Here is a 62,567-nt window from a genome sequence, read left to right as displayed (position 1 = left end):
TACCTCATCAGATTGAAACCTTTAGCTCTTTCTTTCTCTGAATCTTATTAGGCAAAATGCAGATAGTCAAATGAATATAGATGTAACTCTGAAGTTCTTGTATTTCTTTTTTTAATTAAAAAATTGACATTTCATTTACATACAGTGAAATGCACATTTGAAATGCACTGCTTAGTGGCTTTTCAAGCACATGAATACACCATTTGTCATCACCCAGATCAAAACAGAGAACATTCCCATCACCCCAGCCATTTGTCTAGTGCCCCTTGTAGAACCTCCCCCCACCATGTCCCCAAAGTGACCAGTGTGCTCTGACTCTGTTATCATTGGTTACTTCTGCCTGCTCTTGAACTTGATGTACATACAATCATTCAGTGAGTCTTTTGTGTCTGGATTCTCTCACTTCACATGCTTGTAAATTCATTCGTCTTATTGCATGAATCAGTGTTGTTTGTATTGCTGAGTAGTATTCCACTGTGTACACATATCACCCTTTTTGTTTAGCCTTTCTCCTGTCTGTGGACATTTTGGGTCATGACGAATAACGTTGCCAAGAACATTCTTGTACAAGTAACTCCTCCAGGTGCCGCCCTGTGAACATATGCACTCAGTCCTCCACTGTTGTTTGAACACTGAGGAGGAGGCATAGAGTTTACACTAATATCCTTTCCTCTCCCATCTACTACCCCACACCTCTATCTTCAACAGCCTCTTTCTGAAAACAAAATAAAACAAAACAAGCAAACAAAAAACCCTCCTGCGCCCTCTGCCTGAACCACTTTTTCTCCTCCCTAATTCTTCCCTGTCACTTGGCTCTTTATTACGAATATTGTCTTCATTTTATCTTCTTGCGTAAACCCTTCCCCTCCTAGGGGTCTTCTGGGTCTCTCCTTTTATTCTCTATCCCTCCACCCAATAAGGTCAGAGGTTTGTTGGGGAGAGAGGGTGTTTGGGCAAAGAGGCGGGAGCTGTCAGAGCCCGCCATGCATCTTTGGTGCACACGCTTTATTCTTTGCCTCTCTCTTGGCAGATAAAAGCTCTTTTGGGGACTGTTGTATGAGAAATGGACGGGACTATAAACAAGGAATAATACATTGAGATGGAAGCAGCGTGTATTCAAATTCAGCGGCCGCCTCCCATTTGCCCTGTCTGGGGATGACAATGACCCTTTGAATTGTGGTGAGGCTTCATATCAGCGTGGTTTATCCCTGACATGTGGCGGGAACTTAGCAACGTCCCATCTCTTCCTTCTCCCCCCCCCTTCTGCCACTCAGAGATCAAGGTATGGTGACCAGTTGAGAAGGCCTCCCACCCTCTATCCGAGGTCCCAGCTGGAGACCAGCATCCTGGCTGCCCAGAGGGAAGCAGCTACGCCTGTCTGGGGCCAGGAGGGACAGCTCTGGGGAAAGTTCCCAGCGCCAGATCAGTCAGGAAAGGTGCTAATGGAAGCCACCAGGGGTGTAAGAAGGTGAGATGTAAAAAGATTAAGAGGATTAGGAGTGAGTTTGGAAAACAAACAGCAAGCTGTGGGGCCCAGCAAGGAGCTGTTGCCTCTGCTTTGTAGGGGCTGGTCCTGGGGGCTGTCAGACCCACAGTCAGCGACTGTGGCACACAGAGGTCAGGATAATACTAGCTCACACAGATTTCAGGGTCAGTTTTAGGCAAGTGGACAGGGGAAAGCTCCCCATGCAGAAATGATCTCCTTCATCTGCCCATCACCTGCCTGAATTTCCAGCTTATCCATTGTGTCCATGGGGTAAGCATCGACTTCTCCAGGATGTTTTAAAATTGAAGATGTACATTTGCAAGATGAGACTGGGAGCTACTGCTAGGTCTAGTACTAGCGCTTAATACACTATTTCGTTTCATCATCCTAACCCTAAGGAGGGAGTGCTGTGACTGATGAACTCTTTTCACAGATGAGGCAACCAAACCTCAGAGAGGGCAAACGACTTATGCAAGGTCATGCAGCCAGTAAATAATAGTTATTTCCACCACATCAAGTACCCTTCTGGAGATGTTCCATTGTTATCCTGTACATCAGGGCCTATAACAGGTGTAAGGTATTTTTCCCTGCCGAGGAAGAAGGAAGGGCGTAGCCACGAAGTGTGAAATAGTAAAAGCTTTATTTAGTACAGTGCTTCCTGGACTATGTTCTCTGGTCCCGGGGACAGAGGCCAGAGAAGTTGCATGGACAAAACCGCGTGGGGGATATTTAAAGGGTCGTCTAGGGTGGAGGCGAGTTGATATGACGTGGCGAAATCTCACTGGCTGGCAGACAGTCGCTCTTTTCCAAAGGACTCCTGGGAAATTTCTTTTGGCGCCCATGGGTGTGGGCAGTTCTAGCCAAAGTTTCCAGGTCTGGTTCCTCACGTGACCTTCCCCCATTGCCCACCGACCTTACAACAGGAACTCTGAAAGGGAGAGGAGAATGGCGGAGATAGAAGTATTGGGTATGGGACTCTGAAGGCAAGATTTGCCAGCTTCATATCACCTCCCCTGTGCCAGGCATTCTATATAGCATCTCATTTAATTCACACAGTGTCCTTACAGGGTAGTATGTTGGTTTCTTTTCAAAGATGAAGGAGCTGAGGCTCAGAGAAACAAAGTGACTTGCTCATGGATCTGGGGCTGCCAGATTTAATAGACTTCCCAGTTCAATTTGAATTTCAGGTCAAAAATGGTATGCACTGGATACATTTATACTAAGACAAAAGTCCATTCTACATTTTATCTTACAACCTATGGAGATCACACAGCCAGTAGGTGAGTGGCTCATTGGAAAGCCTGTCTTGATAGGAAGAGGTGGGCTGGAGGGGGATGCTCCTCTCTGCTTCCCAGGGCAATAGGGCCAAGGTCACGGCTCCTGTGGGCTAGCCACAAACCTCAGCCACGTTCCCCTACCACGACCCCCACATCATTGCCACAGCCAGCTACCTTCTAGGTATCTCTCCCTGAGCCAGAATTCCATCAGGAGAGGCCACTGTGGGCTGGAGGCAAGGGACTCGGGTTCTATTCCCAGCTCAGCTAGGTGTCCTTGGATATCACTGCTCTGGGCCTCAGCCTCCTCATCTGTACAAAAGAGGGGAGGCATTGGAACAGAGCAATGGTCAGAGTCACGTGGGGGAGCTGGTTGAGAATACCATAGCCTGAGCTGCATCCTACCTCCTGCATCAGAATCTCTGGGGCAGGGCGTCTGCCTTTTCCCTGGGTGCCCCGGGTGAGCTGAGGCAGGCAGCCTGGTATCTTTCTGGAGCTCTGAGGACAACTGAGGTTTCTTTTCAACCTTGACATGTTGGACGTTTGCATGTAACCTTGTAGCATCTGACAAGTGGGGAGCAGGTGCCGAAGGGTTTAAATGCCTTGATGAGGAGGATAGGGGGCGAGTCCAGTTTCCTTGGGTGGGGGTAGGAGGGAAGGAGGGTCATTAAATCTCCCCTGGGGCTGAGACCATTTCCAAACTAGCAATTCAGAAATATTTCTTACATCTGAGTCGAGATTATATTTTTCTCAGCCCCTGCCGGGCTCATGTGATTCCCCTCAAGGATCACCCTCCCAGGGCCCCGATGGGAAGACCGAGGCTCAGAGAGGCCCATGAGTTCCAGCATCGCATAGCAGAGCTGGTCCAGTCTCTGTGGACAGGGCTCCGCCCACCAGCCCCGCCCTAGGGTAGTCCTGGAAGGTGTCTGGGATAGACAATGTCTGGTCCTAGCCCCTTCCCTGCCCAGGCGCCTGGGTTCCGGGAGCTCCTTTCTTTATAGTGATGCTCTGAGCCTCCATCTCTGTAGGGTCCTGCCAGCAGCGCCCTGTGGGCAGTGGTCCCACACTCCCCTAACCTTGAGTCCAGTCTCCCTCCCTCCTTGCCCTGAGCTGGGCACGCCCACGGTCACACGGCGTGCCAGGGCAGAGCCAGGGTTCACGGTCGAGTCTGTGGTGCCCCAGCTCGCACTCATTTTCTCCCGGCGGAGCGACTCCGGAATCCGGGAGGACAGCTGCTCCTGCCCTGTTTCCTCCCCCTCCTCCCAGCCCTCTGCTGATTACAAATAAACACCCGGTCTACGCGGGAGAGTAATTAACTCTCCAGTGCGGGGAGAACTAATCAGCCTGGAGTTTGCTGCAGGTGGGAAAAGCAAAGGCTTTCCTAAGTAGTATGCAAATGACACCGTAGTATGCAAATGAGTCCCTGGCGGGCTCCTGGGAAAGGCTGTCAGAGCTGCGAGCACCGGCTGCTGAGGAGGGACAGGCTCTGGGAACAGTGGCCCTGACTGCTGGGGGCTGGAGCAGCCAGAGAAGGAGTGGGGAGCTCGCCTTCTGCGTTCCCCAGAACACCTGCCGGCCTTGTGTCTGGAGCGCTAGGGGAGGCAGGGAAACAGGCGGGGGTTCAGTGAGGACGGGTTTTGAATCTGAGCAGCACCGGTCCTTACGTTTGTGACCTTGGCAAGTCATTTCCCGAGTCTCAGCTTTCTCATTGAGCAGTGGAGATAATGCAAACTTTTTAGGTTGTACTGACAGCTGGACAGTACGTGTCTAGCATGGTCTGGCTGGGTAGGAACTCAAATCAGAAAGGATCAAGCGATGCTCATAGTGCCCCCTGTGGGCCACCTGCTGCCCAATCAAAGCCCAAGGCCCTGGGGCTTATTCTCAACAGACTTGCCTTTCAGGGTGAGATCCTCACCCTCCTTACCATAATCCTGGTCTGGGGTTTCAGGCAAGGCAGGAGAAGAACGTGCCTGGGAGCAGGGGAGTCACTCCTGAAGCCTTTCAATCACTAATCACAAGACCAACTGCACCAAGGAGCAAAATTGAAGGAGGCATACACTCTCGGGATTGTACAAGTGCAGAATCAACTCCAGGAGCTGAGCACTTTCTTAAATATTGCACACCTTCAGCACCTCACTCACGTCATTCTTGTCCAGGCCCTATTCACACAATACCAGAGACTGTTTACTCTAGAAATATAGAGTGCTTGTTCAGAGAATCTTGTCCCAATTCATGGGAAGGATGAGCCCAAGGAGGGAGAATGAATTCCGAGTGAGCAGGTGTCTCTGGGGGCTTGGAGCGAGGGCCCAGGGAAACAATGCAAATGGCCCGCAGTTCAGCTCTTTCCTCCCCTGGGAAAAAGACTTCTGAGCAGCCTCTCTGGGGCCCCCCCACTCGATTTCTCCAGCCTCTTGGCTCTAGATAGATAGGGAGTTGCTGGGAGGCCCGGTGGAAGTTGGCACATATTAGGCTAGGGGCTGGTGGAATAAGCACCCTCCCTTCATTCTCACCATGTCCTGCAGGAACCGAAGCTGTGGGGAGGAGAGGAAGTACAGTCTCATGAGTCAGTCTCTGGGGCCAGCCTAGGGTGTGGATCTAAGCTGTTGTTAGAGCCAGGCCAGGGCACTAGTTCTGCCCAGGCACCTGGAAGAACCCTGGCTTGCGATGCTGGAGACAGGGTGCTCAGCCTGGTTCTGTGCTGCCTCGGTCTCCTCCCTCCCTTCTCAGGTGTCAGTATCTTCATCTCTAACAGGTACTATTCCACCTGCCTCATGGGGCTGTGGGCAGACTCCACGGATGTTACTCGTATAGGAGTGTCCCCACGACCAGGCAGATCTAAGGGCCTCAAAGTCCTGTTCAGAGTCCCCCACAGGCATCCAGCAAGAGGCAGAACCAGGTCCTGAACTTAGAGATGTGTATGGAGCAGAAAGACGGCTGGCTGGGAATCCTTTGCTCTCCCTGCAGCCTGGATGCTGGCCTCTCATCAGTGGCCCCCATCTCAGAGCTTCCCTATAGTTTCTCTATAGCCAATGGCAATGGCAGTTACCCTGCAGAAGGGCAGGCAGGGTTTTAAAATTATTGTATCCAAATGTTCACAACTTCTTTTTAGGATAGATGTATCATTCTGAAAGGTAACCTCACTCACCCAAGGCCATGCCCTAAGAGACTAAGAGAGCGGAGCTTCAAACTGGGCGTTAGTGTACAGCTGTGTGGCCTGGAACAAGCACCTTTGCCTCTCTGAGCTTCAGTTTTCACATCTGTAAAATGGGAATGGCCGTCTCTTCCATGTAGGTGCTAAACAGTTGTAGGCAGTACCAATCCTAGGAGATGTGGCTGAGGTTTGATGCAGGGGCCACATGACCCCTCACCTGGCTGTCTCTGTCACCAAGGGATTGGACGGGGTGATATCCAAGAGCTGCTTGGCTCAGACATTTCCAGGCCTTTATCTAAGCCGCCAGATTCCTTGAAAGCTTCTGTCTGATTTCATTTGGTCTGCTGCCTGATTTTACTCAGAACACAGGCCACAGATCCCAAGGCTAGTTTTGATAGTGTGCCCCCCCTCAACAGCTCTATTTCCCAGGGCCCAGGTGTGTGGGGGTCTTCCATGGCTAGGGGGTGGTTGCAACTTCCTAGGGCTTTTGGCATCTGGGAAGGGCCAACTTGGGCTGCCGCTCCAGAGTAACCCCCCTTTGCTTCTCAGCAGGAAGGAGTGCCAGGTTATTTTTGTGATAAAAGTTTAATAAATTGAAAGGCATGGTTTCCATTCTGTGGGTAATTAGCTACCGCTGCTGCGCTCCCTCCTAATTGTCTCTCTCACACCAGACGGGCACAGATCAATAGGAAGCGGCCGCTGCGCGGTGAAAGTCACAATTAATTAATTGTCGGGCATGTGTGTGTCTCCATCTCTGTCACATCAAAGGCCCGAGGGCAGCAGCTGCCCAAGTTTCTGGCTCTGCTGGGCTGGCGCATCCCAGAGCCCCCAGATGCATGTGACCACAAGCCGTTGTGCACTCTTCTTGCCTCTCCCTCGGGCAGCAGGAGGCTCCGGGAGAAGGGGTCCCCTGAGACCACAGGCTCACAGGCCTTCTCTGACAGCCAGCATTTTTCTCGCCCCACATGGAATCTTGCCATATCTCTGCCAGATACATGCACCTTGGTCCCCTTGCTTCGCCCCGTCTGTCCAACCCATTCTCTTCTCTGTAGTCTAATCCCACAGCTTTTTAAGGCTAAAACTTTGTATACAGAGTAGTGGTTACCTCTGGTGTGTATGTGTGTGTGTGTGTGTGGGGGGGGTATTGACTAAGAGTGAGAACATTCTGGGATGCTAGAAGGCTCTGCATTTTTATTTGGGTGGTGGTTTCATGACTGTATACGTATGTCCTAAGCCATTTTGTGGTACACTGAAGATTAGAGCAAACAGTTAAACACACACACAGAGCAATGCCCCTCCCCCATCCAGTAATAACAACTGATGTTTATGTGCCATTGAGATATTAGGATGATGAGAAACACAGCCCTGCTTACAAATATCTTTCCTAATCCCCCCACTGGTCTTGGAGATAGGTAGTGTAAGGTATTTTTCCCCGCCGAGGAAGAAGGAAGGGGCCATAGCCACAGAATGTGGAATAGTAAAGGCTTTAATGAGTACAGAGCTCTTCCCGCCCGATGAGGTTCCCTGGTCCCAGGGACATGGAGGCCAGGGAAGTCACATAGGGTGACCTGCGTGGGGGATATTTAAAGGGTCTCTAGGGTGGTCGAGCTAATATGACGTGGTAAAATCTCACTGGCTGATGGACAGTCACTTTTTTCCAAAGGGCTTCTGGGAAGTTTCTTTTGGCGCCATGGATGTGGGCAGTTCTAGCCAAGTTCCTGGGTCTGGGTTCCCTATGTGACCGTCCCCCATTGCTGACCACCCCACAGGTAGCATTATCCCCATTTTACAGATGGGGAAATGGAGGCACAGAAAGGGGTTGGGAAGGAACGAAGGAGAGGAGACGGGAGAAGAGGATGGAGGGTGGAGGGGGAGGAGGAGTAAGGAGGAACCTGTGTATGTTAGGGGCTCACGTGTGTTGGGGCACAAGCTCACCTCTCCATGAAGGCAAAGCCACACGTCCCATTTCACAGCTGAGGCTCAGAGAACTGGGGTCTCTCATCTGAGGTCACACGGCCTGTGAGGGGCAATCTGGGCATGGAATCTGGGTTGTCTCATTCCAATGTCCTTCTGAGGGGGAGACACGGAGGAAGGAGAGAGGGGGACAGAGAGAGGTGAGGGTGAGGGTGCCTAGGATGGGGTGAGTGAATCGGGGGAGCGTGAGCATGAAAGAGGGGGTGCTGAAGACATGCATGAGGCACCCACACATAGGCACACACAGGCACGCACACATCTGCAGCCCCCCAGTACTTTGACTTCACTCCACCCTTTCTAGAGGGGCTGCCTGCTGCCTCTCTCGGGCCAGCTTTCCCTCATCTGTAAAAGGGGAGAGGAACCACGTGGCCCCAAGGTTGGCTGTGGCCGGCACACTGCCCAGCACACAGGCCCCTCCCTCTCAGCCGGCCATGCATGCTGGGCTCCTGCCACCCGCTCTCTGCCTGAGGCCCCAAGCTCAGCGGGTGAAGGATGGCAGCGGCAGGAAGCGTCCCAGCCCGAGGGCCAGCGCTCTGTCCTGCCCCGCCCCCCAAGCAGGCTCATCTGTCCCCCTGGAGCTCAGGGGTTGACAAATATTGTAAGAGCTTCCTGGCTGGTGGGGGAGAGGCGGTACCTGTCCTTCTGTCGACTGTTTCTCCGTGCGAACACAGCAGCGCGTCCAGCCCCCTGCTTACAGCTGGTCGTCAGGGGAGGCCACCTCGGCGCTCCCACCGCCGTACCGCCTGTCAGCGCACCTTTGAAGTGGCGCCTGAATTTTCCAGTCTGTCTGAAGTCGCTTGCTGTTTATGCAGCAGCTGGTCCAGCAAGTTCTCCCACTGGGCCACTCCATGACGGTGGCAGCCGCCAGGGACTCAGGGAGACAGCCACCGGGTGTCTGGGCACTGGGGTGGGGGTGGGGTGGGGGTAGCGGGAGGAAGTTGAAATGCCATTTCTATCTTCAGGGTTTTCTAGACTGAGTTTTCTTTTTTTTTGTTTAAAGGGGGGGGGGGAGAGTTTCCAAGAACCCCAATGTGCTATTTTCTTCAAAGAAAAAGTAATAAAGATTAAAAAAAACAAGGGCCAAAGGTAAAGCTTTTAAATTTCTTTGAACATTTTCAGTGCTGCGGCAGCTGCACGGGGAGCTGCTAGGCTGGGAATCCTTTCATGGATGCTAATGGGCTGTGTGACCTTGGGCATGTCACTTCTTGCTGGTCGGCCGCTCCCTGATGGGGGTCCGACCAGGTCAACTCCACTTTACATTTGGAGACCTTCTTGTGCTGTTTGCTTTTCCCAAGACTCGCTGCCACAGGCCACCTCCTCCTTCAGAATATGAAAGTCTTCCTCAGCCCAGGAATCCGAGGGAGAGGCAGAGGGGCCTCCAGACAGCAGAAGAGCAGAGTTATCCCTTTTAGACTCTGTTGTGTAAAATCTCCCCTTTGAGGATGTCACAGCGGGGGATCAGTGGGGTTTAAGCCACTTGCCCAAGGTCGCATAGTGCGACTGGTCGGTCAGAAGCAGGATTAAATCTGTCTTTATGTCCCTGGCCAGGAGCTTTCTCTCCTGCCTCGTTAAGCGGCAGGGGGATGTTCCCCACGACCAGGCACCATGTTTATGCAATGAACATTTTTCAACTGAGGCTTTTAAGAATGGAGTTTAAGGCCCTGGGGACAAGTAAGACTTGGTCCTGCATCTGCTATGCTGTTTCTGTGATCTTAGGCTATCAGTTTCACATCTCCGAGCCTCAGTTTTCCTAACTGTAAAGTGGGGCTGTTCCTTGTGCCTCCTCCATGTGTATATAGCTGTGAGAACAGTGAATGGGACACTTGGGGCACTCAGCACGGAGCCTGGCACGCAGGAGCCCGCCCACAATGCGGACTGCCGCTCTCACAAGCCTTCGGAATGGGGCTGGAGCCGCACTGTCTTCTTCATCAGGCTCTCGGAGAGGGGCGCACACATGACAGTCTCACAGGCCTGGCTGTCACAGTCTTTCATGCTACACCCCTCCCCCCAGCCCCTTCCTGAGAGAGACAGGCAGCCCAGGCAGGCTGTGCCGGAAATGTTAAACCCATCTTACTGAGAGGCTCTGCTGACACTGATGAGACCCCTGGCTGGTGGAGTTGCCAGGGAGCAGCGCAGGGCCTGGTCTCACTCCCTCTGGGCCCGGCCTTTCTTGGTCTCCTTGTCACAGCTCTGGCTCTAACCCCAGGAGGTGACCCAGAAGGTTTCCTGGAGCAGGGGAGCCATCAGTGGAGGGAGGGGCTGGCCTTAAATAAAGCTAGTAGGTAGGTGAGCAGCTAGCTGGGCTCAGCTTTAAACAAAAGGTGCAGGCCCTGGCTGGTGCTCAGTGGATAGAGCATCAGCCCGGCATATGGACATCCTGGGTTCAATCAGGGCACACAGGAGAAGCGACCATCTGCTTCTTTCCCCCTCTTCTTCCCCCTTCTCTCCCTCTTCCCCTCTTGCAGCCAGTGGCTCGACTGGTTTGAGCGTGGCCCAGCCACTGAGGATGATTCAGTACTTGAGCATTGGCCCCAGACAGGGTTGCCAGGTGGATCCTGGTCATGTGCATGCAGGAGTCTGCCTCACTATCTCCCCTCCTCTCACCTAAAAAAGGGGGGAGGGTTGCAGAAGCAGGTGTCCAATGGGTATGGACTCAGGGCTTGGATACAGAATGAACTGGGTTGGAATCCTGACCCTGATTTTACTACTCATTAGTATGCGACCTAGGGCAAATCAAGTTGCCTCTCTAAACTCCAGTTCTCCCATTAAAAACTTTATAAAACTAATTAGGGCTTTACTGCACACTTAGTATAATTTGCCAACCCAGTTCCAGGCACCGAGGAAATATTGGTGGACACAGAAAAGATCCCTGCCCTGGTGGAGTTGACGTTCTAGTGGGAGAGGGTGTGGGAATTTAGAGGCTCAGAGAGAACAAAGGATGGGGCTGGGCAGCAGCAGTGAATTAAGGAAAGAGCACTGAAGACCTGTGTTCAAATCCTGGTTCAGCCCCTAAACTGCTGTGTGGACTTGAACAAAGCACTTCCTTGCTCTGGGCTTTAGTTTTCACATTTGCAAAATGGGACTAGTCATCCGGCCTTGCATCATCGAGAAATGAGTCTCCAGTTTGGGCAGTCCTGGGAAGGCCCTAGGAGGACGGGTTCCTTTCCTTGTGCTGCGTCTGTGCCCTGAGATCAGGGCTGGGCAACCAGCAGAGGACAGGTGGGCTCCACCTATAGCACTTCTGTTCAACCTGGATGCCCCAGCCCAGCATACCTTAAATCTACAAGCCTAGAAATGGCTGCTCCACCTTTTGAAGTCTGGCCCTAAAGTGAGGCTGGTACTCTGTATGTCTTCTCCCATTTTTGAACCTTCAGATTAGGACTCCATCCTTAAAATCCTGTTTCTTCTCGTCATTGTGGGGGTAGAATTCTGGGGATCTAGGTAGCCTTGCTGCTGGAGAAGACCAATGATTTCATTCATCCACTCTTTTATTCATCCATCCATTCAATCATTATCAATCATTTGGTCAGTCAGCAAACACTCACCCCCACCAGTTACCATGTGGCAACCCCATGTTAGGCACAGGAGATCAGGGTGTGTCAATTTTCTTAGAAACGGCCCTGGCCAGTTGGCTCAGTGGTGGAGTGTCAGCCGGGCATGCGGAAGTCCCGGGTTTGATTCCCGGCCAGGGCACACAAGAGAGGCGCCCATTTGCTTCTCCACCCTTTCCCCTCTCCTTCCTCTCTGTCTCTCTCTTCCCCTCCTGCAGCCAAGGCTCCATTGGAGCGGGGGACGGCCAGGGCGCTGGGGATGGCTCCTTGGCTTCTGCCCCAGGCGCTGGAGTGACTCTGGTCATGACGGAGCGACGCCCCAGAGGGGCAGAGTGTTGCCCCCTGGTGGGCGTGCCGGGTGGATCCCGGTCGGGCACATGCGGGATTCTGTCTGGCTGCCTCCCTGTTTCCAGCTGCGGAAAGATACAAAAAAGGGGAAAAAAAAGGGAAAAAAAATTTTCTTAGAAACTATTAAGCAACTCCTCTGTTCTAGGCTTTGTGCTTGACACTGGGACCAAGGTAATTAATTGGTTGTTTAGAGCTACCTGCCATGAGCCCTGTACTGAATGCCAAACAAATATTGAAGCCCTACTCTGTGCCAAGTACGATGACAGCTACAGGGAACAAAGACCTACAACTTCCTGAGCACCAATTCTGCGCCTGGCACCACACACCTATGAGAACAGTGGCCGGCATTTTGTATGCAGACATGAAACCCAGCGTCTCTCTGTGGCTAATGAATCATTGGGCTTCACAAGAGAAGCGCGAACAGACCTCCTTGTCCATGAATTTGCTAATTGAGCTCCTCGAACTCAGAAATTAACCCGCATTACCATAAATACTGTGGAGAATAGCCATTCTCATCTGATGCTCAGTGGTAATGGAGAAAATCAGTAGAGGAATAAAGCTGAAACAGAATCATAAAACTTTATTTTCACCATTAATTTGAACCTAGTTTTCCTTAAATACCATTTGCTAAATTTTTCTGTAACACTGCAGAGCTAGAGGGAGGCGGGTGGGGCTGGAAGAAGGGAGAGGCTGTGTCTTGGCGGCTGGGGGTATAAACCAGGGCTAGAGGGCTGGAGGGGGCTCCTGGGCTTGCTGGTCTGCCTGCTCTGTCTCACCGGGGGCAGTCAGCCCTGGTGGTGGCACATGTGACATGATCTCTGGTGATGAATGGACCCAGTTTTACACGTGGAGAGAAATGGGGGTGGGGGATAACAAGGTGGGTGGACAGGCAGACAGCTAGGAGGGCAGGACTGAGTGACTGCCAGGTGGACAGAGGACAACATGGAGACTCACTGAAAAAGAGATGGGCAGCCCGCCTGAGCAATAAGAAGAGAAACGGAGAGACTGTCAGAAGGTTGTGAAGACAGACTACAGGTGGCTTGAGAGATGGGAAGTCAGTCTGACCGCTGAAGGACAGACAGCTAGACTTGATGGGAAAGCATAAAGGAAGACCAACAGACAGACAGACAGATGGACAGCCAGTCTGACCCATGAGAAGCCTGACAACTAACAACAGGCAGACAGACGGGCACAGTGACAGTTCAGGAAACGGATCAAGGGAGAGGCAGGCAGCCAGTCTGCCCACGGAGGAGCCAGATGGATGGAAGGACGGACTGGGTCCGCAGGCAGTGGAGGCTAGAGTTGGGGCGGAGGCTGAGGTTGCTGACCCTCCTTAGATATGGGGGAGGGAGTTAGGAGGCGGGAGGGAGCGGAAGGAAGAGGCCTGATGGAGCCCTTCACATCGCGTGTCAAGCCCCTTGCGTGAGGGAGACTAGCGTGCGTGCAGGGTGCTCCCCTGGGCCTGAGGCTTCACGGCCTCCCCCTCCCCACTCCTCACAGCTGCGTGCATCATCTGGCACGCAAGGTGAGGAGGCTCAGAGCCATTGCTGAGGTCTGCTGCATGGTGGGGAGTAGGTTCTGTTATTACCCCCATTTATAGGTTAGAGAGCTGGGGTGCAGAAAAGGGAAACACTCAAGCCCAGGGCTCTCAGCTTGGGAGTAGTGGGGTCAGGCTGCCCACAGGAGACTGCCCTGCAGTTGATGGGCTGCTCGGCCCTGTGCCCTTGTGTTTGGGCAGTGAGTCTGTTAGACCCTGGGGTTCACCATAGGAAACCCACTAGTCCTCAGATATAGTTCTCATTGTTCAGTATCAGCTCCTCCAGCGGTCAAGGTGAGCCTTCGTCTCCATCTGAAAGATGCCCATCTGTCTCTCAGTTACTTGCAAAGTCAGGTGGACAAATCCCAACAGCTGCCCTCTCAGTCAGTCTGATACCTTGTTGCTTGTCACCCCCCCACACACAACCCCACCTCTTGAACATGGTTGTTTTCCTAAGAAGTGCCCTGATCCTTTATGAATGGGTCCTTAACTCCCACCACCTTGATTTTTATCAATTTCTCTTTCTGGTCCCTAAGCACTCAGGACAAGAAATGCTTCCACTCATTAATAAAATGATAGTGACTGCAGTAGCACTAATATTACTACTGGAGTAGCAATAGCAGCAGCAGCAATATTAATGTTACTAGTAGTAGCAGCAGCAGTAATAGTAGCAATAATGGCCACTAATTGAGTTATTACCAAGAGAAGACAAACTATGTTCCAAGCCCCAGATACATTAACTCACGCCTCACAGTGACTCTGTGAGGCAGGCATCTGCCCCATTTTACTGGAGGGGAAGCCAGAGCTCACGCAGCTTCTCCAAAATCTCATAGTAAGAGGCAGAGTCAGGATCTGGACTCTGATCTGATTCAAAGCCTGGGCTCACCCTGCTGCTCCAGGCTCTCTGGGAGGTGAAGCTGGAGCTTGGTGAGGTTTCTGAGGGCCGTGGCCGGGCCACGGGGAGTGCAGGGAAAGGGCAAGGTGGTGGCAGATGGTGGGGCAGAGAACCCACAGAGCCAGGAGGCAGGTGGCCTTGGTGACTTACAGGCATGTGTCCTCTACTGCCCTGGGCCGCTGCATGTGAGAAACGCTGTCCTATTCCTCATGAAAGAAACTTCAGTGTTAATTGGATCAGGCTTTACATACTAGGCTGGGTGCCTCATTCATTTTAAATGTATTTCTTCCTTAAACTCAACCCATGGGGAGAACAAGGGGAGGGGACTGAGACAAGGGGACTGTGATGGGGGGAAACTGGGGAGAAGATAGGACTTCTATACCTTCTGGATTGGTTCAGGAGCCTTTGTAGCACAGAGGTTAACAGTGCAGGTGTGAAATCACATACCTGGGTGTGGTTCAGCTCAATTTTTACTAGCCATGTAACCTTGAACAAGTTACTGCCCCTCTCCGAACCTTAGTTTCCTTATCTGTAACACAGGGCTAATGGCATATACACCCACGAGTTGTGGCAGACTCATTGGCATCCTTTGTGCCAAGGGCTGGTCTGCTCTCACAAGGATCCTAGAAAAAGTGGTATGCTTTGTCTTTCTCCTTGTCAGGAAGTTTATCTCTTTCTGCAGCAAATGACCCCTTGCTAGGGGAACTCTGACTGTAAGCAGGGTTTCTTAAGTAGTGTTGCAATCTGTCTTCCTGAATGCCCCCCCCCCACTCTGCCCCCGGTTCTGGGAAGAAACAGCCCAAGTTGCTTTTCCAGGATCTGCACAGCCCCTCCAGAATCTGAACACAGTGACTGGTGATGTTCCGCATCCTCACCAGGATCTTGCCACAATGGTCTTTCCTTCTGGTTCCCAGGCCCCTCCCACCACTGTTATGGTATCCTTTTCTGGACATACCCAAGGGCCTGCTTTTCTCCTTCAGCTCAGTCCAGCAAATATTACTGAACAGCCGCCTCACCAGCCCCTGAGAAGCTCCATAAAAGTGTACAGGGAAGAAGAGAAGGCTCTAGATGTGGCAGGCCAGCGTGGAGTGTGGCAGGAGAATCAGCTCCCTTGATTGTGACTCTGTGCTTCCGCTAATCTAGCATCTGCTCCCTCCCACTCCCCCAGAGTTCAAAGCAGACCCTAGCCAGGGCGCTGGAGGCAAGTGCCCACAGGCGTGGGTTCAGCACCACGGACAGCTCCCAGCGTTGTGGGACCGCAAGCGTGTCCTATAGGCCCTAGGGCTTGAGGCTCAGGGATTCTGGGGAAGATGAGGGGTTCTACGTATAAAGACACATTTGTTACCCTCAGCCATCCTCACCTTCGTGGCATATACTTATCCATCACAGCTACACTCACATGGACACATACACATACACCGACAGTTATACACACACTCGGAGATAATGCCACACACACCCTTTTGCACAGACACAGAAATTTCCACACAACTCCTCATGGTTCCCCACTTACACCAAAGCACACGCCCCCTCTGGCCCATCGCTCACCCTCTTTGGCCAGCGGGCTTGAGATGCTCTCCCCCAGTTGAAACTGTCTGGATGTTACATACTGGTTGGGCAAGTGGTTCCTGAGCTTAGGGACAGGGCCCACATCCTTAACCACCCCTCCACCACACCCCACTATTGCACACACACCCCCCCCCCCCCCCGGGAGTCAGGCTCACCTGGATTCAAATGCTGCTTCATCAGCCACCAGCTGTGTAACTCGGAGCCAGTTACATAACCTCCTGGTGTCTCTGTTTCCTCACTAATGAGAAGAGAGTAACAATAACACTCACCAGGCTGCTGTGAGACTGGAAAGCTTAATGCATGGAAAAACTTGTCACTGTGCCTGGCACATGATAAAAGTGCAGTAAACAGTGACTCATTATTAGTAATTACAATAAGCTAGCCACATAGGTTCCTACTAGATGCCATACCCACAGCCTTCCCTTTGCAGCCCCTTTCGCATGAGTGGGGGGGGGGCAGAGGGGGAGAATAGTGATTTGTAGCATCCAAAGATTATGTCCGCATTGGACGGGAGGGGGCTGCATCAGCATGCCCTTCCTCTTCTTGCCCTGGCTCCAGCGCTTCGGTCACCTTGGCCATGGCTCCTGAACGTCTCTCCTGATGGGTCCCGGCGTCCTTCACCTCAGTCAGCATCACCTCTACCCCTGCCCCCTCTCCAGCCAACCCCCCCCCCAGCCCTTTTATCCCCTGGGGCTCTCACCATCTCAAGGAAGAAAGATGGTTTTTCCTGGTTTATTTTGGCTTATTTTACATTTGATACTGGACCCCCTCATTTTCGGTATTCAGAGAGAAGCTCTTGCGCTAATTTCCCCATTTGAAATGCTCATCACATTTCTTTTAAAGCCAAGGGATCTCCCCTGTTTCCCATCTTTTATTCATCACCTACCACCAGCCCCAATACAGGAAACATGAAAATGCAAACCCTCTAAGGAATGAGAATTTCATGCCAGCAGATGACCATTCCCCAGTGCCAGGGATGAGGGAAATGGAGCTGTCCTAATGAGGTGCCTGGGCATCAGGGTTGGAGTGTGAGAGGTGGTGGCCCACGTTATACTGTCTGTTCTCCTCTCTCCACATACACCCTCATGGAGGGGTGGAAGGGTTCGACCAGCCTTTCCCACACTGGGGACCCGGGGAGTCATTCTTCCAGGGGCTTCTGTTTTTTTCTCAGGGAGTCCAAAGAGAGCGAAGTTCACTCCAGAGAGATGAGGTCCTATTGTGGAAATTCAGGGACGCGTCTGTTAGAGGGTAAGGCGCTGCTCAGTCTGAGGATTTTCTTTTGGTCTTTTGGGAATTTGCTTCCCCTCGGCAGGTGGTGCTAGAATGGCACCCAAGAGCCAGGAGGTGAACCAAGGTTGCTTTTAGAGGGGGCCTTCTTTCAAATACAAACTATGAGAAGCAAAGTGACCTGGTTCACATCCAGACTATGCCTCTGATGCCGTGCAGACTTGGGCGAATCCTATTCCCTTTCTGGGTAAGGCTGGGGTTTTTTGTTTAAGAAATAAAGAAGTTGTAGAGAGTGAAATACTGTATCTGTCTCCCTTAGAGTCCTCTGATTCTATAATTAGAGCAAAGGGACTTATTCTAACATTTTGTGGTCCTATGATTTGTTTTTTCTGCTATCTGTAGGCTGTGAGAATCTGAAGGGCAAGAATTAGCTTATTTATTCCAGAGCTCACAGAGTCAAGAACAGGGCCTGTCACAGAGAGGTGCTCGGTAGATAGACATTCATTCATTCATTCATTCAACAACTATCTGTTACACATGAATGAGGGCCGTCAGTGTGCTGTGTACTAGGGTTAAAGCACTGATTAGATGAGGTACCCAAGTTTTTAGAGCATACTGAATAATGGGGGCATAAAATAACTAAATAAACAATAAATGAGATCACTTCAGCTGGTGCTAAGTGTTACAGATACAGTAACACTGGTCAACATGGTTGAAAGTGACGCAGGTGGGAGGCTGTCACATTTGGGCTGAACGTTTTGCAGACATAGAAGAGCATCCAGGCAGAGGGAGGAGCTAGTGCCCAGTACTGGCACATTCCAGAAGAAAAAGGAAGGGCATGAGTGAGGGGGAGACAGCTGGAGACAGGCCGAGAGGCTCGCAGGAGCGGGTCAGGTAGGATGTCTTAGGCCAAGTGAGGATCTCAGACGTCATTATAAACTTGATCGGAAGTTTTGGGAGGGTTAAAACTAGAAAAGTAGCATGATCCGGTTTATATTTTTAAAAGATCCCTCCTGCTGCTTATGGAGAATGGATTGCGGGGAGCAAGAGAGGAAGAAGGAAGACCAGTGAGGAGGCTCCGCAGACGTCCACAGAGAGGTGGCGCTGGCGCCCGGATGAGGGGCAGGTGGACGTAAAAGTTAGATTTAAGACACAGTTTGGAGAAAGAGCCTCTGATTTGTTGCCGCGCAACCAGCCTCCACCATTGGGGTCCAGCATCCTAGACAGCACTCTCCCCCCACATTCCTGGAAGGGCCACTGCCCACTTCTCAGGGGACACTGAGATTCCTGAGGGCAGCCCTCTGGACCCCTCCCTTGTGGTTTTTTTAAGGATTTTTATTTTTAATTATAAGATATTTCAACATATAGAAAACAGAAAATAATGTAACAGACACATATATGCCCAACAAGATCAAATGGGCGCTAACATTTTGCCATATTTGCTTCAGAGACCTCTCTTTTTTAATAAGAAACTAAATGAAACAGTGTAGAGACAGCTCAACACCCCTTCCTTCCTTTCCCTTCTTCCCCGAGGTAGCTTGAGCTAAAACTGGTGCTTATCTGCTCCAGGCATGGACTGCCATGATCCAGTTCTGCATTCAAAACCTGCAATTCTATTGTTAAATATATTTTAAAAGTTTAAATAAATGGTATAGTACTGTACATATTTTTTTTGTCATTTATTTTTTTACTCCATATTATGTTCTGGAGACTTACCCATATTGGTACATGTTGACCTAGTTCATTCATTTTAACCTTGATAAATGATTTCATTATACTTATTTAAAACTTTTTTCTTTATTGATTTGAGAGAAAGAGAAATGTCAATTTGTTGTTCCACCCATTTATGCATTCATTGGTTGATTCTTGTATGTACCCTGACCAGGGATCGAACCCTCAACCTTGGTGTATCCGATGATAGTCTAACCCAGTGGTCCCCAACCCCCGGGCCGCGGACCATTATTGGTCCATGAGCCATTTGGTACCAGTCCGCAGAGAAAGAATAAATAACTTACATTATTTCTGTTTTATTTATATTTAAGTCTGAACGATGTTTTATTTTTTAAAAATGACTAGATTCCCTCTGTTACATTCGTCTAAGACTCACTCTTGACGCTTGTCTCGGTCACGTGATACATTTATCCGTCCCACCCTAAAGGCCGGTCCGTGAAAATATTTTCTGACATTAAACTGGTCCGTGGCCCAAAAAAGGTTGGGAACCACTGGTCTAACCGACTGAGCTATGTGACCAGGGCTCATTGTACTTACCAGGCAGTTTACTTTCCTGTTTGCCTGCTGATAGGCAGTTAGGCGGCTCCTCATTTTTCTATTACGGACTACGGTTCAATGCATATCCCTGGGCATGCATCTTTTGCATACGAGTATGAAAAAGGATGCAGACAAAACAGTGTAGGTGCCCTACCCAGGCTCCTTTGACCTGCAGGTGTACTCATTCACCAGCTGCTGTTGGCTGCTAAGAAGTCATAGCTGCTCCCTTCTTGGGAACCTCTTTGCCCAGGAAGTTGTAAGACCTCCCCTGCACCATGGAGCAGCACAGAGACAATGACTGGCCCGCTTGCCTCAAGGAGGATCAACTCTCTGATGTTATTAATGCCCCAGTCCTCTCTGCGGCATCTGATTGAAGCGAATCTCCAATGGAGAACACATAATTGCTTAGCTTTTCCTCCTACCCTATCTGCTTTCCACTCTCTCTTTCACGTGGGAGCTCGCCTTCAATAAATCACCTGCACAAGGATCCCAGGCGCTGTTTAGGAACCCAAGACAGGCAGAAACTAAGGTGGAGCTGCTGGGTTTTAGATGTGCTCATCGTAAAATTTACTGAGTGCTTCCAAATTGCTCTCCAAAGTAGTTGTACCAATTTGCATTTCCACCGGCAGTTTGTAAACATCGCTATCCGCCCCCTCCACTTTTGTCAATACCAATGTTATAGACTAATTTTGCCGATCAATTTGGTGTAATATGCTATTTCATTATTGTTTTGATTTGCATTGCCCATCTTTACTACAGATGTTGAGAATCTTTTTATATCTTTATCAGCTATTTAAATTTCTTCCACAGTTACTTGTCTGTTCATATCTTCTGCTCATTTTCCTAAAGCTTTGGAATGTTTTGGTAAATTGATTCTCTGAAGTTTTGAAGTAATTTTATTTTGGAAATGAATTCTCTCCTGGTTGGTTACACGGGTTGCAAATATTTTTCTCTCAGTCATGGCTTTAACAAGTTTATTTTTTGTCATGTAGAAGTTTTTATTTTAATAAAGTAAGGTTTATTATCATTTTTTTCTTATCATTTGTCTATTTTTTAATAAAGTTATTTTCCTGTTTTATTTTTAAAGTTTTATAGTCTGTTTTTACATTTAGGACTTTGATCACTGGGACCTTATTTTGTGAGGGGTGTGAGTAGGGATTTAATTTTATCCTTTTTTCCAGGGGGAATTTAATTGTCCTAACGTCACCCATTACCCCTTGTCATGTTTCAAACTCCCATATATATTTGAATCTGTTCCTAGGTATATTCTCCATTCTTTAGCGAGAGAGAGAGAGAGAAAAAAAAAAGAGAGGGAGAGAAACAGACAGGAACAGACATCAGGAAGGGAGATGAGAAGCATCAATTCTTTGTTGCGGCTCCTTAGTTGTTCATTGATTGCTTTCTCATATGTGCCTTGACCAGGGGGGCTACAGCAGAGCAAGTGACCCCTTCCTTGAGCCAGCGGCCTTGGGCTCAAGCCAGCAACCATGGGGTCATGTCTATGATCCCACGCTCAAGCTGGTGAGCCTGTGCTCAAGCCTGCAACCTCGGGGTTTCAAACCTGTCCTCAGCATCCCAGGCCGATGCTCTCTCCACTGCACCTCTGCCTGGTCTGGCTCTCCATTCTTTTTCATCTGCCTCTCTATTCTTGGGACTAAATTAAACTGTTTTCATTATTGAAGTTTGTAGTAATTACCTATATCTGGTGGGGTGAGGTTCCCTTCCTTTTCCTTCCCTTTCTTCTTCAAAATGATCTTGGCTATTCTAGGTTCTTTATTATTCCATACACATTTTGGGATGAAATTGTCAAGTTGTAGAGAAAACCCCATTGCAAATTTTATTAGAAATAAAATCTACAGATTAGCTTGGAGGGGGGCTAGCCAATTGTACGACAGGGAGACTTCCCACCCATGACAGGCTTTGTTTTCCCTCCGGCCGTAGGCATCCTCTCGTCTGCAGTCCATCCTCGCACAGGGGGCTGCCTAGGAAACGAACCTCCAAACCCTTCTCATCCCCCAGTGCCCTGATGAGTGTCTCCTCCTCCAGGAAGTCCTTAGCCTTCCAGGTTCTCTCCCCTCTAACACCATTTCCTGGACACTTACACACTAGGTCTCACTGGGGAAGCTGCTTTTGTACAGTCTGTATCTCCACCTAGTCGCAGCCTCTGGAGAGAAGGGGCTGCGTCACCTTCTCTTTGTATCCCCAGTGGCACGCAGCACACAGTAGGTACTCAATAGGCTCTGATCATTGGTTCTTAGGGGAGAGAAATGTGTAGTGACATGTTCTTCCTCCATGGGGAGAAGGCCTGGAATAGTTTGAAGTGTCGGGGAGGAACACACCTGACTTGAAACCCGACAGATTCAGCTTTATGGGGTGGCGTGCTTCACGGGACAGCGGCCTCTCAGCATGACTGCCCATCTGTAAGATGGAGACAATACTACTAACCTCTTAGGGCTGTCCCGATTATTACTGAGACTGCAAGGACACGCTAAAAATGTTTTCTCCCCGTTCCACTCTACCAATCTGCGGGAGGTGCAGAACCGAAGGCCCTTCCCTTAGCGAGAAAGGCTTCCGGGGGTCATTTACTCGTTCGTCAGTACGACTCGTGGACATCGTCCCCAAATGTCTGTGCCACTGACTCAGACAGACACAGCTGGACTCGGCTCTGCCCCTGTCTCCTGCCCAGCCTCTGATGGCAGCCACCACCCTGGCTCCTGCTGCTGTCCCCTCCCTCCTGGAGCAGAGATGGGTCCTCAGCTTCCTGATGTAACTATGGAATATGCTTGCACTCCACCTTCCCTTCCCCGCCCGACAGCACTCATCTCTCAGTGGGCCCCTTGGTCCCCAGGAAGCTGTTCCCATGAAATGCTTCTTCCTCATGCGTTCCACCTCCAGGGGGCATCTCTCCTTCCCTAGAAGAACCAGAGGCGAGGGCATGGCCAGATGCAAGGGATCGTGCTCCAGTGTTAAGCACCGTCTGCACATCTGGGAAGAGAGAATACGGGACAGGGGTGGGTGCTTCCTGGTGGTGTGTGGGCTCAAGTTGGACAAACCTGGGTTCCGATTCAGAACCTGATGTAGGATGGGGTTGACCTCTACGAGATTCAGTGTCTCCATCTATAAAATGGGCACTTGAATCTTACCTTCTGGGAGAGAGGAGAAGACCGGAAAGGTAGAGTGCATGCGATGTGTTAAGTAGGTGCACAGCATAAAGTTACCCCTTCCTTACCGGATGTCAAGGTTGTGCAGATGGGGAAAAAGTGGGGGACACAGGCAAAGATGAGGCAGAATTTATTTTCATTGTGGGCAAGTTAACACTCACGATGGAGAGCACAGGGAGGCAGACCCCAGGGACCCTGGGGGGGGCACCTCACAGGGGAAGGCGGGGACACACTTTTGCAAGTGCCAGCCCCACTGTGTCCCCCTGTGAGGATCCAGAGCCCAGGAGCTGGGTGAGAGTGGGGTGAGCATGGGAGGAAGACAGGGTCCTCCCCAGATCGTGTCTTGACCATGTTTCCAACTTCCATAGGAAGGAAGAACAGCTCGACTATATAGTAACATATAGAGGTGTAGAGAGCTGGCCGCGGCACCTGGGCGGGGCTGAGACTCCCCAATTATTGCAGGAGGGGGAGGGGGCTCAGTGCTGGTGTTTCCGCGGAATAGCTGGGGCTACAGGGAGGGCTGGGCAGGGGGTGGGCCTGGGCCTGCCCCTCCCTTGGGGCCAGCAGGGGGTACCCAGCATCCTACCCGGTGGGGTTTCTTGGGCCCTGCCAGCCTCCCAAGGGATGGAGCTTTCTCACCCTGCGTGCTTTTTATGTGCTTTGAAGACCATTTTTGCATTGTCAGGAGTGAGGAAAAATATTCTGACCTGGTAGAAAACAGATATTTACATACCCTGGTGGGCCGTAAGGGAGGGTTCTGTCTGAGTGGGGGGCTTCCCAATCTCCCTCCTACCCACAGCTGTCTGTGTGGACTGGTGTAGGGAAGAGAGCCCTGGCAGGAGGCTCAGCTCGGAAACTTGGCTGCTGTGTGACCTTGGACAAGACACACTCCCTTGGTCTGCCTAGATGGTGCAGGAACAGTGGACGTGGGGCTGAAAAGCTAGGATCTTCCAGCCCCTGATTCTAGGCACGGGGCTGGGGAGCAGTGAGGTTAGCAGAGGGACTTCCAAGTGAGGATCCCTGGGCTGTAGAGGGGCATCACAGACAAGAGGGAACTTGGTAGCTCCTGGCCTCTGACCAGGCAGCCAAGTCCAGCTGAGGGCATCTCATGTACCCTGTAGTGATGATCATTATACAGAGGTGGCCAGAGGGGCTGGCCGGAAACCCTGTGTTCCTGTTGAAGCAGCGGTGGAAGCCAGGTGGAGGCTGCAGGTGGCCCCCCACCCGCTAGAGGGAGGGCTCGGACCTGAGATAGAGCCGGGAGTGGGCTCACCCGGGAGGAGACAAGGGTGGGCCTGCTGCTGGTGCGGTTCAGAAGTGGCCCCTGGCTCCAGCCTCCGGACCTGGAGGAGGTGGGCGCGAGCCTCTCTCCAGTCCCTGTGGGTGCTGGGACCTGGACTCGCATCCAGTGAGCAGAGTCCCACCAAGATCCCTGCTCACAGGCTTGTGACACTCGTCCATATTCATGACATGCCACCCACAGTCATGTGTACATGTCTTAATGACTTATCAGAGGTCCCCTAACTAGCACATGTCCATGCTGGGACCTGGCGGTGGACACACACACACACACACACACACACACACACACGTAGTCCTGTGACTTTATAGGAACACATCCCATACAGCACAGGAGCACACGTGTGTACACACACACACACACACACACATACACACACACACTCATACTCTCACACACACAGAGGCAGGTGATCGACATCTCTGTTGGGCTCAGTGGCATGAAGACCCCAGCATCCGGGAAAGAGAAGGCCCTCTGTTGTGGGGATCCCTTTCCAGGTGGCCTGACCCCTGGTAACTCCAGGTCCTGTGGTGGAGTCCTCGGCCTCACTGGCACCTGACAGGAAGGCAGCCGAGGAGGAGGGACGGAAGCCTGGGGCAGCCCTGACCGCCAGCCAGACCTGCAAGTCCTCTGACAGCTGGCATGACCTAGGCTGGCGTGGTTTGGTCAGAGGTGCCGGTGGGGCCCCTGGGTGCCAGTCAGCTGGGTCCTCATGGTCTGGATGCTGCCCAGGATCTTCTTCTGGTGGCCCATGAGGGTGATGCCCAAGGCACGCACATCCCTGTGAAGGAAGGGTGGTGCCGGCCAGGTTGGCCTGGGAGGCGGGGAGCCATGGAGACAGGGACATACTCATTCCCTGAAGCTGCCTCTGGCCCCCCACCCTCCCCTTCCACCTCCACCCCCACGGGACCACCACTTACTGGGCGTTCATTCGCAGCACCATGCCCAGAGAGGAGTAACCACCGGCGGCAAAGTGGTCCCGGTAGCGGCCCATGCGGATGGAGTCCAGCCAGTCCCCCACGGTGAGGCCCCCGCTGCCACCCCCTCCCCCGCGGAGGTCAAAGCAGCTCTGGGCAAAGGCAGGGGCCGGACACCTGAGGCACACGAGTCCTTGGTAAGGGCTCTGCCAGGGCCCCTGCCTTCTTCAGGGACCCTGGCGTTAGCTACCCTCAGCCTCCATCCAGGCTCAGCAGTGGGCAAGGGGTTTGAGAGGCCTGACCCAGGGGCTGGAAGGAGAGGGCTGAGGAAGGCCCAGGGTGAGGGCTCAGGCTGGGTCTGGTCCAGGGGGCAGGGCAGGGCAGGGCTGTCCCGGGGCTGGGGCCAAGTCAGGGCAATGCTAGGAGGGCATCCAGGCTGGGGCGGAGCTGGGGTGGGCGCCAGGCACCTGCTGACAGTGGCCGTGGCCCTGAGACTCTCAGGGTTGCGGATCAGCGCATCAAGGATGCTGACAATCTGGGAAAAGCGAGGCCGCTGAGCCCGGTCCTTGTGCCAACAGTCGAGCATGAGCTGGTGCAGGGCCTGGGGGCAGCCCATGGGTGCCGGCAGGCGGTACCCCTCCTCCACAGAGCTGATGACCTGGCAGGGGGAGCACAGTGCTGGGTTCGAGACTGCCCTGCCCTCCAAGGCCCCATACTGCCTCTGCCCGGCCAGGGTCCCACACTCACGTCACGGTTGGTCATGTTCCAGTAGGGCCTCTCCCCATAGGCCAGCACCTCCCACATGACAACACCGAAACTCCACACATCACTAGCCGAGGAGAAGGTCCGGAACGTGATGGCCTCAGGGGCTGTCCAGCGGATGGGGATCTTCCCTCCCTGCGACGGACACGGGAACGTTGAGGGCTTCTCCTTAGCCTGAGCCAGGGAGCTGAACCCTGGGGTCCCGTTTCCCAGGCTGAGGTCCTGTTAAGCAGTCCAGTGGGGGAGACATGGCCAGGGGCCTGGGGAGGAGGACTGGTCAGGGGGACGTGCACACAGAGCTATTGTGAAGACTGAATGAAAGATTGTGTGAGTGCCTGGCACATAGTAGGTGCTCAGTAACTATAAAGTCAAGGAGCCAATGCCTGAGCAAGGGATGAAGCTCAGAGACCATGGACGAGTTCTCCCTCCTTCTCTTCTTCCTCTCTCTCTGTTTGGGGGAGGTTCACAAATCCTTTCTCTATCTAGAACAGGGGTACCCAAACTTTTTACACAGAGGGCCAGTTCACTGTCCCTCAGACTGTTGGAGGGCCCCCACATACAGTGCTCCTCTCACTGACCACCAATGAAAGAGGTGGCCCTTCCAGAAGTGTGGTGGGGGGCTGAATAAATGGCCTCAGGGGGCCGCATGCGGCCCGCGGGCCGTAGTTTGGGGACGCCTGATCTAGAACCTTATTTGGAGGCTCAGTGGGCGAGATGCAAAGGGAAGGTTCTGACTGAGGCAGGGATGGGGGCCCGGACCCCTGCCACACAGCCTCCTGTCTTTAAAGCTACCCCTCAGCTACCTCCAGGAAAGCCCAAGTCCCCAGGGAAGACATCTGGAAAATGCTCGTACTTAGCCAAAGTTTAGAGACAGATGTGAAACGGATGTGTTTCGGAGAGATGTTAACTCTCCCAAAATCCCCCAGCGAGTGACAGTGGGGACCAGCCCTGGGGTCCAGAGCCACCCAGAGATAGAAGAGAGGGAGGCAAGGTGGTTTCCATTTCCCAGAGGGGGAAACTGAGATGCAGAGAAGAGGCCGGGCTTGCTTTAGGTAGAAGGCAACCCAGAAACTGCCCACTTCACTGAACAACAGGTGTGTGTGTGTGTGGGGGGGGTCGCCCTCTGTGCCACCTTGCCCCTCCCTGGGCCTATCAGAAAGGGGAGGGGTCACGCACCGTGGTGGTATAGGCGGCCTCAGGGTCGTCTTCCAGTACCCGTGAGAGCCCAAAGTCAGACACCTTGCAGACCAGGTTGCCGTCAACCAGGACGTTGCGCGCGGCCAGGTCACGGTGGATGTAGCCCAGGTCTGAGAGGTAGCGCATGCCGGCGCCCACACCTCTGAGCATGCCCACCAGCTGCGTGATGGTGAACTGCCCGTCGTGAGTCTGCAGAGGACACGGTTTGAGCTGCAGGAAGGCTCTCTGCAGTTTGCAAAGTGCTTCACTGCTTGGAAAGAATGTGACGGTTACGGTTTGTTCCCAAGGTCTCATTCACACTGACAGCCACCCTGAGAGGCCGGTGGGGCAGCGAGGACAGTTTATCCATTTTGCAGAAGAAATGAAGGCCCAGTGAGGCTAAGCCATGTGCCTAAGAGTATTCAGCACGTAAACGGCAAGGAGGGCTGGGAACCTAGGATTTCCACGACACCCAACATGCCTCCTGTCTGGGTGGGTCCCTGGGTGCCCGGGTCACAACCGAGGCACCTTCTTAGCCAATGGCTGGGCAGCAGGTCCCCATGCAACCCAGGGACTTTCTAGTGACTGGGCTAACAGGCAGTTTGTCTGAATGTGAAGACCTGGTACCTGGCTCCCTCTTCCCTACGGCTGTTGGGTCCAAGCTCCCAGGGGTGTTTGGTGGCCCCACATCCTCTCTCAGCACCCAAGCTGCACTTCCCTCTCCCAGCCCGGACAAGGTGGAGCGGGCACGCACCCTCAGGAAGGCGTCCAGGGAGCCGTTCTCCATGTACTCGGTCACGATCATTGCCAGGCGGCCTGGGGAGGGGGACGGCGAGGCAGTGGCTCTTGGTGGAGGAACCCAGGATACTGATCTGAGACCCCAGGACCATGTTCCCCATCAGGAGCGGGGTCAGTACCGAGGGTCCGAGGAGCCTAGGGTTCCCCCTGGGGTCCCAGGCTCTGGGCCCCCTTCCCAGGGATGTGAGCCAGGGGTTTGGGCAGGGAAGGGTGGTGTGGGGATGGACCCAGATCCCTGCAGGTTGAGGCTGCCTTCCCCTGCCACCTACCACGTGTGACGACGCCTTCAAGGCGGATGACGTTGGGGTGGTCAAACTGACCCATGATGGACGCCTCACTGAGAAAGTCTCGCCGCTGTCTCTCCGTGTAACCGGCTTTGAGGGCCTTGATGGCCACGGGCACGTCTCGTTGTCCCGGCACCCGCAGTCGCCCATAGCAGACTTCCCCCGACTCTCCTGCGGACCCCAAGTGGGGCAGGCAAAGGGGAGGGCAGTGGGACCCTCTTCCCTCAGCCTGCGACGCCCGCGTCCCCCCAGCCTCACACACGGGAGGGCCCCTGTGGGCCTGGCCACACCGGGTTCCACAGCTCCTCTCGCCCTCTGCCCTGCTCACGCCTCCATGCAGTCCCCACCCCCAGGAGCCCTGACACTCACCAGAGCCGATGATTTTCTCAATGTGGATCCTGGAGGCCTCAATCTCTCGGGTGAAACTGCGACCCATTCGGCCCGGCTCCTCGTAGGTGTGGGGTTCTGAATAGAACTGGGGCTCTGGGATCTTTCCCGGGGGGTGGTGCAAGGGCAGGAAGACTGGTGGAGGTGCTGAGGGGCCAGGGCAGAAGGGCTTTCAGTGGGGTCCAGGAGGACTTTCCTTCCCAGCATCCCATGGGCCTGGGGCACATCTAAGGGTAGGATGAGGTGTGTTTCCAGGCATCTCGGGATGAAGTGGCAAACACTAGGTGCCCAGTAAGTGCTTGCCAAGTGACGATAGGGTCTCTGTGGAGTAGCTCTGGAGTCTCTATGGGACTGTGGGGTCTCCAGTAAATTTGGAGCATGTCTTTCAATTTTGGGGGTCACTTCTAGAGTCCTAAGATCTTTCTAAATTGTTCTGGCATAGGAATGTGGCGAAAACAATTTCATCCCAAGTATTGACTTTGAATTGATTGAAAATGGTTTTCTAGAGAACTGTGTTAAGAAGGATTCTGAGGCTGCGTTCAGGCTCAGTGAAAACCAGTTCCATGACTGAGATGAATGCCTACAGGGGCACAGTGGGGTTTGGAGGAAGGCATCCCCCTATTTGCCTTGTTTTCTGGGGTCTCCGCAGGGTCCTGAAAGTACTCTTTAGCAGGGGTTCTTGTCCAGGAATATATGAACCTTCTTGAAACTGTATGCAATATTGTGAGCCCATGCATTTATGCATTTGTGCATTTCCCTGGGGAGAGGGTCCCTGGCCTCCTCAGTGCGGTCTGTGAACCCATGAAAGGTGAATGGCACTACACCTTTTGGGTCTCGGGTCTCTGTGATGACCTGCTGTCTATCTCTGAGGCTCCGGTGTTTTCTGTGGGCACATTTTCCCCTTACCACCCTGCGACCAGCACTGGTTCCCACCGTGACCTTGTGTCCTCAGAGCCCTGGGCCCCGACACTCACCCTGCCCGTTCTGATAGTGCATCTTCTCCTCGTCCGAGTCCTGGAAGGCCTTGCTGTAGCCACAGTGCCTGCGGAGAATGGGCACGGCTCTGCCCGGAGCCACAGCTCCCCAGTCCCAGCCCTGCCCCCACGCAGAGGACAGTCCGGACTCGTCCCCTCGACTCCCCTGCCCCTTTCGGGGCAGCACCTGACACCCAGCCCCAGCCCCAGCCCCTGCCCCTGTTTGGAAGGAGTTCCCACCCTTAGGCTCTCAACTCAGCTGAATTATGATGTCCTTGGTATCGATAAACCCTTCATAATTTACAAAGTTGAGTCCACATGGCCCTCCCAGCAAATTCTGTGTGTCATTAGCCCCACTTTACATGGAGATGCCCCTGGTGGAGGGTTGAGCGATGAGGCTCCTGGTGCCGGCTCTGCGGTGTGACCTTGACAAGCCCCTTCCTTTCCCTGGGCCTCAGCTTCTCCCTCTATTGGAGGAGCTCTACGATTCTTGCTGCCTGGGATCCTGGGCCCACACGGGCACGGCATCCCATCCCCACTCCTCTGGAATGGAGGAGGAGGAGGAGATCGGGGAGTGACTAAGAGCCTGGTGTCTCATTGGCTAACAGACCTGGGTTCAAGTCCCAGTTCTGGCATCTGTTGGCAAGTGGCCTAACTGCTCTGATCTCCAATTGACTCTCCTGCAAAACCAGGTCAGAACTGCTACCTCACTTCAGTGTCATTAGGATCAAGTGAGGTGGAGGTGGATGTTGACGGGAGACCCGGCAGGACTGGCTGGTGGATGGAGGTGGCCCAAGAGAAAGTCAAGGATGACAAGTTGGGTTGGGGCTTGAGCAACCCCATGAATGGCAGTGTCGTATCCTAAGACGGGGAAGCCTGTGGAAGTGCAGGTCTGGGGGCTGTTTGTCAAAAACTCATCTGAGGGGAGATGAGCGAGAGCGACCTGACCTCAGGGGAGAGGTCTGCGCTGTTGACATAAATTTGTGGATGTTAGCATGAACATGGAAGTCAAAGCCACGGGCCCTGATGAGGTCACTCAGAAAAGCTGAACCTGGGTAAACAGAAAAGAAAGAACTCCTTGGGACAAGCCCCGGGTCCCCAGCTTTTGGAAATCGTTTGCAGAAGAGGGCCTGGCAGAGATGGAGGACCGGCCAGAGATGTGGACAAAAATGGGAGTGGGGACCAGGGCATGGAAGACAAGAGAAGAGTGTCCCTTCCAAGGAGGCAGAAAGAAGAACAGGGTATCTGTGAGCCCCGCCCCAGGCACGGGCAGGAGACACAGCGTTCCAGGGAGGGGCTGAGGCCTGGGGCCCAGGACCACCCACCTCTTCTTGCAGATGAGCAGGAGCAGAAGCACAACCAGGCCTGTGATGAGTGTCAGGCAGATCCACACGATGGTCTGCGTGTCATAGCGAGGCCCTGCGGGGGACACGGGGGCTGCCTCTCAGCCTTGGCCTCAGGCCCAGGGCTCTGGTCGCCCACCCTGGGCCTGCGTGGGGGCAACCTCCTCGGCTGCGAATCAGCCCTGACTCGGGCCACAGGCTACCTCCTCCTTTGAACCCACCTCCCCTCTACTAAATTTTCCTTTAAAACCCTGCTGCCTCAGGCTTCCTGGCTTCCCGGCCTGGTGCCACCACTTCCTGGGGCTTTGTGACCTGGGGAGACTCACTAGACTTCTCTGAGCCTCAGTTTCCTCACCTGTAATATGAGTAAAACATATCCATTGAGAGCTGCACGTTCCAGTCTCAATGAACCCTCCCACACGCCTTCCAGGAAGATATTATCTTCCATTTACCGAAGAGAAACCTGAGGTTCCCAACACAAAGCCACAGCACGCAGCGGGGGCGGGCTTCCTCCCTAGACAGTCTCCACGTGCTGTCAGACCCGGGAGCAATGGAGACACACAAGCGCCAAGGGAGTGCCGGTGAGCTGGGGCATTAACGGCCTGGAACCTTCTTTCCTGGCACCACCGCGACCAGCCAGAGATGGGGCCAGGGGTGCTCCCGCTTGAGTGTATTCAGCATGACCCTGCAGGTTTGATACAAACCTACATCGATGTGCACCCAGCGCCTGGGTTTCTGATTCAGACAATCAGCACTTCCTACAGCTCCCTGGCGCTGCGGATGGCTACACTGCGGGAGCCACCATGCAGGAGGCCGAGGCAGGGTGATACTGGGGAAGGGGCACAGAATTTGACCCCAAACAAAGCAGGTTCAAATCCTGCTTTGCCGGGCAACCTTGGGCAACCTTTCACTTGACTGCTCTGTGAAATGGGGGTGTGGATAATGCCAACCCACTAAAGGGTCTCTGGGGCAATGGTAAGGTTATCACGCTAGCAAAGGGCATCATGATGCCTACCAGTCACCCTGCTATTTAGTAAAAGCCAGTGTGTATGGGCTGTGACGAGCTCGGTTGCTTTGGGCAAGCCACTTTCTTTCTCCACGAGCCTTCAAGATCTTGTGGTCACTTATTTTCAGCTGTAAAAATGCCAGCCTCCTCCCCCCCAATGCCAACCCAGCACAGGCAACCAGCTCAGCAAGTTCCCTTCCTCTGACCACAGGGTCTGGCGCCCCTCCCTGACCCTCCCCACTCCGCTCCCTGCACTCACGGGGTTTCCCGGTCTCCACCTCCATGGCCTGGCTGAAGCGGCCGCAGCCCGCCGAGGTGCGGGCTCGGACCTGGAACACGTAGCGGGTGCCCGGCTTGAGGCCCGAGACGGTGGCCCTGGTGGTGACAGCTTTGAGGGTGGAGTAGCTCTGCATCTCCTTGTCCTGTCCACGGGAGGGGCAGTCAGCCAAGGGCACCCCTGCCTGGCTCCCCGCCCCCTTCCTCCCTGCGCAGGCTGGCACCTTCTCGTAGTACTTGATCTCGTACTCCAGGATGATGCCATTGGGCTGTTCTGGCTCCTGCCACAGCAGCGAGACGCTGGTCTGCCCTGCCCGCTCCTGGCGGATCACCACCACCTGGGACGGCGCTAGGGAGGGAGGCCGGCCTTGATCAGATGGGTGGATGAGTGATCGTCAGGGCTGGACTCTGTCCCACCCCTTCCCAGGCCCTACCTGGGCCAGGCTCAACTTGCTGGCTGTCCTGCCTCTGCCCCAGGAGGGCCAGTCCCCTCCAGTCCTCCTGGCAAAGCATAGGCTGCTGCCCTGGTTAGTCACCAGGGCTCTGCACAGCCTGTCTCTGGTCTGAGATGCTGGGGTTGCTCAACCCAGACAAGGCCTGGGGGCAGCAGTTTTCACTGCCTCCTCCTCCTCCTCCTCTCTGGCCCGGTCCCTCCACTCCACAGGGAGTAGAGGGCCCACCGGCCCCAGCAAGTGGCTGCTCTCGTGCACCCTGGGGCCCCATCACCTGGCATCTCTATCTCCATGTCTCTCACCCTCTGTGGGGCAGTTCTCAGGAGTGCTTGAGGAAGGAGGAAGAAAAGAAAGGAGGGAGGGCATGAATGGAAGGAACCTGCACCCTCACTGCTGGGTTTGGAGGTATGACCGGGGCAGCTCAGAATACTGTGGGAAGGGACACGAGCTGAGTCCGGTCCATCTGAGCTCAAGTATTCTCGCAGTCACACTAAGACACTCGTTGCCCAGTTCACCCATTCCCTTGCCCACCCACCCCTGCCCTCCCTCCTGTGTCCAGTGCAATTATCCCAGGGCGGGGTCGGCTGCAAAGTGTCAGCTAGAGACCCAACCACAGCCAAACAGGGACGCGCCCGCAGGGGTGCGTCCTCCTCCTCCCTGTCCCTCCGGCCCGCGGGCCTCCTCTTCCCCTCTGCTCACCCTGCACCTCCTGTGTTCCCCACCTGCCTCATAGCTGGGCATCTTGTCTCCCGGCTGGCCTGGCAGTCCTCTGAAGGCAGGGACCACACACAGTAGGTCAGGGGCCTAGCAACACAACTGGCGCCCAGGGGCATGACACTTTATTGGCGCCCTCCTCCCCTTCTACTAGCTTTTCTTGTTTGGCTTGGAGACCATTTGGTGCCTGGGGCATGATAGACCCCCTTCCCCCTCCCACGCTACTGCAGTAGGTGCCCAGTAAATGGTGTTGATGACTTTGACATGAAAAATTAAGAAGCAACTCCAGAGTTAATTTGGAGGGACATAGGTGACCCCATAGCCTGGGCCCCCTTCTTGCTGGCTGGGGCCATCACTGTCTCATGGCAGCAGCTTCCCCATCCAGGGGGCAAGTAAGCTTAAGCTAGAGGGCACCTTCTGCCAGGAGGAGGTGAGGGTCAGATGAGACTATTGTATGCAATGGACACACACAGAGGCAGGAATACTAATGCCTCTTAAAGGGGAAGAAGTTTCTAAGGCAAGAGGTGTGAGCGGGGCAGACAGAGGCGGATCAGGGCTCCAAGGTGGGGAGGGAATGGGGGGCACTAGAGGGGGCTGAGGAAAAGGGAGCTGTGGAGAAGAGATGAGGGCAGTGGGAGGAGCAGGTGGTCCCGGAGGACAAACCTGGCCATTTGCTCAGGGCTGCTGCCTGCCCTAGGCCCTCACCCCAGGGCTGAGGGTGTCCCCTCTATCATGCCCCGAGGATTTCCTGACTGCCTACCATAGGCCAGGCACTGGGCTAGGACCTGGGGAACTGCAGCGACCAGGACAGCCTTCAAGAGCTTGTGGTCTACGAGGGAGACAGTGAACGAGGAAGCAAATGGATGCATGCTTACACGCTGGTGGGTGGAGTGCCATGAAAGGCATGAAAGGGAGTGGTGATGGGAGGCCCGCCCACAGGGCCAGGGAAGGTTGGATGGGATGACCAGGGCAGGGGTGGGGAGGCCGGTGGCGTTGAGGGCGGAAGGAGCCGGCCATGGGGCCCTTACAGGGAGGAGCACGTCGCTGCGATAGAGAAGCAAGGTCAAGGCCCTGGGTGGGGAAGGGCTTGGTGTGCTCAGGGATGGGAACCGGAGGCCAGTGTGGTTGAAAGGGAGTGAGCAGGGAAGAGCAGATGGGGTGAGGCTAGACAGGCAGGCGGGCAGTTGTGTGAGTCCCTATGGGTCCTGGGAGGGTCCACTATATGCGAGCTCAGGCTGAAATTGTTAAAGGGCTCACATATGACCTGAGCTCACCTTTTTTTCTTTTTTAAACTAAATTTGTTGGGATCACGTCAGTTAATATCATTAAATAAATTTAGGTGACCAGCCAAATGGGAGAAGATATTTGCAAATGATACCGCTAATGAGGGGCTAATATCCAAATATCCAAAATAAAGAATACCTCAACAGCAAAACACAGTCTGATTTAAAAATGGGCAGAGGACCTGAATAGACAAATCTCCAAGGAAGACATAAGATAGATGGCCAGCAGATATATGAAGATGCTCAACATCATTAGTTATAAGGAAAATAAATCCCACAATGAGACCACCTCACAGCTGTTAGAATAACTGTTACCGATAAGAGAAGAAATAACAAGTGTTGGAGAGGATGTGGAGAAAGGGAAACTCGTATTTTTAAAGCTCATTCAAGTGAAAACCAATTACCAGCAAGGCGGGAGGGGGGTTCCTGTGGTTGTCCGGGCGACACATGATGGAAGATGGATGTGATTGTGCCCCACCCCCCAATTAGCATATTGAAGCCCTAACCCCCAATGTGAAGATTGGAGCTGGGATCTTAGGGAGGTAATTAGGTTTAGATGAGGTCATAAGGGAGGGCCCTCATGTTGGGATTAGTGCCTTTATAAGAAAAGATACCACAGAGTTTGTTCTCTCCCTCCTTCTCTTCTTCCCTCCCTCTCTCTCTCTCCTCTCTCCCTTTCTCTCTCTCTCTCTACCATGTAAGAACACAGCAAGAAGGCAGCTATCTACAACCAGGAAGAGGGTCTCACCAGGAACCAGATCAGCCAGCACCTTGATCTTGGACTTCTGGTCTCTAGAACCGTGAGCAATAACTTCCTGTGGCTTAATCCACCAGTCTTGGGTGTTTTGTCATGGCAGCCCGAGCAGACTGAGATAGACTAAGATAGCAGACTAAAGAGACTGAGTGTGGAGATGGTCGTATTGAAGGGAGACCAGAGGGACTGGCCGGTGGACGAATGTGGCACGAGACAGTCAAGGGTTTGGGGCTTGAGCAACCCCATGAATGGGGTGCCATTTCCTAATATGGGGGCCTGTACGAGGTATAGTTTTGGGGGGTTACTTGTATAAAACACATCTGAGTAGAGATGGGAGTGGGCAGCTGGACCCTAGGAGAGAGGTCTGTGCCAGTGACATAAATTTGGGGGTAAAAGTGGATTCAAAGCCAGAGGTCATTCAGAAAAGATAGACGTGGGTGAACAGGAAAGGGAAGAGGGTCTGGGAAGAGCCCGGGGTCCTCAGCCTTTAGAGGAGGGGGCGGGACATGGAAGGCAAGAGAAAAGAGTCCAAGAAAGAGAAAAAAGCAGGGAGGCAAATACCCATACTGCCTGCGGGTGTTGAGCTTCTGTGGACAGGCGGGAAAAGCCCCTGACCGGCGTTGCTCAGGACGCCTAGAGAGGGGAGAGGGCACAGATATGGCTGCACAAATGCTCTCTCAGGAAGCTTTCACGTGTAGAGAAATGGTCTGGGGGCTGGAAGGGAGACCGGGTTCAGGGGAGCTTTTTCTTTTTCATGTTGGAGTGTGTTGATTGGTGTCTGAGCGCTGCTGGGTTCTCTGCTCCATCCTCCACACCCAAATAGCCAGCCACAGCGTCAGCCGTTCGCCACAGGCGGTGAAGTCAGGGCTCCAAGCATCAGGCACAGGGTCTGTTCCTTACTGTTTCACCAGCACAGAGCTCAGCATGTAATGGATGCCCCACAAACACTGGTGGAATGAGAGTCTCTTGAATGGATGAAGCTCTGGAGGGAGTGGTGGCCCTGGGCCCAGAGAAGGGAGCAGTTGGCTCAGTGGTAGAGCATCGGCCTGGCGGGTGGAAGTCCTGGGTTCGATTCCTGGCCAGGGCACACAGGAGAAGCGCCCATCTGCTTCTCCACCCCTCCCCCTCTCCTTCCTCTCTGTCTCTCTCTTCCCCTCCCACAGCCAAGGCTCCATTGGAGCAAAGTTGGCCCGGGCTCTGAGGATGGCTCCGTAGCCTCCACCTCAGGCACTAGAATGGCTCTGGTTGCAATGAAGCAACAGCTCAGATGGGCAGAGCATCACCCCCTGGTGGGCATGCTGGGTGGATCCCGGTCAGGTGCATGTGGGAGTCTGTCTGACTGCCTCCCCGCTTCTAACTTCAGGAAAAAAAAAACAACAACAAAATAACAAGAGTGAGACAGATGTGGGTTCAAATCCTGGCTCTGCCACTTCCTATAAGGTGACACTGGGTGGCACCCTGTGCCTCAGTTTCCTCCGCTGTGACATGGTGAGAATGGTGCCGGCTGGACCTGCGTGGCGCGGGGAGGAGACAGGATGAGCTGTGGGGAGGGGTCCAGGGCGTGTGTGGGCGTGGCTGTGAACAGGGAAGCTCTGCAGTGGACTCTTAGGTCACGCTGTCACTCAACAGGCAGGACACACCAGAATTTGGAAAGAAAGAGGTTCCAGGAGCTAAATTCAGCCCAAAAACAAGCTAGAAAGAGATACATAAATGGCTGGCTATTGTCCAAACCAGTGAGACCAAATCCACCCAGGCACCAGGGGCAGCTGTTCTGGCAAAAGATCATCAGAGTGATTTCATTTGTTTCATGACATTTATTGAGCACGTACATGGGCCAGGTGTTAGGCTAAGCACTTTCGTTTTCTTCATTTAAGCCTCGTGAGCGTACCTGAGGCAGGTGCTATGCATCTCAGGGCACCAGGGAGGAAACAGAGGCAGAGAGGCAGAGTTCGGAACCAGGCCTGCGGTGGCCACGATCGCCTGTCTCTGTGCTTTCTGGATCAATGGCCAGGCTCTAGTTTCCTAAGGGAGCCTGTGGCCCCAGGTCCAGGTGAGGAGGGCAGGACCAGAGGAGGGAGGCCCTAGCTCAAGGCCACAGCGAGCCCAGGGCGGCGCTCTGGTCACCCGGGAGGGCGAGGGCCCGGAGCAGCCGGGGGACGGAGCGTCTCCGCCTACCTGCCTGGTTCGTGGTGATGTTGACGACTGCAGCCTGGCGGGGCTCGGGGCTCAGGTCGGACACCCCGTTGACAGCCTCGATCCAGAAGGAGTAGTTCATGTGGGCCAGCAGGTTGGCCACCAGCAGGCTGGCCTGCACCAGGCTCGTCTGCTGGGGCACAAAGCGGGTGCCGCCGCCACACTTCTCACAGCGGCCCAGCGCCCAGGGGCAGCGGCGGCACACGGCGTTATAGGTGATGTCGCTGCGGCCACCCGGGTCCAGCGGGGGGGCCCACTCCAGGGTCACAGATGTCCCATTCACACTGGAGATCAGATTGACTGGTGCTGAGGGTGGCCCTGGGGAGCAGAGAGTGACAGGTGGGGTAAAGGGGATTTATTTGGGGTGGTCCAGCATCCTCCCATCAGACCAGAGAAGGGGCTCCCCCATAATATCTGTGGCTCGCTAAGGATAAGGTCACATGTACTCTATCCTCTGCAGACTCCCCAATGGCACAGACAGTGTCTCTGTCATTGGCCTGGGACCACAGTGTCAGAGTCTGGGCACAGAAATCTAAGGCCCCCATTCCCCTGCTGGACCACAGGGGTCCTGGGGTTTGTGCTTCCCAAAGTTTTCATCCGAGTCTGAGAAAGACTGCACTGCCCGGGGAGGGGTTGTCCACAGCAGCCTCCTGGGGGTAAAATGCCCGTCATCTGTGTCCCACACTCTACTTCTTACACCCCCCCACACCCCGTGCTGAATTTAATGTAAATGCCACTGTGTTCTAGGCTAGAGCGCGTGGAGGCCCCAGGAAGCCCAGCGAGTGTCCCCCACCCTCCCCTCCCCCAAGATGAGAGCCCCAGTCTGGGCAGCACAAGGACCTTGGACAGATGGGTGGGGCTGGGGTGGGCTCCTGGGGTGGGACGTGAGCCAGGAAGGCCTGGAGGGGGGCTGTGGAGACCCCTGGGCCACAGAATTCCAACTCTCAGAATCCCAGGAAGGCAACCTTAGATCTTAAGTAGACAGAATTCTGGAATGTCAGAATCACAGAGAAGCTCAGCACCTGAAGGGTATGGAATACTAAAAGCTCAGTCTCAAGATTTCTGGCACCTGAACTGTGGATTTGGAGAGAAACCAGAGCCAGAGGCGGATTTCACGGCGGGCGCACCGGGCGCGCCCTGGGCCCCGACTTCTGAAGGGCCCCACAAAACCCCAACTTTCCACTTTTTTCTAATGACATCAAGTTTGGTTTCATATGTGCAATTTTAACATTAGTAGTACATAATATTTATTATTTATTTAAAAATATGGTTAACATGTAGTTTTATTTTCCCTCTCTCTCTTTTTTTAAAGGGCCCAATATTTTCTTCTGTGCCTGGGGCCTCAACCGACCTTAATCCACCTCTGACCACAGTCCAACCAGCTGAGTGCGAACGTCCAGGACCCACGCAGAGCTGTGCTCACCTGGTCTGGGAGCCCAGAGTGGTCCCCACGTCACTCAGCCATCCTTTCTGCCCTGGCAGGTCCCACAAGGGTAAATGCACAGTTCTGGGCAGAATGGTGGAGGGAGGGAGGGAGGGAGGGAGGGAGGGAGGGAGGGAGGGAGGGAGTGTGTGTGCGTGCGCGTGTGCACACGTGTGAGTGACACGAATACACTCAGGCCCTCACTTGCCATGTGCAGGAAGCCTGGGGCTGGGTGGTGAAGAAGGTGGGGGGAGAGAATGACGAGAATCAGGTTGGGGTAAATTCTGGGGCAAAATCAGTCAGAACGGTATGAAGTACCCCTCCCCCCACCACAAGAGCCCAGGGCTGGCAAATGGGGTGGGCTGAGCTGACTGCAGCCCCCCACCCCAGGTGGGACAGAAGGGTGAGAGGTCCCTTCAGTTTAGGGGGCAGGAGGCAATGGAGGAGCCCTGTCAGCAGAAAATGAAGACAGTCACGCAGTCCTGGAGGTGCGACGCCAGACTCCTTCAGAGTCCCCTCAGGTACCCAGGGCACCTGCACAAAACCACACCTGCTCCGGGCACACACTTCCCTGCAGGGCCAGGTGTGCACATGCTGAGCTCACAAGGTGTGTTCATTCAAGCTTACCGGGATTTAGGAGTCCCCTACAGGTACCCAGATGTGCACATACGTCTGCACATGCCCCCTAAGAATCCCTTATTTATGTATGTTCTGGGGTACAGGGATGGTACTCACGGGTGCAGGCTGCAGACGGAGGGTCCAGGGCTGCGCGGTAGTAGCTGAGGTCACAGCGACAGGCCTGGGTGGCCGGGGCTGCAGAGTGGCTGTGGGAGGGGCAGCGGGCACAGAGCTGGTCCCCGGGGGCAGACTTGTAGAAGCCCAGCTCACAGGCTGTGGAAGAGGAGGTGGCTGTAGGTAAGCCAGCTGGTCTTGGGGACAATTCTCACTCTGACCCAGGGCTTCCTGGGTGGGGGGGAGGGTCCCCAAGGGACAGAGGTACAGATCATTAGCATCACCCGGTCCTACCCTCCTTTGTAAGGAAGAGGCTGAAGCACAGAGAGGACCTCTGACTTACATAGGGTTGCACAGCAAGTCTAAGACAGAGCTGAGGCTGGGACCCTGGAACCTGAGTCCCAGCCCCAGAGTCGGCGCAGGGAACAGCCTCCTCCAACAGCCTCTCCCACCAAGGCCTGTCTCCAGCCTGATTCTGTCCTTCACAGGACACTGGTCTTTCCTGAGATACCACCCACCGCAGCAGGTAAAGGACTGGTCATTCTTCATACCCAGCAGATTGTTTCCTTCCTCAGGGCCTTTGCACATGCTGTGCCTTTTTCCTTTGTCAACCTGTCAAACTCTTTCAACCATCTCTTCAATGAAGCCTTTCTGGACTTGTTCACACCTCCATATGCACACGTGCACGCACACACACACAAAGTGACCACTCCCCTTCCCACTTCCACAGTCCCTGCTTTGTTTCACTAACTAACACCACGGCTGTCCTTATTTATCTGTCTGATTCTCCTCCTAGACCAGAAGGTCCTCGTGGACAGATCCTTGTGAATAAGACCCTAGGACTGCTATATGCCATCTCAAAGTTCCTACCTCGCACCTGGTCCAGAAGTTGCCAATGCCAGAAGGAGTTTTCAAAATGAGCTAATCCCACCGTTACCTGCTCTGGGCAGAGAGAGACCCCAGGGTTCAGGGGAACCAAATACCACCAGCCAGGCAGCTCCCAGCTCCACCCACGGAACTGAACTCCTCGGTAACAGGGACCACCAAGAGGCTCACGGGACTGTCTTCCCCTAAAGTCTAGTTCTGGAAAACTCAGGGCTTGAGAGGAGCTCCCTTTGTAAATATATCATGTCATTTAAAAAAAAAAAATCATATCTCTTTATTGGAATAGCTAAAATTAGGTTAATTTGTAAAATTCTACTAACCTGAAAGAAAATCTGAAATCAGGAGAGATGGTAATGTCCCCAAATTGCTTCAGAGACTCAGAGGCCATGGGGCCAGAGGGGCTTCTAGAACGGGGAGTTGAGGAAATGTGCCTCAACTTTGAGACACTGTCCCTACCCCGTCTGGGGAGGCCCCTTAGAGGGCTCGTGCCTGACTGGGGCTGGGAGCCTGGAATTGTGGGGCATCCTGATACACTGTGAACTCACCTCCTCTTCCCAGAAGCCCCAGCCCCGCCCGAGGCCCAATCCTGGACACAGCCTAAGAGCTTCCTTCTGAGCCCAGGAAGCGGGCTTTGCACTTGGTCAGCAAATATTTGTTGAATCTGTTGTTGAACTGAATGACAGTAATCCTCACTGTAATTATCGGATCCACGTCGATCGGCACCTCAGGGACTGTTTGCTTATTCTGTCCCTCAATTATTCCTTCACCCAAATTTATTGAGCTTCTACGGACCCGCGCTCAGTAAGAGCTGGTCCCGCTCTCAAGGGGCTTTTCTGAGCAGTGAGGGGCAGTCAAGGACGCAAGCCGCGACCTCGTGGTGTGATGGACGACACGAAGGAAGCATGTCACGATAGCCTTCATTCACCAAGTCCCTGACCCTTAGTGCTGTCAGTGAAGATGAGAACTGCAGGTGCCGGGGTTCCTTTCCTTGTCTAAACTCTTCACTTAGGCTAAGTGACATTGGGCATGTTGCGGGGCCTCAGTTTCCTCATGTAAAACGGGGCTCCTAGGGCTGTTGTAGTGTGACGTGGAGGCATACACGTGAATTCATGCCAGGACGGTGTTTAGCACTTACTATTACCATTCTATGTAGTTGGCATTAATACATCTCTTTGGCACAGAGGAAAGAGAGGCTCAGGGAGCTTCAGTGCCTTGCCCTAAGTACCCCCCCACCCCCAGCTAGAACGCAAACCCAGGTCGGGGCGCAGTCCAGGCCTTGGAGAGGGCCCTGCTCTTCTGCTGCTCGCCAGTGGGCGGTTCTCACACACTCCGCTAATACCCATATGGCTCAAACGTGTCATGGCCAGATTAATCCATGCGATGAAATAAAATAATCTTTAATAAGAATACTAATCACCAGGCCTCAGGGAGCCCAAAGACCTGGAGGCAGAGCCGGGAATTAATGGCCGAGACAGATGGAGCAGCTCTGGGCTGGGGGCCCTGCCCTGCCCGGCGACCCAGGGCGCTTCCGGAGTCCGCGTGCGCCCGCGTGGGCTGTGGGCCAGGAGGGCTCCTGCCCCTGCCGAGGGCACCTTGCCCAGGCCGCCTGTCAGGCCGGCAGCTGCCGGAGGCCCGGGCCACTTCTCTCTTCTCCCCTGTGAGCGAGGAGCTCGAGATTTGACAAATAAGGTGTCCACCAGTGGACGACCAAAGGAAATTAATTCTAAATCAGATTTTAAACACGGTCAGGAGGCAAAAGAGCTCCACGTTCATGCTCCACTCTCTGAAATGAGACTCTGATATTTATAGAAAGATGATTAGGGCCGCGGAGGGTGATTTATATTCTGTGTCCAGGTGACAGGAAGGACGGAAGCTGGGACTTCAGACTCTGGGCTGCTGCTCTATCGGGGGATGTTCCGAGAGGTCCTTCCTCTCCCTGGAGTGGGGGGGGGGGGGGTCAGAACCATGAGGCCTGGGGGGCTTCCTGGTAGGGAAGCTGATTCAGTCAACCACTCCTAGTTGTGTGCACTTGGACCAGTCACTTTACCTCTCTGGGGCTCCATTTCCTCACTGGTCCACTGGGCCAGCTGCACATGGCTCTGACATCCTTCTGTGGGTCTCCGAGGTCTGAGGGCAGTCTCAGTGAGGCCTCTAAAGAGCACTGTGACCAGGTATGTCCCTTCTCCTGGCCTCTACGGTTTTCTCTGCGAAATCAAGCACTGCCCAGCCACTTCTGAAGGGCGCCATGAGGGTCAAACTTGCAAAATGAGAATCCGGGGGCTGGGAGGGTGGCTATCACTGTGGGCTTCGCCCTTTCTGCAGGCCTGGGGGTGGGGGGGCTCGTTGCTGAGCAAGTGAGGACCCCCTTCCTAGAAAGTCCCAGCCCCTCCTCTCTGTTGGCTCAGAGAGCCGCCCAATGGAGAAGGTCAGGGACCCCACGACCTCAGGAGGTCCCACTCAGGTCGGGCAGGGGGAACAGAGCTCTGAGAAGAACCCCCTCAGGCAGCCCAGGAAATGCACCCCCATCTGTTCCCAGATCCGAGAAGGTCACCCTCTCCCCACTCTCAGGCTGCCCACGAAGGGGGGTGGAGGCTGGGGATACGGGCCTGGGCCCCCGTCTGTGTATCTCACTGTTGAACCCGTGCTGCTGCTTTAAAGGAGGTCACTCAGACCGTCACAGAAGCCCGCTGACAGGGAGGGGCAGTCTCTCCTCCTGCGACTCAGAACTGGCCTTCCGTCCTTAAACCTCACTGCCTGCAGTGCACTATGAATTAATATATTTTATAAAACCTGTAATTATCTTGCAACTGGCGTAATTATGTTGTATTGTGATTCTAATGTAAAATTCAAAATATGCTATAATGCCCTAACCCTGCTTTGCCACCTCTTTCTTATTTTTTATTAATGTGCCAACGGCACTAGGAAATGGGCATGGCCTTGGCCTTTCCTGGCCCTGGGAGATTCCACTGCTCAGGCTTTGGGGTTTCCACCGAGAGCCCTGCCCCTGACACACTGAGCGACTTTGGGCAAGATGCATTCCCTCTCTGGGCTCCCCTTCCTGCTTCTGTCCAATAAGGAGGCTGGAACAGTGCCCGAGGCCTCTGAATGAGGCCCTAACCCCAAAGGCAGGGGGGCCAGGCTCCCTCCTATGGGCAGCTGCACCTCTGTGCACACAGGACAAACCACTGACTTGCTGGGGCTCGCTCGCTAAATCCAGAGTTGGGGGCAGCGGCTGACCTTGAGCAGATACCCACCGGCAGGGGAACCAGTTACCATCTGAGTCTGAGTGTTACCCAGGGAGGAGGGAAGTGGGGCTCTGTGGACAGAGGCAGCTCAGGGCTCTGGAGTGAGGCGACCTGGGATGAGACCGCCCTCCATGACTGAAGCGGAGGGGGCTCAATGTCTCACGTGTGTACGATGGGGACATAATACTTAGACTAGAGAAATAGTGTAAGGATGAGAAACTACATCAACTTCCCGAAGGCAGAGACTCCCTGTGCCTGGATCCCTGGCACCTGGGACATGGTAGATGCTGCTCAGAGCAAGTAACTGACACGATGTGTAAGAACCACTTATTCAAGTGCCTGGCACACGGCAAATACTAAAAAAAAAAAAGAGGGGGGTCACTAAAGGACTTTATGATCCCCTCAGAATGAGGGGGCGTTGGAAGCCAGCTCTGGCAAGAAAAGCAGTTGGAGTGAACTAGGGACAGGTTCAAAGCCTGCCCTTGGCTCAGAGCAAGACAGACCGAGGTCCCAGCTTGACCTTCCACCAGCTGTGAGCCTCAGTAGGCGACACTACCTCCTGCACTTCAGTTTTCCCATCTATAAAATGGAATTATAATATCTGCCTTGCCACAACGAGCAAATGAATTGATGTGTGAGGAATCCCTCTGCAAGCTGTCATGGCAAGAGCAGTGTCTGTTATTATGCTTACCCAGTGGGCAGTTGAGAAAAACAGGGATGTCTGTGACAGGAACCAGGAGAGGCCGGAGACCTGGGGGGCCTGGCACACTACGCCACAGGGGGTAGAACAAACCCAGAAACCAGTAAGTGTCCCAGGAGGTATTGAGGTTTAGGGTCCAGGACTGGTGAAGACTCATGGCAGTTGGGAGTATGAAGAAAGACTTCCTATTGGAATCAGAGAGCTGCAGAGAGGAGCCGGAAAGGGCCCGGGAGCTGGATGGAGGTCCTGGTCCCAGAGAATGACATTGTGCATCACCTGAACTTGTTAGCCTGCTGCCTGCTCAGTCCTCAAACCTCAAGGGGCCTTTCCTGCTGGCTACAGGCAGAGGGCTGGTGCTGAGGGGGCCTGAAGTTCCCACTACGGTGGCCTTGGGGCCTGTACGGTAGCAGCAGAGTATGTTCCAAGTGGCGGACAGGGCCCTGTCCCAGTTTTCACTGAGGCTGTCTGGGGACAGGCCCTCGTCTCTCTGATCCCTTCATGGACACCTTCTCCCCCACCCAGGAGAACCGATGGTCCCCATAGCAGGCTTCACTGTGCTCCGAGTGGCTGAGCTGCCATGTGTCCAGCCCTCAGGGAGGCCAAAGAAGGGCAAAGGGCAACCAGGCAGAGACCGGTAACAGCTGGGGTTCCAGCTGTCTGCCCACAACCGCTCTCCCAGTGTTCCCAGGCTCCCAGGATGCTCTGCTGCACTGCCCCCCTGCAGGGGTCTGCTGACCACACACACACACACACACACACACACACACACACACACACACAGCCCGAGATCTGGGCCCTGCGCCTGCACTCCGGCGCGGGAACCCCAGCAGTGCACCCGAGGGAAAAGGCACCATGCTAATTCATGATCCAGATACTCTCAGCTGTCCTCCTCCACAAGGACCGTGGCTGTTCTCTCCCACAGGTCCCCAGTTCGATCCTCCTGAACACGGGCAGGCTGCCTGAGTCAAGTACCCAGCCCAGACAGTACTCTCTGGGGGCCCCTGCCTGCATACCTTCCCACGGCCCCACATCGCACTCGTTCACCCAGGGCCTGGGGCTGCTTCTCCCCACCCTACAGGCGAGCAGTTCAGTGGGTTTGAGCATGGACTCCAGAGCCAGACTTCTGGGTTCAAATCATAGCTCTGCTACTTCGTAGCTGTGTGACCTTGGGTAAGCTGCTTCGCCTCTCTATGCCTTATCTATAAAACTGGGATAATAGTAGTTTCTAATTCATAGGGTAATGGTTGGGATTAAATGAGTTAGTATGTGAAAAGGGCTTAGAACAATGCTGGCCTAAGCTCGCAGTACTGCTTCCTAGCCCAGGCGTGCACCCAGCAGCACACCCGATCACACAGATGCCTGGGGGTGGGTACCTCTCCACAGTTCCACAGAGGGTACCAGAGGGCTGTAGCGTCTCCTTCCCGGCTTCCCCAACACACACAGGTGGCCTGTGTATTTGCTGACAGTGGAGGTCCACCCACTCTCCCAGGTACTGTGTGTACCACCCACTGTGCGCACCACCTACTGTGCGCACCACCCAGACGCCTGCTATGGCGACCCCTCCCCCCGACACCAACCCTGGCCTCCCTGTCCAGACTAAGCCCGCCTGCCAGCTGGCCCACATGTGGCATGCTCACCCACACAGGCATCCTGCCGCTCCTCATACCCAGCGCTGCACACGCACTTGCCGATGGGCACCAGCCACTCGCCCTCGGCACTGCAGTACATCTTGGGCGTGTCCCGCTCCTCCGAGTGTCGCACACACTGGCCCCGCACCTCCACCAGGGAGGATGAGTCGGCCCCCGTTACCGCCTCCGAGAAGGCAGCCAGGTTGCGCACCATGGTGGGGCACTTCTTGTAGTAGATGCGGAGGGACAGGATGGCGAGGCAGGCCCCGATGTCCTGGAAAGCCAGATAGAAGCCGCGCTTGCTGAGCGGGCCCACGCCGCGCACCTCCGTGTTGAGCTTGAGGCGTCGCACGCCCAGGTCAGCGCCCGTGAAGCTCTCGTCGGCTGCGATGGTGTCGATCTTGAGGAACTGGCTTTCCTGGGTGCTGGCGCCCAGGTCGCGGTCCGACTCCAGGTAGTAGAGGTTGAAGGTCTCCTTGCAGGTGCCAAGCACGCCAGGCATGCTGTTGCAGTCGCGCAGGGTGAACTTGATCTCGGCGTAGATGCGCCGGGCGCCGTCGCGGGGCACCCAGCTGGTGCGCAGCCAGTTGTTCTGGTTGGGGCTCATGACGTTGCACACCTGGTACGTGTGGATGGGCCGGAAGGACTCGTCCACCTCGTTGATGGAGTCCCACTGCGGGCAGAGAGAGCACAGCGGCCTGAGAGTCAGCACGTAGCCCTCTTTGCCAGTCACCCTTGCCACATGCCACGTGCATTGTGCCGGGGGCATCCTGGGGAAGAAGACGGAACACTCTCCAGCCTGGAGGAGCTGACCTTTTCTGGAGGACTGCCACAGCTGCTAGATACCAGGCACCCTAGGGGTGTGGCTCACAGAGTGCCACATCCTTCTGGGGAAGGGTTATTTACTGCCTCTTTACAGATGAGCAAACAGAGGCTCAGACATATGAGCCCCGTGCCTGAGGTCACATAACTCGCGAATGATGAAGCCAGGACAGGAACTGACACCAAAGCTGCGAAGCTCTGACCTCGTTTCTGTATGGCTACTCCTATCACCCCTGGAGTGAGGGGACTCGCCAGGGGAAGGCAGTGAGCTCCCTGGGCCAGTTTCCATATCAGCTGCCAGAGGAGCCTTCCTAACACACAAACCTGACGGAGTCATGCCCCAAATCCCACCTCCAGTACTTCAGTAGCGCCCCCTGGATGGCGCTAGTTCAGTGACTAATGGAGGGACTCTCTCTGCCCTGCTGTTTGCGATGGTCCCTCGGCCCCCACGTGGGGCCGGGGCCTCACAGGCTGGCCTGGCTTCTGCTCAAGACAATACCAGGATGTGGGAACATCAGGTATGACAGCTTCTGTGCCAGGTACTGGCCGGGCCTCACTGACTCAGAAATAAACCAGACACTATCCCCAGAGTGAAACGGCAATACACGGAATGGGAGAAAAATATCTGCCAATCGTGTATCTGGTAAAGAACTAATGTCCAGAATATAGAAAGAATTCCTACAACTCAATAACAAAAATACAAACAGCCCTATTTAAAAACGGGCAAAAGACTCAATAGACATTTCTCCAGAGAAGACATACAGATGGCTAAGTATCACATGGAAGGGTGCTCAACATCACTAACCATTAGGGACGTTAGAATCAAGAGCATGATGAGATACCACGTTACCCCCATTAACTATGACCAAAACAACAGGAAAGAAAACAAACAAACAAGTGCTGGCGAGGGTGTGGAGAATTCGGAGCCCTGTGCGCTGCTGGCGGGAATGAAAAATGGTGCAGCCACTGTGGAAGAATGTGGCGGATCCTCTAAAGATTAAACACAGAACTGCCATCTGGTCCAGCCACTCCACTTCTAGGGGTACACTCAAAAGAAATGGAACTGGGGACTCAAACAGCTCCCTGCACACCCCTATTCATGGCAGCCGGAAGGGGGAAACGTAAGTGTCCCATCAATGGATGGATGGATGGATGGATGGATGGAATGGATGGATGGATAAACAAATGTGCTCTATCCATACAATGGGATACTGTTCAGCCTCAAAGGGGAGTGAAATCTGACGCACGCTGCAGCACGGGGTGGGGGAGGGCCTCGAAGACACTGCACAAAGCGAAACAGACCAGACACAAAGCGACAAATGCGGCCCGCCTGGCATCACTCACACGAGGCCCCCAGTGCAGTCAGAATGGTAGAAACAGAAAGTAGGGCGCTGGCTGCCAGGGGCTGGGGCAGGGGAGTGGGGAGTCGTGGTTGGACAGGTACAGAGTTTCAGTCTGGGAAGATGAAAACGTCCTGGAGATGGACGGTGGTGATGGTCACACAACAGTGTCAGTGTGCTCAACACTCCTGTACGCTTTAAAACGGGTAAGATAAAAATGGTAAGTTTTACACTATGTGTATTTTACCGCAACCTGAAGAAAGAAATACACCATATCTACTCCCTGTCCTCAGGTGCCTCCCAGTCCACCTCAGAGACACCGTGGGGGAGGGTGACGGGCCAAAGGGAGCGGGCATCCAGGGGGCAGGGCACTAAACATTCCGTGGGGCAGAAGCAGGAACCTCATGCAGGGAAGGGAGGGAAGAGCCTCCCCCCCCCCCCCCGCCCCCCGGGCGGCTGGAAGCGTAAGCAATGTTCAGCGAGCACTCAGCAGCCCCGTCTGGACACCGAAGAGTCGCAGGGAAGATGCAGTGTTGACACGCTGTGTAACCGGAGAGGCAGTGCCTTGATCTTCTCTCTTGGACCTTTATGTGCAATTGTGCTTGAACTAGAGATCCTATTACTTAAGCTGAGGGTGGGGGTGGGGGAGAGGTACAGACCCTCCCCATGAAGTCAGTCAGAGAAGGACAGGTACCATGTTATTTCTCTTACATGTGGAAGCTGAAGAATGATATAAATGAACAAACAGAACAGAAACAGACTCATAGACACAGAGAATGGACTGAGGGTTGCCAGATGGGAGGGGAGTGGGGGGCTGGGTGAAGGAGGTGAAGCGATTAAGAAACACAACTGGGGGTTCCACACAGAGTCACCAGGATGCAGGGTACCGGGTGGGGAATAGAGTCAGTAATATTGGGACAACTGTGGATGGTGCCAGGTGGGTTCTGGACTTCTGGGGGCGATCACTTAGTAGATTATATAAATGTCTAACCACTGTGTTAATACAAGCAATATTGAAACTAATACAAAACAATATGGAACATAAACTGTAATAGAAAAAATTTTTTTAAAGGAGTAGAGCCAGAGGTAAAAGGGGACAAAAGGTCAACAGCAACAGCAACAAGAACTCCTTGTGGCGCCCTGAGAGTCTGTGCGCTGTGAGCCGTTCCACACGTGCCAGAGTGAGCGCCACGGGCATCTCAAGTCCTTCCTGCCTCACACACCCCTATGTTGCTCCTCATCTTGGCCAGCCGTGTGGTCTTGACCCCCAGCACCCACATCTGTAAAATGGAGCTCAGGCCCACTTCGGCGAGGCTTCAGAGCATAGAGAACAAGCCTGCAAGGTGCTTAGCGTGGGCCTGGCACAGAGAGGCACCCGAGGATGGACTGATACGATGCTGAACTGGCAGCCTCTTCCCAGCCCACCTGTGCCGGCCCCCCAGGGACCCCTGGGGAAGAAGTCCAGGGTGTGCCAGCCTCACCTGAAAGAGATCGTGCTTCCTGCACTCCCCACCCCAAGAGGACCCCCGCCTTGTACCCCACACGGCAGCTGGAGCCTCTTGGCAGTGCTGTGTCACATCTGGGGTTAAAGTCATTGTCACAATTAATGGAGCACCAAAGAGCCAACCAGCTGCTCCTTGTCTGTTTCCTGCCAGGAACCAGGAGAAATTAATCAGCTCCATGTGAGTCCGCTCTGGCTGCCCCACCAATGCCAAAGGCCTGACCTGGCTCTGCCAGCCCCACGGCTGCTGCGGACGCCCAGAGTGGCACAGATTCCTGGAGGCTGGCGCAAAGGTGGAATCAGCCCTGTTCTCCACGTGGGGTACCCCATACCGTGCTGGGTGCCCCTCCCCCCCTGCTGCCTCTCTAGCCCCTGGCACACTCCTCCCTCAACCCCCACCATTCCCCTGGAACCCTGTCTTCCTCCCAGAACAGAATGTAGGGAACCAGCTGTGCAGCCTTGGGTAGATCACATCCCCTCTCTGGGCCTTTGGGCTTCTTGTATATAGAATGGGATAGCTAACACCTGCCTGTTCCATCCACCCCAGGGGGTGGTGAGGATCAAGTGAGACAATGGAAAGGAATGTGTCCTCTCATCTAAGGCAGCTGTTAGTCTCCCGAGGGGAAACCCACCCAGCGTGTGGAGAGGGGGGCACGAACGGAGAGGCACAGCAGACTCGTCCACCCTCAGCAGAGATGCTTAACCTCTCAGAGCTTCTGGTTTCTTACTGGTAAACTGCGCTTTTCCTGCATCATCTCATAGAGGACGACCCCACGGGGCTGGCTGTTGTGGTCCCCACCTTATGCACAAGGAGGTGGAGGGGAGGGGAGGGATTTCCCCGAGTCACACTGATGAGAGGCGGCAGAGCACCGGCTCGTCCAGACCCAGCCCCCTGGCCTTTGGGCTGTGCAGCCTTCCTTATAATCTGAGTTTCCCTGCAGCTGGACACAGCCCCGGAAACTGCACCCAGGACCAGAGGGGTGGGAGGAAGCTCAAGAACCATTTCCAAAGGCTCCCCACCTAGCTGGGCTGGGACAGAATCACCTGGGAAACTCACTAAAGGAAAGATCCCTGGCTCCTCCCCACATCCCCTGAACGTCAGCATCTGCGTGTTTCACCTGGTCGCTTGGCTCAGGTTCAAGCTCTCGAGTCTGGGAACCTGGGGTCGCATCCAGCCTTCTTCTCTTCCCGGGCAAGCCCCATAGAGACAGGAGGTGGTCCATGGCTCAGAGGACAAGGCAGCGTTGCCTCCCAACCCTCACAATGAGGACAGAGATCAAAGAAGGCAAAAGGGACTCAACTCTCAGCCCCAGGCTCAGGGATATTTGAGTCCCAGGCCATCACTTGGAACCGGTCTGACGGTGAGCAAGTCCACTGCTCTGAGTCTCTGTTTCCTCATCCGTAAAATGGGCTCGCTGCACCTCCTTGTGGGATTGGTAGTGGGGATTAAATGAGATAACATCTGTGAATTGTTAAGAGCTATGTGAATATAAGCTGTTATTTGTTTTAACTCCCAAATGAAATGCGGTAAATCCAAGTCACGCTTTACAGCACCCTGCACACACAAAGAATCACCAGAGCGCTCGTGCAAAACACAAGTCAGGTTGTGTTCCTCACCTGCTTAAAATCCTTACCCCTCCTTGTTGCTCTAAAGACCAAGTCCTAAGATCTGAGTGAGACAGAGGGACAGAGACACTCAGAGTCAACCAGGGGCCAGGTCGACTCCTTCCTAGCTGCGGGGTGTCAGGGAAATGCTGACCCAGCCAACAGCCAGGCAGTCATCTCCTCATGGGTCAGCACCCCACCGCTGGCAGAACCAGAACCCTTCATCACGCATGCGCATCCCAGGAGACAGCCCTCTGGGGCACACACCGAGAGCACTACACAGGGAGAGACTACAGCCCAGGGAGGTACAGAGACACCCCAGGATTCAGCCTTCATCTGCAGGCAGGGCTGACCTGCTCAACCAGGGAAGGAGCACCCACTGGCTCCTGGACCCCCAGGCCTGCCCCTCCAGCTCCCTGAAGCCTGGAGCACAAGGGCTGACAACAGTAAGCAGACTCAGCCTACTGCTACCTGGGCCACCAGAGAGAGAGGTGCAGAGCTCCGTTCTGACCTCAGCCACAGGCCACAAACGGCCTGGATAAAAACCCTACCCCAAAGCAAAGAAATTCTCTCTTCGCAAATATTAACTGTTGGTATCACTGTCATTGTTACTGTTATTCATTTTATTCCTCTGTTTCCAGAGTCACGGAAGTCATAGTGTTCATGAAGGAAGTTGTGTGTACATGATGTGTTCATGTCTATAGCAGGGATGCATGTGTGTGTTTCTGAGCACATCTGTAGGAAATTTACATGAGATAGAAGCATAATATATACCAATGACAATGATAATGACACTAATACATTCAGTGAAGGCTGACCAGGCGCCAGGCCCCATGCCGAGGTCACATGTCCTCTTCCCTCACCCTCACAGCAAACCCCACGAGATCGTCACATGCTCATCCCTTTCTACAGAGGGGAAACGGAGACCCAGGGAGGTGAAGTGGTGACCGGGGCCACCCACTCACTGTCAGCAGAGCCAGGACCCACCAGGCACCTGGGCTTGTTTCGGCTTTACTGCTCCCACTGCTGGGATTTGGATAAGAGAAGCGGAGGGACCAGGCAGTATAGCTTTGTCCCTGGAGTTCCCACAGCCACTCCCCAGGAGGCTGGGAGGGGGTGTCCCCCTGAACACGTGACCCACAGGGACCTGATGGGCAGGGCCCAGGGTTACCGCAAAGGCCAGCTCCAGGCTTCCTGGTGGCCCCTGGTGAGGGCCGCACAGCTGTGAGGGAGGGGACCAATCCTGAAGCCATGAAAGGCCCAGACAGGGCCCTTCCTGGCCCTGTTCCTCAACATTGACACGACTTAGGCTACCCTGGGCCTGGACGTGGCACATGGTGACTCTGGGCCCAGAACACAGCATGAGGATCCCACGTCTAGGACCTCAGACGTGGAGAGTCAGCTGCCCAGCACCAGGGCTGGCTCTGTAATCCCAAGGCTTGGCATGCTCTAACCGTTAAGAAACCAGCAGCTCTGTCTCTAATTGCTCTTTGTCCTTGGGTGAGTCCCGTCACCCCTCCAGACCTCCGCTTTTTCTTCACCTATCTGGTAAGACTCTGTGAGTCGCAACCTCTCTTTGCTCACAAGACGACGCGGGTCCCACTGCCCACTACTTACCCCGTGAGCCGGATATGTGAGCCAGCCCCAGTCCCCGTGGATGGTGGTTGTGTCCAGCAAGTTCACTGCAAAACCGAAGACAAGAGCGCATTAGAGCCCTGGGACGGCCTTCCCCAGCCCCACAGGGGCAGCCGACCCAGTCACACTGGCCAGCTCGCAGCCCCGACACGCTGGCTCTGGATCTCTGCGTCCCTTCCGACTCGCCCTGTCCATCAGGGCTCAGTTCAAGTTCCCTCATCCCCTGAAGCCTTCCTTCCTCTACCACTCAGCCAAAACACGACCTCCTGAATTCCCAGAACACAAGCTGCCCAGGGTGCCAGGCTGCCCGCTTGCTGGGGCAGTGGGATGGCTGAGATGGGCTCAGGAGTCCGGGGGGCCTGCCACTTAGGAGTTACGTGTCCCTGAGCAAGTCCCTTCCCCCGCCCTGAGCCTCAGCTTCCTCCTATGTAAAATGGAGGTGACAGGGTTCTCGTCTTACAGGGGTTTGTGGGGATGACTTTGACGTTTGTCTACGCAGGGGATGTAACAGCATTCATTTACCATCAAAGTTCATCCTGTGATGTCACACCTCCCTGAGAGGATTGGCTCCAGCTTTATAATCATCAGTGCCCCAGGAGATGCCTGGCACCTAGTAGGTCCTCTGTGCACACTTGATGTGGCGGGATTAAGGGGAGTAGAGTTGCCTTTTGGTGAGCACCTACTATGTGTTGAGCTCTTCAAGGGGAGCTTAGGATGCCTCATCTGTGACCCACACAACCACTCTAAGAGGTGATCATTCTCATCTCCGTTTTACAGATGAAAATACTGTACTGAGCCTCAGGGAAGTGCAGGAACATGCTTAGAGCATCACAAGTGTAGCCAGCAGGGCTGGCATTCAGAGCACCTGCTGTGGCAGCCACAGACGATGCCAGCAGCCCTGGCAGCCTGGGCCCGTGGTGGGGAAGGGGCGCTGGCCAGAAAGCAAATCTATTTTAAGCCCACACTGGAGTCACATCTCAATACATCTGCTTGATAACAGAAGGTTCTCTGAACCTCAATTCCCTCATCTATAAAATGGGGATAATAATATCAAAGGGTAGGTGAGGGTAAACTGTAGCATCACCTGAAGCCAACCCCTTTACCAAAGCCCTTTAATTCTCTTCCATGTACCCCATCTCCCAGCCAGGGATCATGAGGTTTCCAACTGACCCAATGGGGACACTTGGGCAGATCACCGAGGGTTAAAGCCAGGGCCCTCCCGGAACTTTCTGGATGGAGGGCTGGCTGTTCTTCTCCCTGAGATTTGCATGGCTCTAGGCCTGCCCCTCAAAGATGGAGACAAGTGTCCTCAGGAAATGTTGGAGTGAGGATGCTCGTATTTGCTGATTTCCTTCCTCCTTTCACCCTCCCCATCCCACTAGGGGACAGGGGAGGCTGGCTGGAGGGAGGGCTTGCAGAACCAGGAGGGTCCCCAGAGGTCAGGTAGGATCAGGGGCGGAGCCAATGTCCACAGAGGGAACCCCCCTCCCAGAGCCGGCCCCACGCCAGGGGCACAGGCAGAGAAACCTTCCTGCCTCTCTCCCTCCCGCTCAGGCAATGGAAAGAAAACTGGGTCAGGCAGCTCTCTCCTGCTGCCTGGTGGGAGGGGGAGGAGGAGGGGGCCGCACTGCAGTTTCCCCCCAGACCAGCAGGGCCGAGTTTGGGGAGAGGGTGGGGCAAGAGACCTGTGGGCTTCACTACCCTCAGCCACGTCCCAGATGGGGTCTCAGAGCTGGAGGGCCCCTTCACCGGGCAGCTCAGACCTGTGCCTAGGCAGCGGGTATCTAAACGAATGTCCCCGCCGGCTCAGACTCCTCCCCAGAGCACCCAGCCACCTGCAGACCCCAGCTCCCAGGCCCCTCCCTCCCCTGGGAAGCCCCACCACACTGGCAGCAGATTCTTGATCAGCCAGCCAAGGGGCTCAGATAATCCAAAGATAAGTCAAAAGTCGATTCTATCGGATTCAGGGAGAGCTACAGGATTCCAGGGCTGCTTGTTCTAATTCCTTCCAGACCCTTCTCTGCCCCTCCCCTCTCCTCTCCTACCTGTCCCTCTCTTTCCTACCTCATGTCCCCTCCTGTGAGGGGAACACACAATGTCTCTCACGGGCAGCTCCAGGCCCACGGGAGGACTCATTAGGGCTGGAGCGAATTCCAGCATTAGGCCCAGCTGGCCCGGGGCTGAGTCCCCAGGGGGAGTCACGCCCTTCTGGTCACCAGGGCCAGGCTATCTATCTCCTGCCTCTTGCACTACCGACTGTGGGTCTGTGTGACATCTGTGATGTCAGTCCCCTCTCTGGGGCTGTCTCCCCACTTGCAAATGTGAGAGTTGGACTAGAGATGACTTTTTAGGGCCTTGAACAAAGCAAATCAATTAACTCCTCCATGCCTCAGTTTCCCCACCGGCAAGATGTCCACAAGCATCCATCCCTTCTGGGCCTTCCTGGGGCTGTTCAGGGGATCGGATGGGTCCCTCTCCTGCTCTAAGAAGCACAGATAATTCCTAAGCCCTTCCTGTTTGACTGTGCAAGGCATTATGTGATTTCTTTTTTCTCCAGCACCGTTGCCTTCCCCCATTCCATTTCGCCGAGACTAATACTTAAATTGATTTACATTCCCTGAGGACATAGCGCATGATGGTGAGGCCAGAGAATTTGGGGTGGCCACAGGGTGTCAGCCAGGACATGAATGCCTCTGAGATCACCCCGGAGTGGTGGGTAATCCCCAGCAGAGTCATAAAGGGCTGTGAGCCTGGTAGGGCTGAGGAGGGGACATCTCTGCAGGTGCCCAGGGAGGGACCTGGCACAGGAACACTTGGCCAACCTGGGGCTCTGTCACCTTTGGGACACCAGCTGGAAACACAGCCTCCTCCTCAAGTTCTAACAGTCTCCCTGGCTGGTGCTGGCTCTGCACCAGCTGAGCTGGAAGGGACTTCTGGCTGTCCCATGTGGAACCCGTTCCCTAGGTCTCCACTCGTGGCGTTCTGCCCTATGAGGGTAACCCAAGCCCTGCTATGGGAACCCTGCTGCATTGGCTGGACAGGTGAGGACAATGCATCCCTCTACCCGGCAGACTTTCCCACCTGCCTCTCTATGAATCTTGCCTCTTCCAACTGTTGTCCCTACCCGGACACGGTCATGGACATGGACACAGACACGTCTTCTCCCTCAGGCCAATGGTCTGTCCTCCCCAAAGTCTCCTCCCCAGGGGACTCTGGCATTTGCCAGCCTACAATTCTGGAGGGTGCTGGCTCCTTCCCAAGGTGAGAATCCAATTAAGGAATTGAGGGTGCACCACCCAATGCCCAAAGCCCTGATGTGAGACCCCTCAGAATCCTGCTGGGTGAAGAAGCGGACCCCTCCCCTGTACCCAGCTCTGGGAAGACTGCTTCCCAGACCGCAGCTCTGAGAGTCACTGATTGCCCCATCCTGACTCTCCTGGTGCCCCAGGAACCCGCATCTCATCACCTCCCCCCACCCCCCCGCCGCCCAGCTGGGCTGTTCCTCCCACCATCTCACCTCTCCGCTCCCCTTCTATGGTCCCTGCTCCCTGTGTAACCTGTTTCATTAGAGACTATGAAGTGTACATATGTCTATGTGCATTTTTTCTGTGCACATGCATTCCATGGGCATGAACGCAAGTTTGAGGGCCTCCTTCTAAATGGCGTCTGCCCACGAATGTGCATATTTTCAAGTGTATGCATCTGTTCATGTATGTGTGTGTACATGTGTACTGTCTGCATTTCTGTGCATCTGACAGTGGGCAGAGGGGTGCTGTCCATGCACATCAGTCTACAAGCCTGCGTCTGAATCCCGATGTACATCCGTATGGACTTGAGGGTATGGCTATAGCTCTATGAGCTGTTTGTGTGCGTGGTGGGGGGTGGATCTGTGCTATATCTGAGCATGGATGAGAAATACTGGCTCTGGAGCTCTCCCGAATCCAGAAGTTCATTCTGCCAGGGAGAGAGCAGCTCTGGACCAGGGAGAGACCAGTCCTGGGATCCTGTGCAGAGCACTAGGGCCAGCTTCTGCTGGGCAGCAGAGGAGGTCTAGGGCAGGGACGGAGGGGTGGGGGTGGGGGTGGGGGTGGGGGTGGGGATGGGGGTTGCAGAGGCGGTTGGGAATAGAACCCAGGGCAGCATCCTGTGGGTGTGTAGCTCTGAGGTCCTGCCTGGGTGTCCAGGGAGCTTGATGAATGTCCCCTCCCAGCTTTCCTGGTCCCCTCCTATTACCAGGAAGCCACTTACCAGACCCTTCTGGTCATGACCAGTTCACAACCCCTGCTCTGGCCTCCCTTCCCTGTGTCCCTGAGTGAACGGACTGCCCAGCCTTGCCCCTGGACAAGATCCTGCCCTCCAGGGCCTTGCTTGCCTCGGTTCCACTGCCAGCCCCTCAGCTCTCGCCTCACTGGCCCCTTCTCCAAAGCTGCTCCTTCCTGTCCACCAAGCTGCCACCCCACCAGCTATTACTCCCTGCCTGCTGTCCCTCCTACTCCCCAGCCCTCCAGCCCAGTCACTTCCAAGACTCACTTCCTGCCCCTCATCCCTGTCTTCCCCCAAACGCTGTCCTAACCTCTCTGATCCTCCTTTCTCAGTTCTTAGTCCCCAACCCACAACGCAGTCCCCTGCCCCCTTTTTATTCAGCCCTTGAATCTCATCCTGCATGTTTGTATCCCTCTGTCAAGCTGTTCTGTCCCCTCTCTCCTCTCGTCTACACCTCTGTCTTCCGCCCCCCATCCTCTCCCTAATCCCCAGTGTCTGATCTTCAGTTTTCTGTCCCCAGCTCCAAACCTGTCAGCCCTGTCCCCGGGTAGCCCGTGCCTCTGGCCCCTCATCCTCAGCCTCCGGGTCCCTGTTCCCCAGTCCTGTCTCCTTCTCCATTGCTCTGTCCCTTGACCCCGGGTCTCTCCCGCGGTGCAATCTCTGTTCCCCCAGGCCCAGGAATACCAGCCCCGTCGGAGCTCAGGGTCGAGGGGAAGGAAGTTGAGCCTGGGGCAGCGCGCGCCGCGCCCCCCTCCCGCCCGGCCCTCGGCCGCCCCCGCCCTGCCACCGCCACCGCCACCGCTCACCTTCGCCGCGCGCCGCGGACACGCAGGTGGTCGCTGCCGCCGCGGCCGTGACGACCCAGAGCGCTGGGGGCAAGCGGCCCCGGGCGGGGGCCATGGCCGGGAGGGCGGGGGCGCCGCTCACCCTCGGGCTCGGCCGCGGCGGCCCGCGCGTCGGCGCGCTCCCCGGCTCTCCCGCACACCCGGCGGCCGGGCGCACACACCGGCGCACACGCCGGCTCACAGCGCACACGCGGGCACCCGCGCCCGCCGCCGCCGCCGCCGCCGCCGCCCCGGGCGGGGGCCGGCCTGTCACGGCGCCGAGCCAATCAGCACTGAGGCGAGGGGTGGGGGTCACGGAGCCCGCACCGCGGACACCGGGGCGGCGGACACCACCGCTGCACGTGCGCACGCTCGCACTCACCCGCCCGCACCTTCGCGGGTGGCGCGCTCCCCGCGCCCCACGTTCGCACGTGGACTCAGAGCCACCGCTCCCAGCGCCACAGTCTGGACGCCCCCGCGACACCAGGCCACGTAGACCCACCAGGAGAAGTCCCCGTGTGCACACACAAGGGCGAAACATCCACCCACCCACTCACTCTTACATGACTCAGACTCATGTGCCCATACAAAGTACCTCACACAATAACACACTCAGATGCACACACACTAGTTCACAAACAGAGACTCAGAGACCCGCTTAAAGACAAACTCAGAAAGCACTTTTAGTTAGAAACCCTCTCCCCTCCCCCATCCCATGACTGGGCACCCTTGTCTTAGAGTACAGTGGTTATGAGCACAGGCTCTGGGACCAGACAGGTGGTTAAATCCTGGCTGTGGCCTTGGGCAAATTTCTTAACCTCTCTGAGCCTCAACTTCCATGTCTGTAAAACAAGAACAACAGTATCCATGTCCCAGGGCCGCTGTGAGAATTATATTCAAGGACTCAGGTACTAAGTGCCAGGTACTGCCAAGCACACAGCCAGGGGGCTGGTAATGGCAGCTGTTCTTGGATAGTGGTGATTGACCCTCCCTGCTTTTTCCTCCCTTGACTTTCCCCACTTCCAGTTCTATTCCCAGGAGTAGGAATCTCATCCTGGGAAATGCGGGAGTGAGGGGGAAAGGGCAGGGACGTGGGGATCCCTCCAGGTGTGGACCCACCACCCTCAAGCCCCATGAGTATCTGGTCAGTCACGTTGTTCTAGAAGCAGGTAGGAGGTCTGCAGCTCTCAGGGGCTGGCCCTCAAGTGTGGGTGCCCACTGGGGACGAGTCCTGACTCTGCCTCTAACTTCTAACAGGCACGGACTAGGTATTATTCAAGGCCCTCTGACTGCACTCCCAGCTCCCATGCTCACTGGGGAAGAGCTGGACCCATGGCTGGAGGTTACATAGAATGATAAAGGCTGTTTGGGGAGTGTGTGCCATGTGCCAGACCCTGCTTTAAGAGCTTTATAAACTTGCTCTACTTTAAGCGTCACACAGCCCTGCGGGGAGGTGCAGCTAAGGAAACTGAAGTGAAGAAAGGCCATCATTTGCCTTAGATCACACAGCTGGTTAAATGCTAGCGAAGTGCTCAGATCCAGATCCACTGGACTCTAAAGCTCACTCTCTCCTGTGTGTCTTTGTTACAGAAGGGAGAACACAGCTCAAATTAGGAGCCCTTTCCCAGCAGCTCAGACCAGCTGCCTCAAAGATGTGGTAAGCCCCCCATTACCAGAGGCATTCAAGCAGACACTAGGTAGTGACTGTTCAGGGATGCTGTGAAGGAGGCGGGGGATAAGGGAAGCAGATTGGACGAGACCCAGAGAGGCAAGCACAAATGCTCACAGGAGACAGGCAGGCACCCTGATGAAATCTGCTAGGGGAGCGTTCCCAGCTCCAGCCAGCATTGCCATGGGGATGTGAGCCCAGTTTTCTGCATTTTCAGAAGATGGATATCTGGACTTTTTTATGTGGTGTCCCCTTAGTTGGCAGCTAATGCAAACATTGTACCATATTTGCCCACATATAAGATGCAGTTTAATTTTGGGGCCTGAAATTTGAAAAAAAAAAAAGTATTACATAGTTATTGAACTCAAGTTTTATTCATCATAAAATTCATACAACTCCTCATCACTGTCAAAACTCCCATCCATTAGCTTGTCCTTATCTGTGTCTGATGACGAATCACTCTCTTCAACAATGAGCGCAAAAACAAGCATGAAAAAGCGGGAGATGGAAGTAAAAAAATCTACAACTACTGTATAAGATGTATCCAGTTTTCAGACCCCAAATTTTTGAAAAATGGTGTGTCTTATACATGGGGAAATATAGTAATTGTGTGGGGAAAACCTGTGGGTGGAGTGGCCACAGCCCATAGAATTCCAAACTGTTCTTCAGGGCTCGTCAGATGGAAGAGTCCGTGGATGGCACCTTACTCCTGGGGCTTTGGGGGCATGGGCAAGGCAGGGCAGAAAAATGCAGACGGAGTCAGGACACTGTCACAAGCCATGGTCGGGCTCCCAGAAATGTGTGGTGGAGGAGGGGAGGCTCTCCCAGGGGCTGGGGTTCTGCGTGCCTAGGTAGTGGTACAACCAACCACACCTGCGCTTTGCCCACTTTACAGGTGAGAAAACTGAAGACGGTGAGTCTTCCAGAACGGGGCACCCTTAAAGGGCTACCGAGTGGGTGAGCAACCAGGGGCCATTCTCCATCAGGGGTCTGCTCCAAATTCTGAATCCTCTTTAGCAGAGTAAGAACTTCACTTCACCAAATGTTCCCACAGGATAAGTGCAGCTTGCTTTAAGGTAACTCCTGCATCTTCTGAAACTCCCAGGCTGCCCCAGCTCAGGTGCACCTTCTCCCTGGGCTCTCTCTTCCCAACTCTTCCACTCTGCCTGTCCTGTGTTTCAGAGTGGCAACTTCCTCCTCCCAACAGGAGGGAGGAAGCCCTCAGACCCCAAACCTGGGGAAATGGGCATGTCGCTAGGACCTTTGAGGAGATGGTGCCTCTCCTTGTCTCCTGAGTGGTCAGGCAGCAGCAGGGCAGTGGGGCGGGGGGGGGGGGCTTGGAGGGGGCAGAGGGGAGGCTTCCCCAGGTTCACCATCAGCGCTGGACTCTCCATCCCTCTCTCATCGAATTCCTGCAGTGTAGGGCTTTCACCTCATTTTTTTTTTTTTTTTTTTTTTTTTGTATTTTTCTGAAGCTGGAAACGGGGAGAGACAGTCAGACAGACTCCCGCATGCGCCCGACCGGGATTCACCCGGCACGCCCACCAGGGGCGCTGCTCTGCCCACCAGGGGGCGACGCTCTGCCCCTCCGGGGCATCGCTCTGTCGTGACCAAAGCCACTCCAGCGCCTGGGGCAGAGGCCAAGGAGCCATCCCCAGCACCCGGGCCATCTTTGCTCCAATGGAGCCTCACTGCAGGAGGGGAGGAGAGAGACAGAGAGGAAGGAGAGGGGGAGGGGTGGAGAAGCAGATGGGCGCTTCTCCTGTGTGCCCTGGCCGGGAATCGAACCCGGGACTTCTGCACGCCAGGCCGACGCTCTACCACTGAGCCAACCGGCCAGGGCAGGCTTTCACCTCATTTTAAAGACACAGCGACTGGCCCTCGTAAGGACTCCCTGATGGAACAGGGTCTGTGATGGCTGCGGTGAGTTTATCTCCTCTCCCCAACTGGATTCTGAGCCTCTCGAGGGCAGAGTCCTTGGCGGGGCCCAGGCTGGGTCATGCTCGGTCCTCATGCAGCCCAGAGGTGTCCTGGGAATGTTTGCGAATGGCAGGGTGAATAAATGAGCAGACTTCCAAGAGGCCCACAGCTTGATGTCTGGATTGCTGCACAGGTGTGCTAGCTAGACCTGCTAAGTGGCCTTGATTTTCACTCTCCGAGGGAGGCATCTGAACAGTGCTCGCCCTCCCCTATCAGCACATGGGACCTCTCTGTAGGGAGCAGGCAAGGTGGAGTGAAGTGGGGTGGGGTGGGCAGAGCTGGGCTTGGCCAGCAGGGCAGCCTCTGACCAGCCCTTCCCTCCCTGCAGTGCTCCTCCCCTAGCCCCCGGCTTTCTCTTCTGGGACTGGGAAGGGGTGTTGTAGGGAACATCCGATGAGCCCAGATTACATATGGACCCTCCCAGGAGTGTTTCTTCTCACTTGACATTGCTGAGCCTCAGTTTACCAAACTATAAAAGTAAGGATACACCACCGTCTCAAGTTGCTGTGAGGCTCACATGGGTTCACAGGTGCAAACATGCTTGGGAGCCTGGGCAGAGATGGGAAACTGGAAAGCACTGCTATATTTTATTTTAAATGTATTGATTTTCGAGAGAGAGAGAAAGAGAAACATCAATTTGTTGTTCCACTTATTTATGTATTCATTGGTTGATTCTCATATGTGCCCTAATTGGGGATCGAACCCAGAATCTGGGTGTATCAGGACACTCTAACCAACTGAGCTACCCAGCCAGGGTGGCATTGCTCTATTTTAAAAGAGGGAGTGGAGCTGGCAATTCTGCTCCACGGGGGATGAACTATGCAGTGCCACTTCTGCAGAAGAGACAGTTCCGGCAGGAGAGGTGTGTGTGTGTGTGTGCGCGCGTGTGTGTGCACGCGTGCAGTGGGGGCAGTAGGGAGTGGTGAAATCCACTCATCTTTGAGCAACCCTAGCCCTGCCCTGGACGCTCAGTGCCCTGAGCTGTCCCATTCAGCAAAGCCTGGACTGCTACAGAGAAACCAGCCCGCAGCCAGCTCCCTCTCACTCTCTGCTTGGCTCACTCTGTGAGGAGAGCAGGGGGGGTCGGCAGCCCTCACATTTGTAGAGTAACCTTCTCCTTCTTCCCCGGCTGGGGGACTGAGCCATTGGAGAGCATAGCAAGAGCTGGGCTCCTAACTTGAGTCCCACATGGCTTCCTCGATTAGGGCCTCAGTTTTCCCATCTGTAATGGGCCAGCTCTGCCTGTTTTTTCGAG

The 62,567-nt window shown here is 54.5% G+C and overlaps 1 protein-coding gene across 2 annotated transcripts; it reads right to left on the bottom strand.

Annotated features, from left to right (window-relative positions):
• Window positions 1-22,555: 22,555 nt before the first annotated feature.
• On the bottom strand, window positions 22,556-57,822 carry EPHA8 (EPH receptor A8). Of its 2 annotated transcripts, XM_066375377.1 has the most exons (17): window positions 57,646-57,822; window positions 52,559-52,623; window positions 45,683-46,346; window positions 39,219-39,374; window positions 37,043-37,378; window positions 31,889-32,013; window positions 31,648-31,810; window positions 30,365-30,458; window positions 29,040-29,107; window positions 28,048-28,212; window positions 27,664-27,849; window positions 27,351-27,412; window positions 26,597-26,806; window positions 25,406-25,555; window positions 25,126-25,316; window positions 24,662-24,835; window positions 22,556-24,522 (listed from the first exon to the last, which is right to left on the bottom strand). In XM_066375377.1, the coding sequence occupies exons 1-17, from the start codon at window positions 57,737-57,739 to the stop codon at window positions 24,408-24,410; spliced, it is 3,018 nt and encodes a 1,005-aa protein (XP_066231474.1). In that variant the 5' UTR covers window positions 57,740-57,822; the 3' UTR covers window positions 22,556-24,407. The 2 variants fall into 2 exon arrangements, with proteins under 2 accessions (XP_066231474.1, XP_066231475.1); XM_066375378.1 differs by lacking the exon at window positions 24,662-24,835.
• Between the last annotated feature and the right edge of the window lie 4,745 nt (window positions 57,823-62,567).

The sequence above is a fragment of the Saccopteryx leptura genome, chromosome 3, assembly GCF_036850995.1.
Source record: "Saccopteryx leptura isolate mSacLep1 chromosome 3, mSacLep1_pri_phased_curated, whole genome shotgun sequence".
NCBI classification, from domain to species: domain Eukaryota; kingdom Metazoa; phylum Chordata; class Mammalia; order Chiroptera; family Emballonuridae; genus Saccopteryx; species Saccopteryx leptura.
The sequence above is the reverse complement of the archived record's forward strand: the minus strand, read 5'-3'. Positions and strand labels throughout refer to the sequence as shown.

Bases quoted from the DNA above. Each gene is read 5' to 3' on its own strand.
- EPHA8 (XM_066375377.1), bottom strand. From the start codon at position 57,739: ATGGCCCCCGCCCGGGGCCGCTTGCCCCCAGCGCTCTGGGTCGTCACG. The intron at 29,108-30,364 runs GTGGGTGGTCCT...CATTCTCCGCAG, and splicing joins CTGCTCATCTGCAAGAAGAG to GCACTGTGGCTACAGCAAGG. The intron at 26,807-27,350 runs GTGCGTGCCCGC...TGTCCTCTGCAG, and splicing joins CCCTGGACGCCTTCCTGAGG to ACTCACGACGGGCAGTTCAC.